We start from the raw sequence: 72,089 nt of genomic DNA on the forward strand, positions 1-72,089 counted from the left end.
GAGAATAGCCCTCTTACTCATTTCTGCAGAATATTAAAATAAGTTTTGTTTAATTAACTCGAAGTGCTTATAGGCAGTTCCTGACTTACAACACGGTTGAGCACAATGTTTCTGTTGCTAAACAAGATAGTTGTCAAGCGAATTGTGCCCCATTGTACATTCTTTTGACCATGGTTATTAAGTGAATCACTACAGCTGTTATGTGAAACATGCAATCATTAAGCAAATCTGGCTTCCTCCATTGACTCTGCTTGTTGTAGCTTTGAATGGTCATAAAACAAATGTTTGTCAGCTGAGGACTACCTGTATAGGCACAATCATAACAATTTTCCATTGGTGAAGGCTATAGAAAATTGACCAGTTTCATATAAGATTACCATTAGAAGTAGCTCAAACAGTCATGTCCAGCGTAATAAACATTCATATGTCACTTTCTTATAGAAAACAGTTAAACATAATACATTACAAATAAAATTCTACAAGCAGAATTTTCTTATCAACATGATTCCATTTTCAATGGAATTAATTCACACAATCAGCATAGCATTATCAAGCTCAGCTCCCCAAATCATGCACATCACAAAATGATCCATACTTAATGACACAAACATTAAATCTTCACTGATGATGCCTTTGAATAATCCCTTTCTTTGTACATATGGGATCATGAATGACATTAAATTATATGCACTGATCAAAAACATCTCATACGAAGCATATTCATCCCCATCCTAGGTTACCAAGTGCCAACATGGATATTTACATTGAAACATAAATAAAAATTAGTCACTAGAAAAATAAGGGGTTTGAAGAAAGCTGCTGGAGTGACCAGAAGTGATAAAATCAAGAACAAGATCATACAAAAACAGCAAATAAAGTGGTTTGATCTTATGGAGAGAAGGCATATACAAGGCATATACCAAAAGAGAAGAAGGCTAAAGAACATGAGGCAGATCCAGAAGGTGGAGAGACAACATCACAAAAAAAACCAATGGCTGATGCCGCCTGAAGAGCAAGAATCAAAACTTTGTATCTCTCTCGATCCTGAAGTGATAAAAGAGGAAGCAAAGAAGAAGAGAAAAAGATAAAAAATATGGTATCGTAGCACATTTACTTTCTTCCCAGAAACCCTGATTGGAATTAAACTGTAACTATTGGTAAACTCTTGGAAACCATGTTCAAGTTACTATAGAGAGATTTACTTCTCTTCTGTTTTTTATAGACAACCAGCTCTTACTGAAAAATGAAGAACCTTAATCGGCAAGGATTTAGTAACCAGCTGAGGCATCTAGAGAGTTTAACTAGTGTTACATTCACTGACAGCATAGAGAGCCCAGCTACTCTGCCAATGACAGTCACTGCTTGAGGGGAAGTAAAAGAACTTCAGATCTTCATCTCCATGGAGGACATGAGCTTCTCTGTGGGAAGCATTATTGTAGTCCCTTTGGTCCAAAGAAGCTGCAATGTTCCAGTTCAGAGCAAGTTGCCTTTAGAAGTGATGAACTGACTTGTGGAAATCCAATCACATTCAGAGTGTTTGGATGCTGTTTTTATTAAGCAGAAGCTAAGTGAAACGAGGTCTTCTACATGTCACACACAGAGCAGCAATTTCCACACAAAAGTTTCCTGGAAACTCTTAGTGCCTTGAAATACAGAATGTGTATTCCGCCCCAGGCAAGGAAATCAGACAGTGAGCCATGTGATATGCTACAGACATAAGTATAAATACCATATGGAGACTGTTTCTACTGATAATAAATGTTTCAGATTGATTTCAGTAGAATAGAAATGCAAATAAGATCCTGGAAGAAAATCAAATTGGAAAACAAATATTCTCTTTTGATTTAAATATTTCCTAATTTACTCAACATATACAGTAATATAGGCGTCCCCAACCCTCAGTCCGTGGACTGGCACTGGTCCGCAGCATGCCAGAAAATGGGCCGTGGAAACAAGCGAAACCCCATTCTTGAGATGCAGGCAGCACATGAAACCATGCCCCCTCCAGTCTGCAGAAAAACCTCTCTCTCCACGGAACCAGTCCCTGATGCCCCAAAGGTTGTAGGCCGCTGCAGTAGTACATTCTAGTCAATCAAACCAGATAAACAGAATGCAAATGTGCTGTTTCTGTCTTTCCAGCAATAATCCCCATGTAGTTTTCTGGATTTCCGTTGGTCGAAGACAATATTAAATGTCATGTTTTTCTTGCTGTTTTCTAATTCTTGAAAAATGAACAACAGGAAAGTCTCTCTCTTCCCAATAGTGAGGCTTCCCCTAATGCTTTGATGCACATATTCTCTATTCTGTCAGATTAAAATGATATATTTTTAATATTCTTCCTATCAGACTAGTGGATATCTTCAAAGGGGCTTTGGGTTATATCAGTAATGAATGAAGGCATGTGTCCCAGGATGTGACACAGAATGTGAGAGAGACGTTCCCTGAGGATGGGCTCCAGTATGAGTCCAAAAGCTCAGAAGACAAAACTGCTAGTCTCGGTGACTGATTCAGATTGGATCCTGTACCAATTCTTCTAGAATAAAGCTTCTAAAATTTAGGAAAGTCCCAATGCTTTGATTCTGCTTGCACCATCCACTGTGCAAGCAGTTACATAAGTGTTTTCGCAACTGCTCAGAATTTTATTAGAATATAAGTTTCTTATGATAGTTATTTGTGATGTCAATGCTTGAGCAAGCAATAGAAAAAGAATGACAGGTCTTTTTATTCCAGTAATATATTGAACAGAAGATAAAAGGATATGTTTTTTTCATTCAGTGCATAACTGTAAGGACCTGCCTCAATCGGTTCTCCCAAGGAAGCAGAACTCTTGAAATGGCATTATTTCAAATGGAAATTTTATTGGGGGATGTTGACAGCAGGAATAGAAAGCAGGATCTGAGGGTTTCCCACACGAATCAGTAAGTCAAAAGAGTCCATGGTAACCCCACCCCAACTGTCCATCCAGACAGTTCAAACAGGGCAATCCGCAGGTGTGAAAACACTGTGGGAATGGAGCGATAAGGTGCTGGTTCCAAGGCTGTTAGATCTCTGTGCTACTTCTTCCACACCCAGAGATAAGGCAGATGGCCAAAGGCACATTCTATTCTCACTCTGATAGAGAAACATCAAAGAGGATAGAGCAAGGAACAAAGCAAAGGAAATACACATTAGCAACCCAAGCTTCCCCCTCTCCCCAGGAGAATAGCAGAACCCACAAAGGGGTGACATGATAGCAGTGTTCCAATATCTCAGGGGCTGCCACAAAGAAGAGGGAGCCAAGCTATTCTCCAAAGCACCTGAAAGCAGGACAAGAAGCAACGGATGGAAACTAGTCAAGGAGAGAAGCAACCTAGAACTAAGGAGAAACTTCCTGACAGTTAGAACACCTAACCAGTGGAACAACCTGCCTCCAGAAGTGGTGAATGCTCCAACGCTGGAGGTTTTTAAGAAGAGACTGGCCAGCCATTTGTCTGAAATGGTATAGGGTTTCCTGCCTGAGCAGGGGGTTGGACTAGATGACCTCCAAGGTCCCTTCTAACTACTACTTCTTCTTATTATTATTATTATTATTACTATTATTATTATTATTATTATTATTATTATTATTATTATTATTATTATTATTATTATTATTATTATTATTATTATTATTATTATTATTATTAAGAAATCCCATGCCCATAGAAAGACAGGGTTCTGACAATAACTTATAGTTGAACAGTACAAAAACTAAGAAGAGTTGCTAAGTTGTTTAGCTTTAAAAGGGGATGAAATAAATTCTTGGAGAATAAAGCTGTCACTGGCTGCTAGTCAGGATAACTACATATTACCTCCACTCTAGGAGCCAGAATGCTTATAAGGATCAATTGTTTTGTGGAAGTTCATAAAAAGGTTCTTTACAACCTCTTCAATGCTATTTATTCTTATTTAGAAATGCATGTTTGCAAATTTTATTCTTTACTTTCTGAATAAAAAGCTTCACCCCTAAAGTAAACTAGGACGTCTATATTTGGGGAATCAAGGCAAGAAAACAACCTTGCATGGGATCTGTGTGACAAATCCAAATCGACACAGTTTCCCATCCTTTTTTATCATTTCCAACCAGTGTTTGGCCAGTCTCAGATTAATATTCTTCTGAACGCCCCAGCATGGTTCCACAGGAGAGCCATCACCTTGTGCACTTCTCATCTCTTCTTTGGAAAACAACTCTGTGTTTTGGGAGCCAACTGTTGTTTTGAGAATCTTTTTGTGACTTCTTCGAGGTCTGCCTGATAGCTTGCTTCCAGCTGTTTTCACATACTCCATCTTTCATGCATTTCGCCTTCACTGTGCGTGTCTCTTTCACAAACCTGCATGCATATGTGCTTCTGTCCTTTGTTCTTTTTAATTCACTTTTTCAATTTTTTTGTTTAGTTTTGTTCTGCCTCTGTTGAACTTTTTTTTATTTTGGATTTTAATCTTTTGAATAAAATAAAATTGTTGAGAAAATATAAAACATGAGACAGAGACAGAGACAGAGATGATAAAGGGAGAGGGAGAGAAAATGTGTTAAACAGCTATACATCAATATGATAATTACATGTTAATAAAACAGTCACAGTTACCAGGAAACAACAAATAGGGTGGTACTAAGGCATTTATATCCTTGATCCTTTTCGGTTGTGTTCAGTGGTTGGGTTTATGGATGACCTCAGGAGGATCCGGAATGTTGGTGGTGCATCCATCCTTGTTCTTCTTGATCTCTCAGCAGCTTCTGATACCATTTATAATGGTATCCATTTGTACCAACCTGCAGATTTGGGAATGGGTGGCACTGTTTTGCAGTGGTTCACCATCTAGCTCTAGGGTGAGTTCCAGTCAATGTTGGAGAAAGGTGTAGCCCTAGGACTTTTTTTATGCACTTCAGGGTTTGGCCTTCTCTCTATTCCGATGTAACATCTACATGAGCCACTAGATGGGTATTTGTTGGCACAGAATAAAATATCAGTATGTTGATAGCAGTATTCCAATATTTGAGAGGCTGCCACAAAGAAGAAGGGGGTCACATTATTCTCCAAAGCACGCAGGCAAAACAAGAAACAATGACTGGAAACTAATCAAAGAGAGAAGCCACCTGGAATTAAGGAGAAAGTTCCTGACAGTGAGGACAATTAACCAGTGGAACAGCTTGCCTTCAGAAATCATGGGTGCTCCATCACTGGAGATTTTTAAGAAGAAAACTAGACAGTCACTTGTCTGAAATGGTATAGGTTCTCCTGCTTGAGCAGGGGGCTGGACTAGAAGACCTCCATGGTCCCTTTCAGCTCTATTCTATTCTTGATAACACTTAGTTATTTATCTCCAGCCATGGCTGACAAGTGATGTCACTTAGGTACTTACCCAGTGACTGGAGACTGTGAGGATCTAGAAGCAGACAATCCTAGCAAAAAGAAATGGCTTTGAGTTTTGTTCCCTCTACCCTTGGAGATCTTTCATTATTAACTCTCAACAGGACAACACATCTCTGGGTAGAATTGGTTTGCATTTGGGGAGTTCTCCTAGACTCATTGCTCCTGCTCAAAGAGCACAGGCTGTCATGGACGTTCAACTTTTGCACCAGTTTACCTATTGCTGGATGAGTGATCTCACCTAATAGTCATGCATGACTTAGTCCAGAGTTCCCCGGCCTGTCCGGCTTTGCGGACCAGGAGGGGGAGGGAGAGTGGATGGTTCTGTGCAAGTGGCGGACAAGCACGTGCATGTGCGCAACTCCATTTGCACAAGTGGTGGGCATGCAAGCCTGCCACTCATGCAAATGGAGCACATGTGCTCACCCGCTGCTCGCACAAGTGGGGAGATGCATGTGCTCACTCTCGCCTGCCATTTCCATGGCCCAGTTCCAAACATCTGATGGCCCAGTAGTGGGCCATGGCCTGGGGGCTGGGGACCTCTGGCTTAGTCCCTTCTTGATTGTGATACTGCAATTCATTCCATGTCAGATTGCCTTGAAAAACACTTGAAAGATTCAGCTAGGGCAGAATGCAGTAGTCTGCTGTTCCATGAGCTTCACTATTTCTAATATGCTTTTAGCTACCTTTTAAAGTGCTGGCTATCACTTTAAAGTCCTGCATTGCACAGGGCTAGCTTACTGGTGAGACTTCTGCCCATCCAACAGATTTGATAGTCCTTGCTATTAAACAATGTCATTTGCTGGGACCTAGGAGATGTGCCTTCTCTGTTGTGATATTTATGGAACAGCCTCCCCACTGAAATTCAGAAGGTCCCATCCTCCTGCCCTTCCAGAAAGCTGAGAAGGCCTGGCTATTCTCCCAGATGCTGAGCCAGAATGTTACTTAAGATATATACAAGTGTAGTTGGGCTGAGAGTTTGTTATGGTACCAAGATATTGTATTATAGTTATTGTAATTCAGTTGTATTTATACTTCAAGGTCTTATTATATGTATGTTTGTGAATAGTTGTTAGCTCCCAGGGCTATATAGTTAAAATGGGCAACCATACAAATTCTCTGCACAAATAAATAAGTATGCTTCTTATTAATGTCTTATCATTGGCAGGAACCTAACTTGCTTCTTCATACAACTTTAATTTGTTCCAGTGTATATGGATAGTTTCATGTCTTTATTATAATAATCAATTTAAATACTGCTTTTCTTCCCTTGGTTTAGCCCTTGTTAATCATAAATGAAATTATCCTTTCTTTTAGAACTCTGCCACACTGACTTAGCCCAGTCTCAGGCTTTTTCCTTAACCTAATTCCTGGAAGCAATATCAGAATTAATGAATGCCATTATATAGTCCTGATGCCTAAGCCAGGAGTAGGCAACCTTGGCTCTTTTATGACTTATGGACTTCAACTCCCAGAATTGCTGAGCCAGCCATACTGGCTCAGGAATTCTGGGAGTTGAAATCCACGAGTCATAAAAGAGCCAAGTTTCCTACCCCTGGCCTATGCCTATGTATCTTTTGTATGCATGTATGTCTACGTATAATCTTAATGTCCCACTGAATTTAACAGGATTTATTTTAAGGATGATCTGATGAAACCAGAATTTGGGAGTGTAATGATATACTATGTATCATTAGCTCAAACTAGATAAGGCTACTATTGACAGAGAACATAGTACAAAGCAGAATAGCAAGTGATCTTGTTTGTAAATGCATTTTGAAAAGTTTTTTTCCAAGCATTTTGAAAAGCTTTTTCGACATTCTATAACATTTCCTTTTCCAATAACTGAGGTATCTGAACCATATCAGAATTCCCCAATGGCAGAGAAATAACTCTAACCTTCTGCAGACACATCATATCTGTGTTTGAACTCTAAGCAACACAGTGAATGTATAAGCTCCGACATATGTAATTCTGTTGATTAGGTCAATTTTGCGCTGATTCAATCCTGCCTTATTATAAAGTACAGTAATACCAATTGAACTAAATAGTGACAAAATAGAAAACATCTCTTCTTTAACTAATAGAAATATAAATTAAAATATTACTCTGAGGGTCAACTTATATTCCTGCAAATTATGTTTAACTAAATATTCGCATTATAGTCATAACATCTCAACCTTAGTATGTCTTTCTAAAAATGCTAATATGTACTTAATTATAGAGCACCTTAATTTTGGTATCGTTAGGGTCCTCTTCTCTTTCAGTGGCATATTTTATATAGATTAATGAGTGCTTGATGGGAAATATCAAACTTGCAACATTTTAAATTCTTACATGATAACACAGCTGCAAGAGAGATTTAAAAATCTTCCATAATAATAATATTTTTTCACCCCTATCATTCAAAAATAAGCACAGTTACTTTTCAGCACAGTTGATCAGTTATATTATAGGCAAAAAAAAATATTAAAATATTGGGGGTTTAGTTGAATATAAGTCCCAAATTAGTAATGTTCCAGACCATAATTTAATCTACTAAATAAAACACTCAGTAAGTAATTTTTGAGCATTGTCTTTCTGAGCTAAGAAGAATCTACTGCAAATATATTTTAAGTAGCTTTTCCTAAGTGAAAAACTGGGAAGGGAGAGAAGACTAACAGTCAATCAGATATTAGATTCCAGTGTGTGATGGACAGGGAAATATTGATTGTGAAGAAGACTTTCTGGTCCAGGAATGGACACAGATTAATTTGTGCAAAGTCCCCTTGGCCACAGCAGCAACCTGCTGGGTCCACAAGTCCAGGAGGATCTTGAAATTGCACCCCAGTTCTATCCAGAGTCAAAGATGTCAAATTTCCTGACCCTGGGCAGTTAAACACCCATTACATTCCATCCTGCTAGGGTGGAGATGCAACCAATTTTCCTCCAACTAGTCTCCCCTTATAGTCTTTAGGCATGGACCCAGCACCTCAACAGCACCAATTGCCCAACATGGGGGAAAGATGTAAAATTGGGTATTATCCACATACTTATGTTGCTAAACCCCATGACGCTGAATGATCAGACCCAGCAGTAATAAATAGGAGAGGACAGAGAACCTCATGAGGTGCCTCATATAACAGACCTCTCCTAACAGCAATGTAAGAACTACTGCAAAATAATGTCTGACCTCTAGAGCAGTCCAGCAGAATACCATGATCAATGGTATCAAACTTCACTGAGAGATTCCACAAGTGGAACCAATCCTACCTCAGAACTTAGCCCAGCTTGAATCCTGAGTGACATTATAATTCATATTAAAATGGAATTACCCGTATATACTTGAGTATAAGCTGACTCGAGTATAAGCCGAGACCCCCAATTTCACCCCCAAAAACTGGAAAAAGTTATTGACTCGAGTATAAGCCGATCCGCTGTTCTGCAAGCCTCCGCCGCCGGCGGAGGCTGGATCCGCGCTCTGCAAGCCTCTGCCGCCAGCAGAGGCTCGATCCGCCATTTTGCAAGCCTGAATACACAGGAATACCCTGTGTGGCCGCGGCTCTCGGGGAAGCCCTGTCTGTCCGCTTCCTCGCTCCACGCTGCCATTCGGGGCCCGCGCGTTCCCCGGGCAAATCGCGGCGCCCAGCAGGCGAGGAAACACGCCCGCTCCAGTCGCCCCCCCTTCCCTCAGGAGACGCGAAGCAAGTGACCGCCCGGAGCTTACCGAGGACTTGCGCGCGGCCGAGGCTTCGGTGCTTCCAGGATCGCGCGCACCTCTCCCAAGCCGCCGCCGTCCGGAGACCTGCCGAAGTTTGGGGAGGTTTGGGGAGGTCCGCGCGCACCTCCCCAAACCTCCCCAAACGTCGGCAGGTCTCCGGACCTCCGCGCCCTGCCTGCCTGCTTCTTTCCGCTGCGGAAAGAAGCAGGCAGGCAGGGCGCGGAGGTCCGGAGACCTGCCGACGTTTGGGGAGGTTTGGGCACCTCCCCAAACCTCCCCAAACGTCGGCAGGTCTCCGGACCTCTGCGCCCTGCCTGCCTGCTTCTTTCCGCTGCGGAAAGAAGCAGGCAGGCAGGGCGCGGAGGTCCGGAGACCTGCCGACGTTTGGGGAGGTTTGGGGAGGCGCGCGCCTCCCCAAACCTCCCCAAACGTCGGCGGCCTGCCTGCTTCTTTCCGCTGCGGAAAGAAGCAGGCAGGCAGGGCGCGGAGGTCCGGAGACCTGCCGACGTTTGGGGAGGTTTGGGGAGGCGCGCACCTCCCCAAACCTCCCCAAACGTCGGCAGGTCTCCGGACCTCCGCGCCCTGCCTGCCTGCTTCTTTCCAGGCAGGGCGCGGAGGTCTGGAGACCTGCCGACGTTTGGGGAGGTTTGGGGAGGTGCGCGCGCACCTCCCCAAACCTCCCCAAACTTCGGCAGGTCTCCGGACGGCGGTGGCTTGGGAGAGGTGCGCGCGATCCCGGAAGCACCAAAGCCTCGGCCGCGCACAAGTCCTCGGTAAGTTTTTTTGTTGACTGGAGTATAAGCCGAAGTGGAATTTTTCAGCCCAAAAAGTGGGCTGAAAAATTCGGCTTATACTCAAGTATATACGGTAAAATAGTTGGCTTTGTTTTCTGAAAAAGCAAGGGGGAAGGGAACTACGGGTTGACCTATATAACACAGTTTATTACTTAGATATTTAGACTAAGAAACATTAATTTATATTAGTTCAATACACTTTTCATATGTGTGCATGTGTGTGCATGTGTGTACATTATCTATCGATCTATCGATCTATCGATCTATCGATCTATCGATCTATCAATCTATCGATCTATCGATCTATCTACTATATCTATCTACACAGAAAGACAGAGACAGAGATAGAGACATAGAGACAGAAAAACAGAGAGAGAGAGAGAATATATATAGAGAGAGAGAGACAGAGAGAGAAATTTGGGATAGGTTTTTCACCATAAACCAAATACTGTATACAGTGTATTAAAAATCAGAAATTGAAAGCAACGTTTCTATTTTGACTGGAATAGAAAAAAATATTTATTGTTTAAGGGGAAAAGTATGATATGTGCTCTGTCTCACACCTCTCATTTTGCCTTCTGCTGCATCTTGCAATATTTATTCCAATAGTACTCTGAATGCTATTTTAAAAAGTGTAAGAATCCAGTTGGGGGTTGTGTTAAATCTGCCCCAGCTGTAATTACAGATTGGAAAACATCCTAAAGCCTTCCTTTGCATAATAGTTGAAGCCATTTCTGGATTTTAGAAGTGACTGTGAATTTTGATGCAAATCAAATGTTTGTTTTCCAGAAGTAGACGTTCATACAACACAGCTTATATGTAAAGAAAGATTTAGGAAAGATTATATGAGGGGGTAGAATACAACTCTGCTTTCCATGCTATATGTTGGATAAATAAGGATTATGATTTAATACACGTACATCTCAAGTTTAATTTATTGCATATTCATTATGAGAGCCGCTATAGGTGCCAGCCTAGAAACCAGGTGATGATGAGTTCAAGTCCTCCATTAAGCACAAAAACCAGCTGGGTGGCTTTTGGTCATTTCTTGTCTCTCAGCCCAACCCACCTCATAGGGCTGATACTGTGGTAAAATAAGAGATAGGCAGATTAGGAATATTGCCACGTTGAATTATATGTGTATATTTAAAGACAGGATAAAAATTTAATGTCTAAAGGACTCCCTTGATATTTGAAAATTTTGAATGTATAGGATATGAACACTTTTATTTTATGAAAAGACAAGACAAGACTCTACTTGGAACTACCTGTATTTTTAGATGCTACTTTAATAATTTTTAGGACATTGGTTAGGACTTAAATTGTTACATTTCCACCTGTTTTGACTGCGAATCTAATTGTAGTTTACCTATATAATAATAATAATAATAATAATAATAATAATAATAATAATAATAATAATAATAATAATAATAATAATTATTATTATTATTATTATTATTATTATTATTATTATTATTATTATTATTATTATTATTATTATTATTATTCTGATTCCTGATAGTTTGACAAGCTGTTGTTGTTGTTAGCTGCGAAGTCGTGTCCGACCCTTCGCGACCCTATGGACAATGTTCCTCCAGGACTTCCTGTCCTCTACCATCTTCTGGAGTCCATTTAAGCTCACGCCTACTGCTTCAGTGACTCCATCCAGCCACCTCATCCTCTGTCGTCCCCTTCTTCTATTGCCCTCAACCTTTCCCAGTATTAGCCTCTTCTCCAGTGAGTCCTTCCTTCTCATTAGGTGGCCAAAGTATTTGAGTTTCAACTTCAGGATCTGGCCTTCTAAAGAGCAGTCAGGGTTGTTCTCCTCTAGGACTGACCAGTTTGATCGCCTTGCAGTCCAAGGGACTTGCAGGAGTCTTCTCCAGCACCATAGTTCAAAGGCTTCAATTCTTTGGCGCTCAGCCTTTCTTATGGTCCAACTTTCACTGCCATACGTTGCAACTGGGAAGAACATAGCCCTGACTATACACACTTTTGTTGACAGGGTGATGTTTCTGCTTTTTAGTGTGCTGTCTAGATTTGCCATGGCTTTCCTCCCCAGGAGCAAGCATCTTTTAATTTCTTGACTACAGTCCCCATCTGCAGTGATCTTGGAGCCCAGGAAAATAAAATCTGTCACTACCTCCATTTCTTCCCCATCTATTTGCCAGGAATTGAGAAGGCTGGATGCCATGATCTTGGTTTTCTTAATGTTAAGTTTCAATCCAAGCTTTGCACTCTCTTTCTTAGGTTGTTGATATTTCTTCCGGCAATCTTAATTCCAACTTTTGATTCATCTAGCCCTGCCTTTCTCATGATGTGCTCTGCATATAAGTTAAATAGGCAGGGCGACAGTATACAGCTTTGCCGGACTCCTTTCCCAATTTTGAACCAATCGGTGGTTCCGTGTCCAGTTCTCACTGTTGCTTCTTGACCCGCATATAGGTTTCTCAAGAGACAAATAAGATGGTCTGGTACTCCCATCTCTTTAAGAACTTGCCACAGCTTGTTGTGATCCACACAATCAAAGGCTTTAGCATAGTTAATGAAGCAGAAGTAGATGTTTTTCTGGAACCCCCTAGCTTTTTCCATGATCCAGCGTATGTTGGCAATTTGGTCTCTAGTTCCTCTGCCTCTTTGAAATCCTGCCTGTACTTCTGGTAGTTCTCGATCCACACACTGCTGGAGTCTAGCTTGTAGGATTTTAAGCATAACTTTACTAACATGTGAAATGAGTGCAATGGTGCGATAGTTTGAACATTCTTTGGCACTGCCTTTCTTTGGAATTGGAATGTAAATTGATCTTTTCCAATCCTGTGGCCACTGTTGAGTTTTCCAAATTTGCTGGCAAATTGAGTGTAGCACTTTTACTGCATTGTCTTTTAAGATTTTGAATAGCTCAGCTGGAATACTGTCACCTCCACTAGCTTTGTTGTCACTCAGTTTTCCTAAGGCCCACTTGACTTCACATTCTAGGATGTCTGGCTCGAGGTCAGTGACCACCTCATTGTGATTATCAGGGACGTTAAGCTTGTTCTTGTATGTGTAATTTTGCCACCTCTTCTTAATCTCTCCTGCCTCTGTTAGGTCGCTGCCATTTTGGTCCTTTATCATGCCCATTTTTGCATGAAACGTTCCCTTCATCTCTCCAATTTTCTTGAAAAGATCTCTGGTCCTCCCTATTCTATTGTTTTCTTCTATTTCTTTGCACTGTTCATTTAAGAAGGCATTCTTATCTCTTCTAGCTATTCTCTGGAATTCTGCATTCAATTGGGCATATCTTTCTTTTTCTCCCTTGCCTTTCACTTCCCTCCTTTCCTCAGCTATTTGCAAAGCTTCCTCAGACAGCCATTTTGTTTTCTTGCCTTTCTTTTTCTTTGGGATGGTTTTGGTTGCTACTTGTTGTACAATGTTGCGAGCCTCTGTCCATAGTTCTTCAGGCACTCTGTCTATCAGATCTAATTCCTTAAATCTATTTGTCACCTCTACTGTATATTCAACAGGGATATGATTGAATTCATACCTGAGTGGTCTAGTGCTTTCCCCTACTTTCTTCAGTTTAAGCCTAAACTTTGCAATGAGAAGCTCATGGTCTGAGCCACGGTCACCTCCTGGTCTTGTTTTTACTGACTGTATAGAGCTTCTCCATCTTTGGCTGCAGAGCATATAGTCAATCTGATTTCTGTGTTGACCATCTGGTGATGTCCATGTGTAGAGCTGTCTCTTGGGTTGTTGGAAAAGAGTGTTTGCAATGACCATCGTATTCTCTTGACAAAATTCTATCAGCCTGTACCCTGCTTCATTTTGCACTCCAAGGCCAAACTTGCCTGTTATTCCAGTTATGTTTTGGCTTCCTACTTTAGCATTGCAATCCCCCATGATGATAAGGACATCATTTTTTGGTGTTAGTTCTATAAGGTGCTGTAGGGCTTCATAGAACCGGTCAATTTCATCCTCTTCAGCACTGGTGGTTGGGGCATAGACTTGGACTACTGTGATAGTGAATGGTTTGCCTTGGATTCGAACTGAGATCATTCTTGTTCTGTACCAGCCTGCTACCGGCCCTGCAGCAAAAGCGGGGACAACCCCTTTACAAACGGCAAGAGGCTGGAATAAAGCCTGCCAAATTTATTCACATAAAACAGAGCAAGACAAGACACGAACCAAGAAACAGGAGCTTTAAGAAACAGGAACTATCCACGCAGTTGCCTTCAGCAAACCAGCCCTCCCACACATTCCCCTTATATAGAGTTCAGGGCATGGCTTCTCTCTGCCTCCTTCCGAGGAGCCCCATTGCCTTCCTCTGTTTACTCCTAATTGACTGCCTCCTGCGTCGGGCATCCTTGAACAGGGCCAGCTGTGGGTCATCTTCATCCACGCTGTCAGGCTCACACAGCTGGGTCTCCGTGGTGACCAAGTGGGAGGGGCCTGGCTGAGAGCTCTTATCAGCAAGATCTTCAACCCCCTCAGCAAGGTCTTCAACACCCCCCTCCTCCTCGGAGTCATCCGACCCAACTGCCGAACCCACAGGCTGACCCTGAATCACAACAATTCTGTCATTTTGAGGATTTTATCCCAGTATTGCTTTTCCTACTCTTTTATTGACTATGAAGGCTACTCCCTTTCTTCTGAGGGATTCTTGCCCACAGTAGTATACCTGATGGTCATCTGAATTAAATTCACCCATTCCTGTCCATTTTAGTTCACTGATACCTAAGATGTCAATGTTCAGTCTTGTCATCTCTTGTTTGAGAAGCTACTCACCCACAAATAAAATTAACTAAATAATTAATTAAAATAAAATTTATTCAAAGAGAAAAGATTTCTTCAGTCTACAGCTAATGGTGTGTCATGTTTTAGTACAAAATTTGTATATTTCCCATTACTTGAGAAAAGGCTGTGAACATCCATATATTTCTTTCTTTCTTTCTTTCTTTCTTTCTTTCTTTCTTCCTTCCTTCCTTCCTTCCTTCCTTCCTTTCTTTCTTTCTTTCTTTCTTTCTTTCTTTCTTTCTTTCTTTCTTTCTTTCTTTCTTTCTTTCTTTCTTTCTTTCTTTCTTTCTTTCTGCTTTCCTTTTCTTTCCTGAGTGGGATAAGGGGTGTAAGCAATCAAAACAGTATAAGGGCAGACAATGGTGGTCTCCTGCTTAAAATCAGTCTCCTGCCTAAAATCTTTTCAGACCACTGATCACAAACCACATGCTACCTTACTCTGGCCACTAAATTGTGAGACCATCAAATGCCAAAAGCACTTTTTATACTCACAAATAAAAGTTTTTACTAGCAGTCTCTTGAAAAAGTTGGTTAATAAACATCATTGGTTGGATGGGGTACTAAAGGTCATTAATACTTTAATAGCACCAGCCACTCAGCTCATATCTAAAAGCAAACCACCAAGTAATGTGATAGAGCTTTTGCCACAAGAGAGGGAACTAGGGGGCAGCCTGTGGCTTTCAAGTATGTCATAAGGTAAGTGTTGTATCTAAATAACTTTTAAGAGCTTTTAGCACAGGAGTGCTGGAGCGCTTTCCCCAGTGCAATACAGCAGGATCTCTGTCTTCACATTGAAAGAACAGAGACAACCTCAACCGAATATTCATCTTTCCTGAAGTAATACACACAACACTTTTTTAAAAATACATCTGCACTTAGTGGTTTCCTTAAGATAACTTCATATAGTTTTCCAAATTCAGTTTTGCTGATGCTGGGACTTCCTTCCTTCCTTCCTTCCTTCCTTCCTTCCTTCCTTCCTTCCTTCCTTCCTTCCTTCCTTCCTTCCTTCCTTCCTTCCTCCCTCCCTCCCTCCCTCCCTCCCTCCCTCCCTTCTTTATTTTTAAAGTCCAACTTCCAATGGCTCTGGGCACTTTACACTATTAAAAGCCAGAGCAATAACTGTTGTGTAGCCGGTTCTTTGCAGGCAATACATGAGACGGAAGGTTGCAAACAAGAACACGCTTTATTCAGGCAAACAGGAACACAACTGAAACAGAGGCTGCTGTGCAGCTACTTATACAGTTGGCCACTAGGCAGCAGCCAATAGGTTTAAAGGAACCCATTCCCACCCCAAATCATCCAATGAACTTCTTAGAGACAACAAGTATGGCTTAGTCAGTGACCATTACACAGATATACCATTGAGCAACCTTAAGCAGCATTCAAACAGACACTTGAATCAGTTCAAGTAAAAATCCCAATACATTACACCCCTCCCCCCTAGAATGTACACACATTAAGAATATAATTTTGTAGATATTGTGGTGGTCTACGTTCAGAATGCCTGGGGGATCCAGGCAGCTCCCGGTCTACCAGCTTGCCCACCAGGCTGGGTAGATCAGGACTCTTGGGTTCATGTGAGTTGGATTGACTCGAGTTCCTTTGGCTGGCCATTCCTGGTCAGCCCAAAACAAAGTCCAATGAGATAGCTATTTCAGAGAAGCTGCTGACTTGTTTGGTTTGACCTTCCCCGTCAGGAGACCCATGTTGCACTCCCGGACCGTGCCCATCTACGACCACCTCCCCGTTGAAATGACTGAATGAGTCCTTAGAGCGTGTGAACTGCTCTGTTATGCTGCTGGTTGCCGGCTCTGGTTGTGGACCAGCTGTGAGGTCCTCGTTTAGTGGCCATTCTGCAAAACACCTTTGCAGCTGATCAATATGTCAGTGAATGACTCGCCCCCCCCATCCAGAGCCACCTCATAGGAAAGAGGTCCCAAGATTTTAACAATTTTACCCGGCACCCACAAGTTCCCATGCCTGTACTTCTGGGCCCACATCCCATCACCCACTTGCAACCCCCTTGGTGCCTTTAGTTGTGCAGTGTCTGCTACTACCTGGTCAGGATGCAACCTGTCCAGTTTCATAATTAATCTCCTTCCCCAGTGAAGCTTTGCTGGGCTTTTGTCTGTGGCTGTGCAAGGCGTAGTGTGCTGGCACAGCAAGAAATCAGCCAGCTTATGGTGCCAATCCACTGAAACAATGTGCTTGAGTGACTCTTTCATCATATGCACCATGCGTTCAACCTGCCCGTTAGTCGAGGGGTGAAAAGGAGCCGACGTTGCATGCCTTAATGAACTGAAGACAATAACCCTACTCCCCCATAAGATGCAGCCTTTATGAGCTGAAAGCTCATGTCTCCATGTGAAGTAGCTCTGGAACTCTGATCCTGGGCTATTTTTCAGCCACCCGGTGTGAACCCATGACAACATTCTGCTTAGAATTCTGTCTGTGACAGTTTCTGCAGCAACATCCCCAGCATGGAGGGGAAGTTCAGGCAAATCTTGAATTGACAAGATGCGTGCTGCTGGAGCTGGAGCTGGCTCCATGTGTGACAATGGCAACCTGCTAAGGCCGTCTGTGTGGTCCATGTCTTTGCTGGGTTTGTGAACCAGCCTGTAGCAGTAGGCTGACATAAAAATAGACCACCTTAACATTCTAGGTGAAAGTATTTGAGGCATCTGCCTGTCTGTGGTAAATAACCCCAACAATGGCTTGTGGTCAGTGAAGACCATGAATTCTCGGCCATACAAATAATCATGGAATTTTTTAACCCCATCCATGATGGCCAGAGCCTCTTTGTCAATCTGAGCATAATTGCTCTCAGCCGCGGACAATGTCCTTGAAAAATAGGCAATGGGGACTTGAGTCCCATCATTTGACAAATGTCTTAGTACAGCACCCACCACATAAGGGGATGCATCACACACAACGCATACAGGCAAGTTTTCATTAAAGTGCGTAAGCACTGAATTTGAGGACAGTAGTGACTTTACTGCCTTAAAGCTATTTTCGTGAACCTTGGTCCACTTCCACAGGGTGTTTTTGTCTAAGATCCGGTGTAACGGCTCTGTCACTGCTGCCTTGTTAGGAAGGAATGCATGGTAAAAATTCAGGAGACCCAGGAATGCCTGGAGTTCTCCTTTGGATCTGGGGCTTGGTGCCAGCTGAATTGCCTTCAGCTTGGACTCTGCAGAATGGATGCCCTCAGCATCAATACAGAACCTCAGGAATTCAGTGGAAGGGACCCCAATTTTACACTTGTCCCTCTTCAGCTTGAGTCCCACTGTGCGGAACCGTTGAAGGACAGCTTTGAGCTGCCTTGCAAGCACCTCAGTGGTCTCACCAGTGATGAGTACATCGTCAAAATACGGGCAGACCCCCAGAATACCCTTGAGCATATGCTCCATAACTCCCTGGAAGATCCCTGGGCTACGCTAACCCCAAATTGGAGGGGTTTGACTCTAAAAGCCCCTGTGTGTCACAATTGTTTGTGTGGCTGCTGTGGCCTCATCCACTGGTAACTGCTGATAGGCCTGTGCCAAATCTAACTTAGCAAACATGGTACCCCCTTGCAATGATGCTGGCACCAGGTATGCGTGCTGCTGTAGTGCCCAGTTAATGGTGCACTTGTAATCAGCACAAATCCTGATTTCCTCATTGGCCTTAAGTGGTGTGACAATGGGAGTTTCCCATTCACCCCCATCTATGGGCTATAGTACCCCCTGACTGACTAGCTTCTCCAGCTCTGCATCAACTTTGTGTTTTAGTGCAAATGGCACTTGATGGGGCTTGATCCTAATGGGCGTTATGGAAGGATCAAGCTTAAAGGCTATGGGAGGGCTCTTGTACTCTCCCAGGCTTGTGTCAAACACATCTGCGAATTCCTCACATACTGACACCAAGTTTGCCGCTTGTGTCTGCTGGATCCCGGTTACTTGAATGCCTAGTGCATCAAACCAATCAAGCCCAATTAAACTCGTTCTCTGGCCCTCCACCACAATTACATCTAGGGGCCCCCAAAACCCCTTGAATTTGATGCCAAAGTGGTCTCGCCTTTGACGGTTACTCAGGAATTCTGGAAGTCAGTTAGAATGATATTGGACGGCCTAAGCTTGGCCCATCTCTTGATGCAGTTGCGTACAAACTGGAAAGTCTCAAATAAAATAATGGATACAGCTGAACCAGTGTCCAGTTCCATCCTGCAAGGAACGCCTTGCAGCTTGACTTGAAGCTAAAGTTTTGGTTAAACGGGGCGGCGAGCTCCCATGCAGCAGACACTCCTGCAACTGTAGCAGAACCCTACTCTATGCTACCCAGGTGCCCCAGTACCTCTCCTGTATGGCTTGTCCCATTGACAGTCCTTGTGGCGGCCTCTACAGATGGCTGCGATGTGGTTGGATTTCCCACAGGCCCAACACATGGCTGACCGGAATCGGCAGTCTGCTTGTTGGTGGCAGCCACCACAGCCCAAACATTGAAGGAAGGGAACTGCCTTGTAAGGGGGCTTCCGTTCCTTGTCATGGTTCCACTGGATCTTGTTGACTTTATGGTCAGAGCCGACATCTTCTTGATGCTCAGTGTCCTCGTGGTGGATGGCTTCTTTGAGTGGAGTGCTTTTGGCAGGCCACAATGCCTTCACGACCCCACCAGTGGCTTCATCTGCCATCACTTCTTTTAAGATTTCTTGGAGCAAGAGAGTCTCCTTCGCGAAAAGTTTTTGTTGGAGCTCTCTACTCCTTAGTCCACAGATGAGACGGTCTCAAGGCCTTTCTTCCAAGTCCATGAACCGACAAAGGCGTGAAGCTTGTCTCAACACCACAATGAATTCTGTGGCCATCTCACCGGTTTGTTGTACTCGCTGTTCGAAAGAATGCCTCCACGTTATCACCGACAACTTTGGTTAGAAATGGTCGCTGAGCCATTTCTTCAGGTCCACGTAAGTAATGGACTCCAGCTTTGCTGGTACGACTAAGTTCTCCGCAATGTCGAACGTTGCAGGCCCGCACACACAGAGAAGTATTGTGGCCTTCAGGCCATCTTTGGCAACTTGGTTTGCTTGGAGGTAGTTCTCCACTCTTGAAATGTAGGATGACCATCTCTCTGGGTGCGTGACATCAAATTCTTCGAGCTTCCCAACCTTCAACATGGTGAGAAGTCTTAGTGGCTCATGGCTTGCACTGCCTCATGCTGCTAGATTCTTTGAAGGCCCTGGGACTGGTCCTTAGGGCAGGGTGGTCTCTAGCGTGGCTTGCTAGGCAGACTGAGGGGGGGGGAATGCGGTCCCTGCCAGGTGCTGTGCTGGCCTCACCCCCTAGTGACTTCAGGCTCTTTCGAAGAAGCAGCATGCCACCCTTGTCGCCAGTGTTGTGTAGCCGGTTATTTGCAGGCAATACACGAGACGGAAGGTTGCAAACAGGAACATGCTTTATTCAGGCAAACAGGAACAGAACTGAAACAGAGGCTGCTGCACAGCTACTGATACAGTTGGCCACTAGGCAGTGGCCAATAGGTTTAAAGGAACCCATTCCCACCCCAAATCATCCAATGATCTTCTTGGAGACAACATGTCCGGCTTAGCCAGTGACCGTTACACAGACATACCACTGAGCAACCTTAAGCAGCATTCACACACGTGAATCAGTTCACGTAAAAATCCCATACATTACAATAATGTCAAAGAACAAAGAGATGTGTGTCCAGAGAAAGAAAATCACAGCAAGCAAACCCAAATCTCACAGGGGCTCACTGGCAAGCTTTCTATGCCTTCCAGAATGCCATCGGAATGATAGACTGGTCCAATGTTTCCACGCACTGACATTGAGGCATGTTTTAAATGTCACACAAATTTGACTAAGTTTAAACTGTTCGCCTGCTTTATCGATCAGCATAACTTTTATTTAATGCTGCCTGAAATATAATCACACTCAACCAGCAATATACCAACATGGCATATGCTGACCATTAGACAAATTAAATTGTAGTGTCAGATCAATACTAAATTTCTTGAAATGGTCTGCGCTGGTAATCCAACTAAGAGAAACAATTAAAACGCAGCACTAGGCCAGCAAGTCAGAAGAAGGGTTAGGAAAAAGCCACCCTTCCTGATTGGGGACAGAGCCGAGGGAGAATTGGTGCCCTCACAAAAGGAGACATGAAGTGATGGCTCAGTCTGGGGGTTCGCCAAAGTGTGGCACCATGCAGGAGTAGCATCAAATAGCAATCATTTTCTTAGTGCCACAGAGATTCCTTGAGGAGCAAGAGGAGCTGCATCAAGCTGTGCTTTTTCCTCATATCAAAATGACCCTTTGAGGCTTGTGATCTGATCTACGGAATATAGATATCAGTCATAAATAAGCAATAACATTTCACTTTAAAGATCCGTATCTATGGTTTTTTCCCCCTTTTGTCTTCCCTTTTCTCTTATTCCCCACCTGACAGGATTATTTATATTATAACCAGTTGGAAAAGACAGCCTTTTCCTCATGGGTTGAAGAAAATGTATATGGAAGCCTTCTTTACTTCTTTATTTGATTTTTATCCTGCCTTTATTACTTTATAATAATTAAAGGTGGCAAACAAATGTAATACTCCTTCCTCCTCCTCCTGTAGTTTCCCTAAAACAATAATCCTGGAAGGTAGGTAGAGCTGACAATGATTTGCTAAAAATCACCCTGCTGGCTTTTCTGCCTTCCTTCACCAGTACAACAAAGTGATATCTCCAGGCCTTCACCATAAGTCTCATTATTAACTTAATAGTTAATAAATCTTATTATTAATAATAAATAACATAAATCTCATTATTAGTTTGATAGACGCCCTTGGTGCTATATCCATAAGCTGCATACACCCTACACACAACCTACAGATACACTCTGTAGTAGGAGCACTTTTCAATTTCATTACTAAATCGAGACTTCACAGGATTAAAGTGAAGAATAGACATAAGGATGGACTGACACTAACAATGCTGTGATGCATGCATATTTCCTAGCACCCTTTGAAGTGATTATTTTGTGTAATTAACTTGTTTGACCAAATTCTACTAAATATTTGCAGAACGAATACGGCAGGATAAAGAAGAAGGCATATCCACCACAATGCAGGTAGCAAAAACCTGACCCTATTATGCTTCCAAAATAAATGTGGCAGCCTGTTTTGCATGAGCTGCTGCAGCTGTGCACATTAATACTTCATGTGCAGCAGAATTCACTATCGCTTCCTAAATTGAGAAAGGCTTAAACTATTATGCAAAGCAGAGCTTTAAGAAGTTTTGCAGTCTGTGACTTCAGCTTCAGCAATTTTAATTCTGTCTCTTATTTGACTCTTATGCTTGTTTAACCAAAATCTACTAAATATCTTCAGAATGAATATGACAGGATAAAGGAGAAGGCAAGGGCATATCATTGGTTATATCATATTGCTTTAAACTAGTGTCAGTACAAACCAGGTGTCTCGGCCAATATTTCTAACACAATGAAAATATTATTGGTCAGCTTTTTTCCTGTAGAATTTATCAGTCTCACAGGAAACCTGGAAGTATTAGTTTGTTAATCACTGTATGGTTCTGTATGACTGGAAAAATGAAAGATTTTTGTAAGGATGGAATAAACTGCTATATATGAAAGTAGAATTTATCCTGATAGAACTACATAAATGTAAAAATGTTTGAAGGTTTTATTAGAGGAAACAATTAGAATTTGAAACCATTTCCAATTTTCTCAGTTTTCATCCTAAGGTCATAAAATCAGTAGAATCCACGTAGAATTCAGTCTGCCACATTATGATTATTTGCTCCATTGACTTAATATGATCTACATATGGAACATACCTTACCACTGTATGACAACTTTTCTCAACATGGTAGCTTCCAGCTACATTAGGATTCTAACTCCCAAAATTCCCAGCTGCCATTGATTCTGAAAGTCAGAGTCGCATGAGAATAGAGACTGGAAGAGCTTACCTACATTCTGGAATTTAGGACAGTGGTTCCCATCTGTTTTTCTCCATACAGGTTGGGACATGGGGAAAGAGAATGCTTGAAGCCAGTTTAAGATATTACACAAACTAGCCATAAATACCTACACTTCATGTATAACATGCAGAGGGAATGCATATAATTTTTTCATAATAATATTACTATATTTCTTTACATCTTAAAGCAGAAATTCAGAAAAGCTTGTCCTGATATCCAAAGATTACCCAAAGGCAATACCTTCTAATGAAATGTCATTCTCATCTCACAAATAATATAGTCAAGTAGACCATTAATACAAACGTCACTCATCAGCTATTGGCTGTAGTATTGGAAGACAAATCTGGTCTGGTTTTCATTCCAAGTCAGGAGAAAGATGCAGAAGAACTGAACGAGGGCAGGTTGCAATTGGAAAGAAGTTTTCCTTTTATTTGGTAGCCAGAAACAACAGTGACAACAGCATGCTTCTGAGGTGGCTGACAAATTGGGTTTGAGAGTAGATGGGCTTTTATACAAGTTTGGGGGCTTTCTGATTGAGATTCCTGTTCCTGCGCAAGAATGTGTCTTTTAAAACAGTGCCTCCCCCCAAAAAAAACCTTTTTGGCACCAGGGATCGGTTCCCTGGAGAGAGGTTTTTCTGTGGACCGGAGAGGGCGTGGTTTTGCATGCTGCCTGCATCCCGTGGATGGGGCTTCGCTTCGTTGCTCAGTCCAGTTTCTGGCATGCTGTTGACCGGTGACAGCCCAGAGACTGGGGGCTGGGGACCCCTGCTTTAATATAATGTAAAGGTCATGACTGGCTCTACAGGCAAAAGGGGAAATCAAATCCTAGGTGTCTTGTTTATCTGAGCTAATCTTGACAGTTTCAGCTCCTTGCCTATTGTGCTGCTTATTTGGGCTTCTGGCTGCCCTTTGTTTATTAATTGAGTGGCCCAACTTTCGGAATGGATACAAAATATCCATTCAGCTTGAGTCTGTTTTCCTATAGCAGAAGAACGGTTGTTTTCTGTCTTGGTTAAGGAGATTTTTCTCCTCTTCTCCTTTAGGGGAATCATTCTATTCTGCCTCTTCTAATATTCTGCAGAATATTTTATTCGGGGGGCGGGGGGGGCTTCCCACACTAGGATTGGGTATGTTATGTTGTTTACAAGTCTCCTCTATTAGTTATGTCCTTCTGCTGAGTGAAGAAGGTCCATTATATATCAACATTTTATTCAATGTTCCTCTAAAGTTAGCTAGTGTTTGCACTTCATTTTGTCAAGGTTTTGTAGCACCATAAAACTTTCCCCTTTCTTCAAACATCAAATAGTAACAGATGCTAAATGCATATCTGTTCTCAGGATCATTTCTGTCCTTTTTCCAGCTGGTCTTTTTTTTTAGCTTTTTATAGGAGTGGAATGTAGAGCCACTAAGGGACATGGAAAACCATCACTTCTAATCCCACTTTAATATTAAAAAAAAAACCGACAGAATTTAAATTAGCTTTTTACTACACCCAGTATGCTGTAAATCTGTCTAGGGCTAAAATATTAAAATGAAGGTAAAATTAATTATTGATCGTCACTCCTTATTCACTGACATTCTTTGTCAATTATATGAAGCTTTGGCTTGCTAGGTGTCCTCTATTCTATCCCATAATAGTCACTAATATTTTTTAATGTTTTTTTTTTCTTCTCCCTTTCCCCATTTAGCAGTTTCCCTTAACTCCTGCCTGTTCATCCTCAATTGATTGCCCTGAGGCCATTAGGCACTGTATAGTTCTAGGGAGAGGTATGAAGGAATAAATGAACGAATGCACAAGTAACTTCATCAAATATTCTCCATCCCCTAATGCATAATGTGTTTCCCAGTCAGAATTCTTTCTTTTTTTTTATGCTTAGCACAAGGATATATATCCATACCTCCCTTTTTCTCTCACATGTAGAAAAATGACAAAGAGAGTTCATGTTCACTCTGCATTTGCTAGTACCGCCGTAAGATACCAGTCACCGTGCAACTCTATGTCACACTTAATATATGAACAGCAGACTTTTGACACATTTTCTTTCAGTCAATTCTTGACATCTTCACTTGTGTAGGACACTTCCTGTTGGTTACTGGTGAGATTGACATTCCCCAAACCCAAAAGGTTGACTTTACATGTCTAATGAGAAGAGAACTAAGAATAGATGTGGTTGCTTTTTTAAAAAACAAAACAGGGTGATTCACTTATAGTGATTGCATTACCTCCATAAATAAAGTTAGGAGGTATCCTTTATTGGGCATATGTGCACTGCACCCTTAAGCAGCTCCAGTCTTATGCTCATGTTCTCTTGACTCCAAGCCAAATCCTTTTCAGCCTGAAGATACTTTGGTAACTGGACTGAAAGTTATCACATGCTCCCATTTGGACACTTCTGCTACTACTCTTCCCTGTTATCTTTCTTTTCCTGGGAAGCAATGGGCAATCACATTCCTTCCTATAAGCAAGACTCACTAGACATATGTCAAGATTTGATTAGTGCCATCAAGTCAATGTCAACTCTTAGCAACCAAGCAGATAGATTTTCCCCATGGTTATCTGTCCCTAAGCCGGTCTTCCAAATCTTCTAATGAGAGCTAGAAAGAGAAAGAAGTGTGTGTATGTAGGTAGATATGTAGGTACATTCCATTCACATACACTCACATAATTATGTTTCATCACACAGTCAGCCAGATGTTCTATCAGTCTGATTCAATCCACTGCAGAATGAAGGCCTCCTTGTTGAAGGTTATGTATTTGTCAGCCCTCAGTTAAACCAGAAATAAACATGACTAGATGAACTGATTCGTCTTTACTGTAAGGCTATGTTAATAAAATATTGCAAGTGTGAAAGTACAAAAGTTCCTGCCACAACTTCTAACTATTAGATTCATTTGTGTGAGTCTGAGTTTCTTCCTCTGCCTCTTAAGCCACTGGGGAGCTGCTGCTTCTCTCGTCTGATTGTTTCGTAAATAGCATCTCTTCCCTTCATTCTGCAAGGTCATCCACACATTCTATTACAGTGTCATAATCTACTACACTGGTCCATCAAAGTCTGGTGGACAGGGTAGATATTTTTTAAGTTCCTTGTGAAAGGCTGAGCTAGAGTGGCTGACCCAAAGTTAACTAAAGGAGGATGAGAACTATCACTACCAATTCTTATGAGGATAAAGAGGAAGGAGAGGAAGTACATTTAGATTTGGAAGTTTCTGTTACAACAGCTGTTCTAGTAAATATAGCTTTAGATCTGCACAGAGTCTATTTCTTGGTATAGTTGATCTGATAGGGCTGACAGGTTGGGTCCATGAAATGTCCCAAAGGTGCTTTTTCAGGAGGCCACTGTACTTTCCTTTTTTTTTTTTTTTTTTGAAGAAGCTTCACTTCTCATCGAAGAAGATTCTTCAGTATTGACTGGATGGTGGGGAATGGAAGGATTTATACTCCTTGCAGACAGCTGGTCATTTGCATTCTTTTAGAGAGTTGTTGAGACCATCTGGAGGTTTATCTGTGTCGTCACGGTCATCTGAGTAGTGCAAATGGGTATGGAGCCTTCTTGGAACTCCTGAAAGGAGTTCCATGAAATGGTATCAGCATTTTTGAGTAAGGAAGTGATCTGACTGGCCTTGAAGAAGAGTTATCCTGCTCTATAGTGATACTAAAGATTTGGTTTGATTTGATTTGATGGAGAGTGCTATGGTACACTTTCTCCTCAAAAAAGGCATCCATTGGCTGTGGGCAATTATCAGCTGGTCTTCAACTTTCCCTTTTTAGGAAAGATTGTGGAGAGAATGGTCAGGCTTCAGCTTCATAGACTCCAGGAAAAAGCAGTTTATCATTCCAATTGCTTTCAGACTAGGGTTATTATGAAGGGTGCACGTATTACAATTGCTGATGATCTGTGGCAGAGCTGGGATAGGACTGGTGTTCTCACCCTTGTGCTCTTTGATTTCCCAATGGTTTTCAGTACCATTGACCATAGTATCCTTTTGGACCATTTTCAGAAATTGGGTGGAAGTCACCATTTTAAGGTGGTTCTCCTCCCTTTTCTTTAACCAGCTTCAATCAGTGTTGACAGATTGGGAGAGACTCTGTCCCTAGTGGAATACCCTAAGGCTGTGGTGGCGAACCTATGGCAAGAGTGCCACAGGTGGCATGCAGAGCCCTCTCTGTGGGCACATGCGCCATTGCCCCAGTCCTAGGCCTTCAGGTGGGTTTTATAAAAAAAATTTGCTTTAGGCCTCTGCCGCAGAGTGCAAAAAAAGTTTCAATCAATCAATTTCAACTTCTCCCAGGAAAAAACAAAGATCTCACAAAGTTGGAATTGATTGATTGAACTTTTTAGTCCCACCCAGTCTGCCGTTACCACCACAGCTATGCCCACCCAATGGGCCATGCCCACCCAATGGGCCACACCCACCCAGCACCCAACAATACATAAGTGGGTTTTGGGTTGCAGTTTGGGCACTCGGTCTCTAAAAGGTTCGCCATCACTGCCCTAAGGTTTAACATTCTCTCCCCCTTTTGTTTGAAATTTCTGGGTGAAGCAATCTGTTAGTTTGCAGTCAGATTTTTTTTTCTCCAAGCCTAAACTATTCAGGCAGCCTTGAAACTGAATTATATAAATAAATGAGTGTGCTTATTAATGAGAAATACTATCAGTAATAGTTTACATATCGTGTTTCCCCAAAAATAATACTGGGTCTTATTTATTTATTTTTGCCTCCAAAAGAGGCACCAGGTCTTATTTTCAGGGTAGGCCTTACCTTACCTCCGGCACTGACAGCCCCGCTCAGCCAGTCTACTTCTTCTGGGGCCAAAGTTCTGCAACTGCATTTGGGCCTGTATTTTGCAGTCAGTAAGCAGCCAAGTACCAAGCTATGGATTCAATTCATAGTTTGGTGCTTGGCTGCTGAGGTCTTACAGAACTGAGCTAGGATTGAATCCATAGCTTGGTTCTTGGCTGCACAGACCTTCCAGAAAGGCCTTTGACTGAGAAATGCAGGCCTGGCTTGCAGAAGAGGCCTCAGAAGAAGAAATAGGCCGGCAAGGAGAGGCCTGGCTGCAAGGTAAGTGGGTGTGGGGCAGGTGGAGCAGCTCCACACTCCCACACTAGCTTGATTTTTAGGTGTGTGCCTTGCCCCAAAACTAGGGCTTATTTTGGGGGTAGGGCTTATATTAGGCCCACCCCAAAAATCAAGGTAGGGCTTATTTTTGGTGTAGGCCTTACTTTCGAGGAAACATGGTATTATGATTGTTAATGCATTCCTTTATTATGTTTTTCATTTGTTCTATACGAGCTATATGAAGCTATAAGTGAAAATAAGTGTATTAAAATTACTGAATTCATTTTCTGAATACATAATTGGATAATAGGTTAACTGAGTCCATTCTACATGATAAAAAAAGTATATGAACTTTTGGCTTCTCCAGAATGCTATATGACAAATAGGCAACATAGAAAAGAACCAAAAGAAGAGGAGCCATCCAATAAGAATTTGCAAAGTAAGTCCACTTTTTAGTAGGAGAAGTCACTGGTAGGCAATTTACATTTTAGTTTCAGGAGCAATTTACATTTTAGTTTCAGGAGCAAGAAAATGTGTATTCCCACAGCTCTGAAAATACAATGGCCTAGCTTCCTTTCCCTGTACTGACAAACATCAATAATGATTAAATTAAGCTTAATGTTGCAACCAGACATCATTTTGCAAGTTCTGTTGGGAAGAGTGAGTTCACATTTGCCATTGTAACAACAGTGCTTTCTGGTTATATTTGTTAGCACGAAATTCAATAAGGGCAAGCTAGTCAATAAATAAGGAACTGCCACTTAGATGCCACTTGCTTTCGATTTTGCAAACAGAGCAATTATATGGGAAAAATGGGACTATTGGTTCCTTGTTCTGCCAGCACTGCCAGAGTAAGACCATTACAAGATACCAACTAGTTCAGATTGTAAAAAAAAATAATAAATAAAAATAAAACCTGCCTTTGTCATCAAAACAGTGGTTAGGTTCAAAGAGAAAAGATTAAAGATTTCTTTCCCTCTCTCTCTTTAGAGTTGCAGTTTGGGCACTCGGTCTCTAAAAGGTTCGCCATCACTGCCCTAAGGTTTAACATTCTCTCCCATTTTGTTTAATATTTACATGAAATTTCTGGGTGAAGCAATCTGTTAGTTTGCAGTCAGATTTTTTTTCCTCCAAGCCTAAACTAGTCAGGCAGCCTTGAAACTGAATTATATAAATAAATGAGTGTGCTTATTAATGAGAAATACTGCAGTTGTTGAGAAGCTTTTTCTGTATTGCTGCTTCTGTCAAGGTAATATACTTTTAAATTACCTGTGTTTTGGATAGTTTGATTTAAAAAATTTAGAATGCATTTCCTTTAGCAAACTCTTAACTTAGACAGTTATTCTTTCAACTATGAAGGATTATAAAATAAACGATTCCTTCCTGACATCTGGAATTTTCAAGACATGCAAATATGTCTCTGTTACATAGAAATGGCTATGAATAGAAATAAATGTTTAATGAAATGCCCTACCTGTTCAATAGTAACCATCTCTCCATTTCTTTGGGAGCAATCATATATTTGTACATGAAGAAAAGCTCATTTTACAGATTATTCACACCTTTGGGGCTTTTGCAGTAGATGTTTACATTTACATGCATGGAAAATCCAAGAGAAAGTTCAACTAATGCCATTCAGGTTTCATTTTCTAAATATTAATCCTGTTGAGGTTAAAACGAGAGTGTAGATAGGGCTTGGATGAAGATTAGTTAAAAGCAGCACAGGGATGACATCTCCTAATATATTGATTCATTTAACCCTGCCTTGAATACTTGCCAGAGAAAAAAGGCAGGGTATAAATAGAAGAAATAAATAATGATATTTGGTGATCCGCATTTATGTTCAAGGTCAAAACTTGATAACCAATCTTTTCCTGTACAAGTCATAACTTCAGTCATCTGCTGATGTCACCAACCAAGGAAACCCAAGTACATCTGACCTTCTGACTTTGCAAATGTCAACTGGTGCTTCTATCATCGCCTTCCCCTGAGTGAGGGAATCCAGATCTCAGTAATCTCTTAATGAATTGTTATCCAATTAATTGTAATTATGGGTCAGTTATCAGCCACAGCTATATCATACCAATACCAAGCTTTATTTTGTTGACCAAGCACATATGAGCTGTCAAATACTCATTCTGGTAGGGTTCACATGCTATGCCATGGGTTTTTTAAAGAAAACCTGATTACTTGAATAAATCAGTATGGGCTTAGCATAATATATGAAACCATCCAGTCAGCAAGTTGAAGCACAATATTTATCTGGTCCTTTCTGAGACAAGGAATGGAATAACAGCTCTTTGCTTACCACATTAAATGCAAAGATATCATAGCTTATGATTGATGTTGATTTTCAGACTAATAACAAGACTAAATTATCAAAGTAATGAGCACCATCATTATAAAAGTACCAGGCTCTCTTCCATTTTCAAGTCCCTGGTTAAGGATTTTGGCCATATCATTGTTATTAAATAGATGCTTCATTTGAAATTAAAGCACTTGCTATTCTAAATGTATCCTTTCCCTTCCACAAATATCTTATTAAGATTCTTTTAAGACTTGCCTCTTGATTTAAATGGTTCCTCCCTATGTGGAAGGAAGATTGACCATGTTGTTAACTCCTGAATGTTAAATGTGGATGTGTGTGTGTGCGTGTGTTCCTGTGTTTGTGCAAGAGAGAGAGAGAGAGAGAGAGAGAGAGAGAGAGAGAGAGAGAGAGAGAGAGAGAGAGAGAGAAGTGAGAATACAAGAATACAAGAAATATATTAAATAGTGAATTATACAATAGAGGAAAAAACCTTAAGTGTGTTACTGTAGTTAATATGCAAACTAAACATAAATTTTAAAAAAACTAATTAAAAGAGAGAAGTATCCACATAAGTTTAAAACCTATATAAAAGTAATTAAATTGTTAAGATTATTAAAATTAGATCATATAACTATATTATGTCATCTCATTTTTAAAACAGGCCAAGGTTAAAAGGTCAAAAATAAGTAACCCACTCATATCCTGGATCAATCCCTTAAAATCAGAAGACTTAACAGTTTTTCTCAATTATATGGAATTATCCTTGTTAATTCTTAAAATCAAAGTTCCTAGTACAAAAACCTGGTATTTGGATTGGATTAAAAGTTAAAAGATGGTTTGGGATAGAATTACGATGCAGATACCAGTTGTTTTAATGACCTGACTTTGAATATTGGCAGTTCTAGAGTGAAAATAATACTTCCTAACATGGATGCTGGTCATAACTGAAAGAATAGCTGCATATTACATGCACAAAATTGCTTAACAGCTGCTGTTCATTCAAACTACAACGCTCCCTTATTAATAAGTTTTAAAAGCTTTAAAGGAGCGTACCAACACTTCTTACTGCACAGGTAATCCTCAATTTACAGACATTCATTTAACAATGGTTTGGAGTTACAACAGTGCTGAAAAAAGTGACCTAGGACTCACCCTCAAAGTTACAACCATCATATCACCGCTATGGGTCACACAATTGTAATTTGGGTTCTTGGCAACTGAGTCTCATTCACAATGGTTGCAACATTGTGGTCACACAATAGTGATTTGCCACCTTTCCAGCTATCTTCAAACATGCAAAATCAATGAGAGAAGCCCGATCTGCTTAATGGCTATGTGATTCAGTTAACTACTACAATGGTTATAAAAATGGATCCGGACATGTGATGACTTGTTTAATGGCTGCATTGCTTAGTGACCAGAATTCTGTGATAACAAGTCAAGAACTGCTTGCATTGCTTCCTTCATTTAATTGAATCCTTTCTGCTTCAAGACTCCTATATAACAAACATAATTTCATCAGCATGTTTCATTCCTCACAACTGATCATTTCTAATTAATTTCCTTCACTCCCAAAACCTTCACTGATTTTACGGTTCAATTTAGCATCTCCACCGGGTTAGGAAATCCAATCTGTTTCTAAAGAAAAGCAAAGTGAAGATTTTGTAACAAGAAGCAAAGTCTACAGAAAAACATCTTTGTACATGTTCATCTTATTTTGATTTTTGACATTAACAAGAACTGATACAGAATCATGAGAAGCTAATTATAGGAATCAGCCCTTAATTTGGAACATTAAATTGATTTGTATGTCTGATTCCCCATCTTTCTTACTTGCTATAAACTAGTACTACTTCACATCTCCATCCCTTCCTCTCCCCTAACCCCCCCCCTGTAAATTGTAGATGGTTTTTTTTACCAGAATCAAAACAGGAACCAGGGTCCCTTTCAGTTCTATTTTGATTAATAAATATTCTCTCGAATTCAACTCCTGGTGACTTCATAAACACGTGTGTCCATGTAGTTTTCTTGACAGCATTACAAAAGTGGTTGGTAACCACCTTATTCCAAGAATTATATATTTTTTTAAAAAAAAACAACTTCCCAGTATAGCCCACAACTCTGGGTTTCAATCTAAATGTTTATACAACTCTTCTTAAATTTTCAACTACAGCCCCAGTCAGCTAAGTGCTGCCATCTAGTATATCAGCCTGATTTACCCTCAACACATCAAAAGAAAGAAAAGGAAGGACTGATCCCAATTCTTATATGCCATTTTTTTTTAAAAAAAATATCTATATATCTTATTTTTATTATGTCCAAAAATGAAGAACAAAAAATAAAATGAAAATCAGATAAATAAAAACATGTTTTGTACGATGCAAAGCATCTATGAAGGTTAAAAAAAAAGTTCAACATGGTGGTTTCAGCTGTGCAATCAAAGCCCCCCCCACCTTTTTTAGCATATGTATATGCAATACATATAAAAAAGGGTGAGGGCTACAGTCATGCAATCACAGCCAGCTTCAGGACCACTTTAATGTTCCCTTTGGATGCTCAGTTTTCAAACACAGCATTAAATTTGAACAGCCTTTCCATGAAATCATTAACAAACCAATTTATAAGCCAAGAGAATTCAAGATAGTCAGTCTGGAGTTCATCCTCTTAACACCTTAATAAAGTGATCTATTCCGCCATACTCTACACTCAGTAAATCCAAGGCTATTTCTGTAGGGAAAATTTCTAAATGTATTGAAATAAAAACTTCAATATCACATTCAACACTATTCTTCTTCCCCCCAAAATATGAACAGATTGATGAATATTAAACCATAACAAAACTATAACCAATGACAAAGCTGATATTATATGTATAACTCTTTCCAAAGCCCTACCCATGCAAATGTCCCGAAGAAGTCATGGTTCTGCCCAGTGTAACTCTTGGCTGTCTCCAAACTATTTATTGAAAAAATATAATCACCAGTCACAAAAAATTGCTGAAATTCTAAATTCTCTCTCTGTATGTGTATGTATGGATATAGGATATGTAGCAAAAAAGTAGAATAAAATTTAGTAAAAGTTCAGAGATAAAAGTGCCATGATAATAAAATAAGGTAACAAAAAATAACAATAAGTAGCTAAGCCATAATCTTAAATTATAAATAGAGGAGTAGCACATATAGAGGTACAAAACTGGGCAACCTAAGAGGATTTCTTGGTTTTTTTATCGATAAGAGGGTAGACAAATACAAATATATTATTAAACGAATAGTAAAAGTAACTCAAAATGTCTGCCTGAAGGCACAGCTCTTTAATTACTTGTTTTCTATCTTCCCACTATTGACACTCTAAGGCAGGGATCTTCAAACTTGGCCCTTTTATGACTTGTGGACTTCAACTTCCAGAATTCCTCAGCCAGTTTGCCTGGCTGAGGAATTCTGGGAGTTGAAGTCCACAAGTCATAAAAGGGCCAAGTTTGAAGACCCCTGCTCTAAGGAACAACATCTGGAAGTATCCTTCTACTGGAGACCCAGAGGAAGGAAAGAAATAGATTAAATATCTTTATGTATATTTCAGGAAAAATACCAAAAAGCACCAACATAAGTCTTGAAGACATTTCCTGACTTTAGGGGAAAATAAATTAAACATGCAATAAAAGTTCATCACTGTTAGGAGATTTTACTTTGGAAAACCTACTAGGGATAACATTAATGGCATTGTAAATTTTTATTTTGTAAGGAATAATTATTTGGGGGTTGGAAGGACTGACAATTCTGTATAAATCTAAACAGCAAGTAAGCAATTAATAACATGAAACTGTCTCACGTCTTTGGCATGCTTGAAAAGCCTACAGTGTGCTGAAGGGTCTATCTTTTAGAAACTGCAGATCGTTTGTAGAGCAATTAATGCTTTCTTGGCACATGGAAAAAGTGTGCTTTCCACATAAGCACTTAAAAAAAGACAAAAAATGAGAATGAACAGATTGTCTTGTCCTTCCGTGAAGTTGCTGGAAAAAAAACTGTCAGAGTCCTTTCCTCATTTAACTCTCCTCAATTAATCTGTTACAGCTCAATGAAAGGAAAGAAAGTAATATGTTCCAGTTAGTTCTGACCCCCATTTCGGAAGGACAATCTAAGAAACAGTCTGGTGCTTGTCCCTGGGAAAAAGTCCTACCAGTTTTGATAATATCCTACTTCTGGAGGCGATTAGTGCTATGTAGAAAAAAATATATATATCCTGCATATTTTTCCTTCTACTTTTTGTATAAAAATTGCTGAATTTCACGGAAGTTTTCATTGGTAGAATTAATATGAAGTTGATGCTCTTCTTTGTGAGATGTATGTGTATAAACACATATAGGAGTATTTACTCTGGGAGTCTGCAGTTTCCCAAACTTTCCATGCTTCACTTAGTTTTCAAACTTTTAAAATAAGTTTCCAAATAAGCTTTCACTTTTTTTATTTTATTTTTTTTTAAAAAAGAAGAAATAAAGCCTCCTGGTGAACTTTTTCAAATGTAGGATATTCGTTAGCTGGAGAAGTTTCCAAAAATGGAAAACTGTGTAATGGAAAACACAGTGCAAATAAGGAAAAATCTAAGAAATCCCAAAACCAATTTTGCAATGTTAAATTGTCCAGCATTAAACTGTATACCAGGACTGTGATTTGGGGGCATCATCAACAAGTGGGCTGTTCACAATTTCGAGGGAAGCTTTATTTCAACAAAGGACTATGTAAACACATCTTTTCATGGCTGCTTCTCGAGAAACAACACCCTTCTTCTAAAAACTTGATGGTGTTCAAGGCCTCATCTAACACAGTGCATGTGTGCAGAAATAACTTTTGACTCTTTCAGTCAGTTATTGGAATTCCTGAAGGAGATCCAGAACAATGTGGAATATTGCAGATGACGTAAATGTGTTGCCTTTCTGGTGTGAAGCATCTCATTGGAAAGAAGTGGGATTCTCTCTACAACCCTAACCCACAACTCAACGAGATCATCAGGAGAGAGAAAACATAAGGGCTGTCTTTCCAAGTTAAAAAGCAAACACATAATTTCATATAAAATGAAGAGAGTAAATGATCTGTGAGGCACTTTGAAGCAAGAAAAAAATATATACAGTACAAATGAGAGAATCTCCCCACTGTAGCTGGAGCGGAACCTCAAATTAACAAAATATATCAACATGTGCATGTGCCCACTTAGACATTGCAGCAGCAATCTATCTGGTTTCAGCCCTTCCTGAATAATTATTAGTCTAGTTATTAAGATTGGATTTATCATCTTTGAATTGGTGCTACACAAGCAAATTAAAAGCTAAAACAAAAGCAAGCACCTGCTCATTAAAGTACCTACCCTATGTATGCCTACCCTATTTTACAAGTGGGTCTCATCTGGAATTGTAGAGTATGTTTTCAAAGGTCAGATATTCTTTGGTCAATATATCTCCCAAAGAAGATATTCATGCATTGGGGAGAGCCATTATGACAGTGGTAGTTGGATGACTAGGACCAGGGAAAGCAATGCTCTGACCTTGGAGTAGCTACAAACTGGCTGAATTGGCACTATTTTGTCAGCCATCACTTACTGAATAAACCACAACTGGCTGAATCTCCACAACACACTAAATCATAAGCCTTGGTTTACACATCCCAGTGGCTGAGCCTCTGCAATCCATCAAGCCAAAGTGAAGGAAGCTATGTTACTTCTCAGCAGATTGAATGAACCCCAGCCTAATTTATCCCAAAGGAATATTGTGAAGATAAAATGAAGGCACAAGCTGCACTAAGCTCTCTGGAAGAAAAGTAAAACAAAAATGTCATCCATAAATAATAACAACATTCCTTATCAAAAGCACATGGTCACAGGCAAGCTATGGCTGTTGCTTCCCTCCCCATCACAATCACCACCTTGTTGGCTGAACTCTAAATATCTGTAGATGCCTTTTGCTCCATTTCATACTAAAACTACCAATTGGCAGAGACTGAAAAAGGAGAGGAAGAGTGTTGCTGAACATCTTGGAGCTATGTCTTCCCTGTTCTATATTAAAGGTCTTCAGGCCTGCAATGAAATCAAACATTCTTTTAAAGGCAAATGGAATTCTTGTGTCTCAATTTTATTACTACTGATTATTGCATAAGGTATCAGAGAACCAGCTCTTTCACAGTAAACAGTCCCAGCATGCAGCAAGCAGCAAGCAGCCTTCAGCAATGCCCTAGAGTAGGGCGCAGCTACTCATCTTGGGGTTAAGAGTGTGAGAGTTTGCTTTTCCTGATTTTAATCTTTATTTCAAGTTTAGTTGGAGTGACTTCAAGCTTGCCACGTTTGAGTTGTAATTATGAGTACTCAGAGACAGTCAGATAAAGGCTCAAAACTCGTTCCAAGAATTGGCCAATTATGGGCCTAGGAATTTGTTTCACATGCCAAAACTGAATAGAATTTGCAGTCTTTCAACATTAAAAACTACTCTAGGTTACCATGGGTTTATGTCAGGAGTACTATTCCATAATGGAAAACAACTTGGAAGACTTCCTGATATTGTTAAACAATTGAAACTCATACATTCTTGCCACTTTCCCACAAATCACCCAGAGATTTCCAGTACCTCTAGATTCATTTTCTATGTTGTCCCAACTGCTCTTGGTTCATTATTCAGGTTTTTTTCCTCATGCTCTCCAATATTAGGTTTTGCATGCATGGCCAATATTTAGATTTATTTTTCATCTATTCAGGTAATGTTCTCATAAAATGCAACGAAAAGACGCAGTACACTCTGAAGCTATAAGAATACATGTTTGGGATTTGATTACAAGAGGCCTCAGGGAAGAGCAAGAGAATTTTGCTGGACAGTAAATAAAAAAAAGATACCGAGGCATGAAAGCATAGCTATTTATGCAGTGTGGCTGTCACACATTACTGCAGTCAATAGTCACTTACCAGGGAAGGTCAGTGAATCAGCAGCTTCTTCACTTTTTGCTAAAGCTGCTTTTTGTGACTGGGAGGTTCATAAAACATAGCTGAAGTTTTGGTGAGGACTAGGCAAGCATCCTTGCAGCTGGGTGTAGTTAGCCTTTGGAGGAGAAAAAAATAACTCACAATCTTCTATATGCTTTGCATTTTGCTTTGTTGATATAAAACTGAAGATAGAGAAGAGTTGTAATGGGACATAGGAGAAGGAGGACCATGAAAAAGGAAAGCTTCCATAATGAGATCAGAGAGAAATTTAGGGAAAAGAAACTCAGTAATGGAGGAGCTGACTAGAAGCTAGATGTGCTACTGTAGGGTCTCCACACTTGGCAACTTCAAGACTTGTGGACTTCAACTCCCAGAATTCATCAGCCAGCCATTCTGGCTAGGGAATTCTTAGAACTTAAGTCCACAAGACTTAAAGTTGCCAAGTTTGGAGACCTCTGGATTAGACAACTGTATTAACGTTGAAACTGGACTAAATTCTGATGATCTCCATCCAGTGGTTGATAAACCCAGTGCTTTTTTTGTAAAAGAAAAAGGTGCCGGAACTCACACATGTCATACAACCCGCCTTGCCTACCCTACAAGGTTCCATCCAAAAAAGGTGTTGGAATTCCGTTCTGAGCGTTCTATGACAAAAAAAAGCCCTGCGTAAACCTAAACAGAACTCAGCACATGACACTAATTAGAATTAATGGACTTTGGGGTGAGATCAGGACACAAATTACCAAGGCATTTGAGGGCATATCCTAGAAAAAAGAGAGCTGAAAATGAAAAATGTCATGGGTCAAATGGCTAGCTGATGCTAAGATTATACAGGAACTAAGGATAATGGAAAATAAATTAATTCTCTTTGCCCATCAGAGAATTAACCAGCCAGTGTTTTATCATCACTTCAGTTTGAGACTGGATGGTATAGTGCCTATTAATTACATATACTCTTACCTTAAACCTATATTAATAGAATAAAATTAGGAATTATGGACTGAAGCACATATCATAGACACACACAAGATTTAAGATTTGTTTCCTTAGAATGCTTATGAGAACAAACACGAGTCAAGAGGTCAAAATGCTCATTTGGTATTTTGCTTTAGATGTCAGATGGGAGATGGAAAATGCAAGTAAGCTTGAGACTGGCAATACAAAATTATACCTCTTCAATTCTCAACTGCTTATTGTCTGTGTTTGCAAATTTGAACAAAAAGAAAAAAAAACTGCAAAACATGTGATCTTGACCTGTCCTCATCAGATCTGGACCCTTTGTCAATGTACCGGCCACTCAGAAGATCTGATTTAATATCCATTCCAATGTTTTAGTAGTTTGTGGTGACCTTTTCAGACTCTGGAGAGGGAACAGAAGCCGGGAACATATGCCTATACTAGAAGATTGGGGGGAAGCTGATCTGTAGGTAAATATGGCTCTCTCGGAATCTGAAGAGAATAAAGACTTTCATTTGAGATATAAAGGGGGCGGATTTCTCATGGTTCTGAGTGGAAAGGGACCTGGTCTTTCACCAGCAGAGAGGAAGGAACAGCCCCAGCATTGTGTTGTTCTGTTTCTAGAATTTCTTGAAGATTATTAACTGACAGAAAAGTTAGCTTCAAGCTTTTTTTTTGGTCCTTTCTGTCAGATTAAACTTCATCCTGTGAAAGAGGAGGACATCAAAAGAATTTCCTTAAGATGTGAAAGAACTGTCCAAGCATATAGATGGCAGAAGACCAATGGATGACAAGATTAGTTCCTGCACTCACTGGGAAAGTGTTGAAGGTATGCAGTGCCTTCCAATGAAAGGCAAATCACATCCTGTAAAGCAGGGGTGTCAAACTCGCAATATCACGTAACGTGTGACGACGTATCATGACTTTTTTTCCATTGCTGGCAATGGGGTGGGGCGTTTTCACTATAATGCATCTGGCCCACGGGCCAGCAGTTTGACACCCCTGCTTTAAAGTATGGGATTCTGCAGTGAGTTGATGTACCTCTTTAGACTTTAGTAGAAGATCTTCACAGCTTACACTTATCACTTTGAAGAAATTATCAGAACTATTGCTGGTAATTAGGTGAGGGATTGATGTTTCAAATGGCTATAACCTGATACTTGAACTTCCATTATAATGGTCAGTACTTGATAATCCTTCCTGATTCAGTTAGATTCCAGGGAATTGATATGAAGGCTGATATTGTAGCTTGAGATCATGAGAAACAAATTGTAAACTGAAGATTTTCCACAGAGGTAGGCCTTTCTCAATAGTAACATTTCATGTCTGACATAAAGTATATGTAATACTACAACCCACAATGCACCATCCATGTTCAATATCAGCAGCCCAAACATATTCAGTTCTCTGGTGAACACACTCAAACAAGCATGGTTGTTGTTCTTTGATGTTTCCTTGCAAGAAGAAATATTTATATTTTGCCTGCCCTGGAAGTTTTTGAGACAAGAACAAGAAACCTCAGGTGATTTGTATGGTTCTCAAAATGTACTCACAAGAAATTCAGTTCATTGAATATAATACTGTCTAAATTTCTAGGATCTATCCTCAAGTCCCCTAAACCTTTTCCAAATTTGACATTTCAGCTGAGGTTAACAAGAACTGTAATGGTTTAAATTGTGACCGAAGCTTAATTATGGTTCAAGCTTACATCTCCTCAAAGTGATCAGATCCCATTAATCTGGATGATAACTTCCTTTTTATTTGGATTAAAATCCTAACAGATAAGGTTTTTATTTCTGGAACTCCAAACAGATGAAAGTATAGCCCTCTGTGGAGACAAAACCAAAAATAAGCATGTCGTGACCTCTTATCTCTTGAGGATTACTGTGTCAAAGCACTGTCAGATCTTTGCAATTGCCAGGTTTAATGTTTTGCCTTTGCTTGGCTGACAGATCTTAATCCGTTCCTAATTCAAACATATTTGCCCTGGAAAGTTAGATGGTAAGGAAAGGGCAAGCCATGCTCTTCTGTAATGCCCCTCTTATGGGTACTCTCACACTTTATTGATACTGCCAATTTCACAGTAGGAAAATGGAATTGTATGGTTTGTATCTTTTTATCAATTCAATAGTCAAGTTCTATGCATCACCCAATATCAATATATTGACCGTTGGAGGAAAATTCTGTAAAACTGTCTATTTATTTATTTATTTATTTATTTATTTATTTATTTATTTATTTATTTATTTATTTATTTATTTATTTATTTATTTATTTATTTATTTATTTATTTGATTTATACCCATCCGTCTGCTGTAGCTGGGATCCTTGGTTTTTAATACAAATTTCTGTCTCTCTTCTGTTGCCTTTCCAGGTAGATCGGAGAGGAAACATGGCCATATTTAGTTGTAAGGCTAGGTTCACAGAATCTTGCAAGTCTATTACTGTGTTTCCCCAAGAGTGACGCCTAACCCAAAAATAAGTCCTAGCTTGATTTTTGGGGGTGGGCCTAATATAAACCCTACGCAAAAAAATAAGCCCTAATGTAAGGATCCACTTCAACTAACCACCCAAGAAAGCAGAACTCTTAAAACAGGCATTGTCTCAAAAGGATACTTTTATTAGGGGTCAGTGACAATAGGAAAGTCAAGGTGAGATCTGGGGGAAAAGCCTGCTGAAACGGTATAGTTAAGCAACCAATATTCCTCCTCCCTCCAATGTCATAATGTCCATTTGAAATCCAGCCAATCCACAGGGGGTCTGAAGAGCGGGTAACTGGCACAGTTGGCGCGCATCTCAAGGTCTTCTCCAGTTTTGTTTCTCTGTAACCATCTCCCTGATAAGGGAGACACATTCCTATCTCAAAGGGATGGAGGCAGGAGGAGAGAGTAGAAAGCGAAAGTTATCCCAAAGTAATGCAAAACTCCCCCTGCCCCCAGCGGAATGGCAGGCCCCAAAAGTAGAGTATATATGCAAAGTAAAGAATAAGGGTTTGGGGACATGACACCTCATTTTGGGGGAAGGCCCACACCTAAAAATCAAGCTAAGGCAGGGGTAGGGGTGTGGATCTGCCCCCCACGCCCCACTTACCTCGCAGCCAGGCCTCTCCTGGCTAGCCCACTTCTTCTGCGCTGTCTTCTGCACCCAGGCCTGCATTTCTCAGTCACAGGCCTTTCTGGAAGGCCTGTGCAGCTGGCCATTCCCTAGGGCACAGGTCTCTTTCAGCCGTCTCCTGCGGCTCCCAGTCCTCTGCCATGTGCAGTCCAAAAAAAAAGTGGGACTAAAAAAGTTCAACCAATCAATTCAAATATGCAGGGTAGGTGCATATCTCGCCTTGGCTCCACTCTTCAGTCAAACCCTGTTCTGCACATGTGCACATGTACACGCATGTGCACACATTTTTTTGCGGCTCCGAGTTTTTCCTTTTGTGAGGGAACCGGTTCCGAGTGGCTCTTTCACTGTTTCAGGTTCCTGACCCCTGCCCTAGGCACTATCTCTTCCCCTTACTCACAAGGACTTTCCCACATTGCATTACATCTAATCAAATAAATGCCTCGTCAAGTACATTTTTTTCTCTGATCAAAACCCTTTTTGCCTACTTTTATACTATATGGTGGGCAATGAATTATAATTAGGAATTGCACCCAGAAATAGGTTGGAGATGGAGTAATATGCTTTATAGTGCAACTACTCTGTTCAAATCAATGATGCAATCCCAATTCCATCTGTGAAACCATTTGTACTCATAATTTTTAGCTAAAAATAACTGCCAGAGTTGTACAGTTCAAGAAAGTCTCTCAGTGAGATTCTGCTCAGTTAAAAGGGAAAATGTTTGCATCTCTTTCTGCAAATTACTTTTTTTAACTACCTGTTTTTCTCTTATCTCTTTAATAACCTCATTTTTTCATCCTCAGGAGCAGAGAAATTGATGGTAGGCAGTGTAGCATAATAGAGTCAGGCAAAATTGATCAGCTTGAACGTTCAAATTGAACACTTGAAAAACCCAGTGAAGATTTTCAACTGTTCAACTTGCAACACTTAGCAGTGGCAAACTAATTGTGCTAAGAATGGCATATTCCTACAGCAATGATTAAGAGTGAACTCTGTTAAATACATTAAAATTCGGTACAATTCACAAGTACCAAAATGCTCTTCTTTAAAGTTAAGCAGATTTCCTTGATATGAACAAATAGCAGCTCATTATTCTATACAGTTGTCAATTTCATTGGAAAATGATATTTGATATGAGTTGATGAACAGATAGAAGGGAAACCAAGGTAAGCAGAGGCAACTGAGAAATTTTGGAAAAATGGTTGCCAGATTGCATTTGAAACTGGACATTCATTTTGAATATCTTTTTTTATACAAACATCAGACTTCTGTGAAGACTGACTTTAGCAAGGGAAGAGCCTTGGTGGAGCAGTGGGCTAATGCCTCCTTAAGTAACACCAGCTGCCTTCAATTAGTGCAGGTTTGAGTCCCACCAGGCTCAAGGTTGACTCAGCCTTCCATCCTTCCGAGGTAGGTAAAATGAGGACCCAGATTGTTGGGGGCAATAAGCTGACTTTGTAATAATGCCGCTTGGGGGGGGGCGAAAGCCCTAATAAGCAGGCATATACATAGAATGAAGGCTATTGCTAAGCACATTGATTTGTGCTTTAAATTGTAAGCCGCCCTGAGTCTTCGGAGAAGGCGGGATATAAATGGGATTTTAAAAAATGGAAGGACTTTATTTTTGGAAAACACTGATCTGGAATGTTGCATAACTACAGAAAACATGCCGTGTAATTAACAATCCAAAGAGAACTTAAATTATGATACTAGAGAGAGAGAGAGAGAGACAGAGAGGGAGGGAGGGAGGGAGGGAGGGAGGGAGAGAGAGAGAGATGGTAAGTTGGGGGTCTCCCGATACTCCCATGTTACACCTCTGCTCCACGAGCTGCATTGGCTGCCAGTTGCCCTCCGGGTGAGATTCAAGGTGCTGGTAATGACCTATAAAGCCCTACATGGCATGGGTCCGGATTACCTACGGCAGCACCTGCTGCCGGCGTCAACTTCCCCCCATCCAGTGCGCTCCCACAGAGTGGGCCTCCTCAGGGTGCCTCCGATCAGAGAATGTCGATTGGTGGCCCCCAGGGGGAGGGTGTTCTCTGTGGGCGCGCCAGACCTATGGAACCGCTTGCTGGTTGAGCTCCAGATGGCCCCCGACCTTCGCTCCTTCCAACGCTATCTAAAAACCTATCTATTTGAACAATCCGGCCTGGTCTGATGGGTTTGGGGTTTGGACTTGATTTTAACATAGTTTTAATTGTATTATTATTATATTATATTGGGCATAATTATTTAATCTTTTTAACTTTTGTATTTATATTTTGATATTTATTGCCCTGTACACCGCCCTGAGTCCTTCGGGAGAAGGGCGGTATAAAAATTTAATAAATAAATAAATAAATAAGTTTGTTTCCGGACAGACCGGTCTAGTATACCTTGGTTTTTAATTGCTATATTGCAGTTCTACTATTATAATCACTTTTGCCTTGCAGCCCCAGCCTAGGAGCGTTAAGCAGGCTCAAGTCACAACTGCGACTATATATATATATGACATAGAACTTCAAGGAGCGTCTTATAAAAATTTAATTTTCAAGCCCAAAACCACTCCAACAGTAAGAATGACAGAATATAAGTTTAATTAATAAATAAATAAAATATTTTTTTTTCTCACTGGCATTCCCCATAACATTGATAAATATATGATATACATCTCACCCGCCTTCTTGGGAAATAATAGGCAATCTAGTTCAAACTCTCAAAGCTATATGCTATGTAACCATATTTTTTGATTGCAAGAACATGGTATTTCTCAGAACAAATGTAATCTGTAGGGTCCCATGACAATGAAAAGAAAAAAATTCTGTCAAAAGTCATTAAGATTATTTTATTTTTTAATAAGATGATGTACCATTGACATTTAACACATGATGAATTGTCAAGGGTGCATTACAAATGTAACAACCTGAAGGCATTTTTATCACCTCTGAAAGTGAAGACTTATTGGAATTAGATATGTATTCTAATTCAGAGAATTCTTAAAACTAATGGACAACAGAAGACAAAGCCTTTTAAGTTTGATGGACTGATTGAAAAAGAAACATGGAACTTTGTTCTTACATATGACAATAACAGCAAGGCATTTTGTGTGCAGAGATGGAAGAACTCACATATATCATCAATGGAAGAATGGATAGTGAAATTAAAGGAGTCGGCAGAGATGATGAAATTAATTGCTTTTTGATTAAAGAAACAACTTTATCTAGCTTGTTTCTACTTGGAAACTGCTCTTGGATATTTTGCTTGAAGCTGAAAGAAATGAAATATTTACCTTGGATTTGGATTATTAAATTGTTTATGATGGTAGAAATGCTGGTTGTTATGGTTTACCTGCATTTCCCTGAAAATATGACCTGGTCTTATATATATATATATTTGTCTTCAAATAAGGCACTAGGTCTTATTTTGGGGGATGTCTTATTTTTCCCCCACACAGTCACACCTGTCTTGCCTCGTGGTGGCAACCTGTATAGCCACCACCCCACTTCTTCTGTGGCAGCTTTTGCCTACACATGGCAGGACGGTGCCTCTGCCACAAGGCTTGGCAGGTGAAAGGGGATCTGCCCCATGCAGGATGCTTACCGTGCCACAGGCTCACATAGCCAGACCTCCCATGCTGCCCCACTTCTTCTGAAGCTGCTTTTGGCCACTCACAGCAGGTTGCTGCATCATGTGTTGCACTCACCTATGCAGCTGCCATGAGGCTTGGCAGATCCCCCCCAATCTTCCCCAGGCACCACCTGCTTTCCATCTCTGTCACATTTCTCTGCCACCACAGAGCTGGAGAGCTTGCCACATCACCGCCCAGATGCCCTTGCTTCTCCCAAGCATTTCTTCGCTAGTCTGATTTTCAGCTCCGTCACTTTTCTCCATCACATTTCTTCGCCATCTTGTGCAGGGTAACTAGAAGTTTGTGGGACTAAAAAAAAAAAAAGCTCAATCAGACCTTCCAACTTCATGAGATTTTTTTTTCGCGAGAAGTTGGAAGTTCTGATTGATTTTTTTAAAAAAAAAACCACGATGGAGAAACACGATGGAGAAATGCGACAGAGCTGCAGATTAGGTTAGTGAAGAAATACTTGGGGGAAGCGAGGGAATCTGGGCAGTGGTGTGGCAAGTTCTCCAGCTCTGTGGCAGCAGAGAAATGCAATGGAGCTGGAAAGCAGGTGGCAAGGCAAACCGCCCCCCAGGATGCCAGGTGTTGAAACGGGCCTATCTCTCTCCAGCAGTTGCCCAGGCCTGCCAGAGGGAAGGCTGGCATCTACTGAAACGTGGCAGCATTCTGGCTCTGGTGGGGAAAAGGCAGCCAGCGTGGGCGCTGCATGCGAGGCATCCACTTGCTTCAGCATCCTCCCTGACCCTCTGGGGCTCCACCTTCTGCTTCGGTGGCTGTGCGGGTAGAGCTGTGAAGGGGGCAAGATAGCCAAAATTGCCAGCAGTCTGGCTTGGGAGGGGAATAAAAGGGAAGAGGCAGGGTCCTAACTAGGGCTTATTTTGGGGGTAGGGCTTATGTTAGGCCCCCCCCTCTCAAAATCAAGCTTGGGCTTATTTCGGGATAGGTCTTATTTTCAGGGAAACACAGTATTCTAATTCAAAGCATCAGTGATTTTTAGATTTTTATATATACCAAAGAAAGTCAAAAGTTAATTTTGTACAGCTTTTTTCTTTGTCTTCATTTCCCAATTTTGCTTTTTCCCATTCTTTTCACTTCTTTTTTCCTTTGCTGGTTTGTATTTTATGCTTTACTGAAACTTAATAAAGTTTTGGAAAAAAAGATTGTTTATTTTATTTTTATTGTATTATAAGGCCTAATTAATATTGTGCATGTTATGCACTGGATATGTGTAAATACACACCATTTTCCATATTTATATATAGTTACATTTTTGGAAGGACCCATGAATCAATCAATTTGTCCTTTGAGAAACAAATTAATTAGCTGAATTATGTCATTAATAGAATAACATTTGTACACCCAACATGTTTTTAAAAGATGGCTTGATTATTCAAAAGGCATACATGCTGGCAATACAACATCACTTGTTATTGTCATTCTTGGTCCATTGTACACCATTGCAAGATTTAATTGTTTCCTCTCCAGCTCAATTGCTCAAAATATCTCCAAAACATGGAGTTTGGGTAAATGCCATAAATGAAATGTCAACATGATAGCTTCTGTGCAAATCTTCTAGGGACATATCAAAGATCTCTTGCAAGCAACAAACCTGTTAATTTATCTGGTTTTTTATTTATTAAGGTTCTTTCAAATTCGTTTATAATCCATTTACAAATAGCCTTCAATTTCATTTTAACACTACAATTATTCCTAAAAGAGGAATTTCTGCAAGATGTTTTTTGTTTAAAAGCCTACATGAAATAAAGCATCTTTACCATCATAACTTTAGATACTATTCTGTTTGCTTGTTTTTAATAAAATATGTAAAGAGACAATAAAGCGTTTGAAGCCTCCTCATGCATTATAAAACTAGGGCTGGCTATAGTTTCATTTTCACTAAATAATTGAACATACAGTACAGATATCTATATTAGGTAAATCTAAATGGAATTTCAAAATGATTGAACCTCAGGACTGTGATTTTCCAAAGTATTTCTATGGTGCATATGGTAGGTATTTCTAGAAGCAGTTTTTCATCTGCTAAAGCAATGTAACTACATATAAGGTTTACCATATTTTTCAGATAATATTTATTGTATGTTGAGTTTATCTTGGTTTTGTTAACATCATCAGTCTCAGTTAATTCTATTTAATTGCTGGCCAATACATGTCCCATTGCTGTATTTCTCCATTTTTTATTTATATATTTTGTTGTTGTTAGCTGCAAAGTTGTGTCAAACCCATCGCGACCCCATGGACAAGGTTCCTCCAGGCCTTCCTGTCCTCTACCATCTTCTGGAGTCCATTTAAGCTTACACCTAATGCTTCAGTGACTCCATCCAGCCACCTCATTCTCTGTCGTCCCCTTCTTCTGTTGCCCTCAACCTTTCCCAGCATTAGACTCTTCTCCAGTGAGTCCTTCCTTCTCATTAGGTGGCCAAAGTATTTGAGTTTCAACTTCAGGATCTGGCCTTCTAAAGAGCAGTCAGAGTTGATCTCCTCTAGGACTGACCGGTTTGATCGCCTTGCAGTCCAAGGGACTCGCAGGAGTCTTCTCCAGCACCATAGTTCAAAGGCCTCAATTCTTTGGTGCTCAGCCTTTCTTATGGTCCAACTTTCACAGCCATACATTGCAACTGGGAAAACCATAGCCTTGACTATACGCACTTTTGTTGGCAGGGTGATGTTTCTGCTTTTTAGTGTACTGTCTATATTTGCCATGGCTTTCCTCCCCAGGAGTAAGCATCTTTTAATTTCTTGGCTGCAGTCCCCATCTGCAGTGATCTTGGAGCCCAGGAAAATAAAATCTGTCACTACCTACATTTCTTCCCCATCTATTTGCCAGGAATTGAGATGGCTGGATGCCATGATCTTGGTTTTCTTAATGTTAAGTTTCAACCCAAGTTTTGCACTCTCCTTCTTCACCCGCAACAAGAGGCTCTTTAGTTCTTCTTCACTTTCTGCCATTAGAGTGGTATCATCTGCATATCTTAGGTTGTTGATATTTCTCCCAGCAATCTTAATTCCAACTTTTGATTCATCTAACCCTGCCTTTCTCATGATGTGCTCTGCATATAAGTTAAACAGGCAGGGCGACAGTATACAGCCTTGCCGGACTCCTTTCCCAATTTTGAACCAATCAGTGGTTCTGTGTCCAGTTCTCACTGTTCCTTCTTGACCCACATATAGGTTTCTCAAGAGACAAATAAGATGGCCTGGTACTCCCATCTCTTTAAGAACTTGCCACAGTTTGTTATGATCCACACAATCAAAGGCTTTAGCATAGTCAATGAAGCAGAAGTAGATGTTTTTCTGGAACTCCCTAGCTTTCTCCATGATCCAGCGTATGTTGGCAATTTGGTCTCTAGTTCCTCTGCCTCTTCGAAATCCTGCCTGTACTTCTGGTAGTTCTCGATCCACATACTGCTGGAGTCTAGCTTGTAGGATTTTAAGCATAACTTTACTAGCATGTGATATGAGTGCAATGGTGTGATAGTTTGAACATTCTTTGGCACTGCCTTTCTTTGGAATTGGAATGTAAATTGATCTTTTCCAATCCTGTGGCCACTGTTGAGTTTTCCAAATTTGCTGGCAAATTGAGTGTAGCACTTTTACTGCATTGTCTTTTAAGATTTTGAATAGCTCAGCTGGAATACTGTCACCTCCACTAGCTTTGTTGTTGCTCAGTTTTTCTAAGGCCCACTTCACTTCACATTCTAGGATGTCTGGCTCGAGGTCAGTGACCACGTCATTATGGTTACCAGGGACGTTAAGCTCATTCTTGTATAGTTCTTCTGTGTAATTTTTCCACCTCTTTTTAATCTCTTCTGCCTCTATTAGGTCCCTGCCATTTTGGTCCTTTATCATGCCCATTTTTGCATGAAATGTTCCCTTCATCTCTCCAATTTTCTTGAAGAGATCTCTGGTCCTCCCTATTCTATTGTTTTCTTCTATTTCTTTGCACTGTTCATTTAAGAAGGCACTCTTATCTCTTCTAGCTATTCTCTGGAATTCTGCATTAAATTGGGCGTATCTTTCTTTTTCTCCCTTGCCTTTCGCTTCCCTCCTGTCCACAGGTATTTGCAAACCTTCCTCAGACAGCCATTTTGCTTTCTTGCCTTTCTTTTCCTTTGGGATGGTTTTAGTTGCTACCTCTTGTACAGTGTTGCGAACCTCTGTCCATAGTTCTTCAGGCACTCTGTCTATCAGATTTAATTCCTTAAATCTATTTGTCACCTCTACTGTATATTCAACAGGGATATGATTGAATTCATACCTGGGTGGCCTACTGCTTTTCCCTACTTTCTTCAGTTTAAGCCTAAACTTTGCAATGAGAAGCTCATGGTCTGAGCCACAGTCAGCTCCTGGTCTTGTTTTTACTGACTGTATAGAGCAGGGGTGTCAAACTCAATTTCATTGAGGGCTGCATCAGCATTGCAGTTGCCCTCAGGGATCCGGGTGGGTATGGCCTGGGTGGGCATGGCCTACTGGGTGGGCGTGGCTAGAGTGCATATGGACAGCTCTTCATTGTTCGCATCAAGGGTGCCTATTGGGGCCTGGGCAGGAGTGGGACAGATCTGAGGGTCTCTGGCAAAAGGAGGGTCTCTGGGCCAGGGCCAAGGCAGTGGGGCCATTACCTCACTGTTTCCAGGATGGCTTCACGGGCCGCATGAAACCACTTCGCGGGCCAGATCTGGCCCCCGGGCCTTGTGTTTGACATGTCTGGTATATAGCTTCTCCATCTTTGGCTGCAGAGCACATAGTCAATCTGATTTCTATGTTGACCGTCTGGTGATATCCACGTGTAGAGCCATCTCTTGGGTTGTTGAAAAGAGGGTTTGCTATGACCATCGTATTCTCTTGACAAAATTCTGTCAGCCTGTGCCCTGCTTCATTTTGTACTCCAAGGCCAAACTTGCCTGTTATTCCAGTTATCTTTTGGCTTCCTACTTTAGCATTCCAATCCCCCATGATGATAAGGACATCATTTTTTACTGTTAGTTCTATTAGGTGCTGTAGGGCTTCATAGAACCAGTCAATTTCATCCTCTTCAGCACTGGTGGTTGGGGCATAGACTTGGACTACTGTGATATTGAATGGTTTACCTTGGATTCGAACTGAGATCATTCTGTCATTTTGGGTTTGTATCCCAGTATTGCTTTTCTTACTCTTTTATTGACTATGAAGGCTACTCCATTTCTTCTGAGGGATTCTTGCCCACAGTAGTATACCTGATGGTCATCTGAATTAAATTCACCCATTCCTGTCCATTGTAGTTTGCTGATTCCTAAGATGTCGATGTTCAGTCTTGTCATCTCTTCTTTAACCACGTCTAGCTTGCCTTGATTCATGGATCTTACATTCCAGGTTCCTATGAAGAAAAAATCTGCAGCATCGGACTTTCCTTTCACCACCAGATACATCCACAGCTGAAGTGTCCTTTCGGCTTTGGCCCAGTTGCTTCATTCTTTCTGGCGCTACTAGTACTAGCCCTCTGCTCTTCCCCAGTAGCATATTGGACACCTTCTGACCTGAGGGGCTCATCTTCCAGCGTCATATCGTTTTGCCTTTTGGTACTATCCATAGGGTTTTCGTGGCAAAGATACTGGAGTGGGTTGCCATTTCCTTCTCCAGTGGATCACGTTTTGTCAGAACTCTCTGCTATGACCTGTCCATCTTGGGTGGCCCTGCACGGCATAGCTCATAGCTTCATTGAATTACACAAGCCCCTTTGCCACGACAAGGCAGTAATCCATGAAGGGGATTTATAAATTAATAAAGACAAAATAGTCAGTAGATCAAATTTAACACTAACAGTTCCATAATACTAGAAAATGCTTGAACATTTTCATTTATTTATTGATCTTATGCTATTTAATCATGCCCTTTTTCATTTGAAAAATCATTTTATAATGAAGTTAAGTCTTAAAATGTAATCGATTATTTGTTTTTTATTAGTCACACTTTGGAGCAATTTCTGAGAGCGTTTTCCAAAGGTGAAATAGAGACCGTAGAGTAGGGTTTCCCAAATTCTGAAATGCCCTGGGCTGCCAACAGAGCCCAGAGGACATGCGAAGAACCTTTTAATTACATTGCTACAATAAATCTACCTTTTCTCCAGGTTTTATTGCCTGGTATTAACTGTTTATTTGCGTTCATTTTACTGTTTGGATCTGTAGAGCAGGTATGCATTCTACGTTTATCATAAAGGGAAGTGTGATGGCAAAAAGTGTAGGAACCCCCATCCTATTATCTGACTTTCAGACTTGGGAGTGGAGAAGAGATTCTAAACAAGTAGGACTACAGGTAATCGTTGACTTACAACAGTCCATTTAGTGACTGTTTGAAGTTACAACATCTCTGAAAAAAGTGACTTATGACTGTTTTTCACACTTGTGACTGTTGCAACATCCCTGTGGTCACATGATCAGAATTCAGATGCTTGGCAACTAACTCATATTTATGATGGTCATGGTATCCCAGGGTCATGTGATCACCTTTTCTGACCTTCTGACAAACAAAGTCAATGGGAAAGCTAGATTCACTTAACCACCATGTTATTAACTGAACAGCTGCAGTGATTCACTTAACAATTGTGGCAAGAAAGGTCTTAAAATGGGGCAAAACTCACTTAACACATTTCTCACTTAGTAACATAAATGTTGGGCTCAACTGTGGTCGTAAGTTGAAGACTACCTGTATTTATCACCAGGTAAGACAGGCTAGGATTCCCATAAAACTTTATGAAAAATGTTTTGTCAATCTCTGATAACAATATAGATTCATTATTTATATTCCAGGTGGAAAAGCTATGAGCAGATCATAGCGAACTCCCTCATCACCACCCGTGCTTGATAGGATGGCTGGGAATTATAGGGAAGGAGATGGGTGGTTAAGAAATATGAAATATAAGTAAATGCACAGCAAGAAGACTGGACATTTCATAACTCAACGTGTGTGTGTGTGTGTGTGTGTGTGTGTGTGTGTGTGTGAGAGAGAGAGAGAGAGACAGAGAGAGACAGAGAGAGACAGAGAGAGACAGAGAGAGACAGAGAGAGACAGAGAGAGACAGAGAGAGACAGAGAGAGATGGAACCGTAACCATCCAACAGGGATGGCACCTCTTCCTTGGCATGTGTGGAGTGGCCAGGGGCTGAGGACGATGCTGTCCTGGGCCCCTCAGGCATTGGGGGAGGTGATCCATGAGATGGAGAGCTGGGGGGGGGGATCGGCTGCTGACAGGCAAGGTGGTGGTGCTGATAGGCAGCAGATCTCCTCTAAAGAGGAACAGCGGCCTCCTTCACTTGATCCAAGGCAAGGAGAGCAAAGCATAGGCAAGCCCAGAGAAGGGCTGCAAGGCTACTCGGGAGGAAGCCACCCCACCCCTCCTCACAAGGAACACCTGGAGTAGTGTAACTTAAGGAGAAGCCATGGGGAATTAATCCTTGCCGGGAACAATTGTTTGCTGCCTGTTGCTATTTGCCTCGCCTTGCCTTGAAGATTGCTCTTCGCCTTTTCTCTTGGATCAAGCCCTTCTCTTGTGAACTGCTTTTGGCCTTTGCTTCGCTGTACCCTTGGAACTGCTTCTTGCCTTGGACCTTTTCTTTGCCCTGAGAACTACCATTGTCTTGTGCCTGGATTTTGCCTTGAAGACTGGACTTGGAACTTTGGACCTTGCCCTATGAGTGTGCTCCTAGTCTGTAGGCTTTATTTGTACTATAGGGGCTGTTGTTTGGGGGACTGAGAGTGGCTGCCTTCAGGGTAGATTGAGGGTGGAGACTTACTAGTCGTTGGAGAGCCATTTGCTGGACCATTTGTTGAAAGAAATAAAGGACTCCCTAGAGCAGGGGTGTCAAACTTGCAGTGTCACGTGATGTGTCGTGATGTATCATGACTTTTTTCCATTGCCAGCAATGGGGTGGGCACGATTTTGGCGTGACACATACAACCTGTGGGCTGGCAGTTTGACACCCCTGCTCTAGAGGCATACCTTGCCTTGACCACCCGGGTGATAACAGTAATATCAGGGCAAGCAACATGAACCATTCATGAATAGCTCAGAAGCACCATTGTTAGTCATCTGTGTCAGAGGTCCCCAACCTTTTTGGCACCAGGGACCAGTTCCACGGAGAAAGGTTTTTCTATGGACTGGAGAGTGTGTGGTTTTGTGTGCTGCCTGCATCTCGCATATGGGGCTTTGCTTGTTTGTGCAGACCGGTTGCTGGCATGCCAGGGACCGGTACTGGTCCACAGACCATGGCTGGGGACACCTGACCTATGTTACAAGAATCTCACCAGACTTGACTGCATTCCCGTGTGAAGGGTCAGATAAGGCTTCAGGGATTCTGGGGGATGACTGGCCTGTGCTGTTTTCTGCAGTGCATGGACTCTAAGATCAGTCCCTCCCCTTCACACTTTCCTCCAGTCTAGCTGGAGATTCCACCACAGTAATCCGTTTTATTTTACTTAATATATAGCCACACATTTCAGTGAAGGCGAGTCTGCATGGTACACAACAATTCTTTACATGCTTTAAGTTCTGATTTATACATACAGAAAGAAAAGATGGTGAAAAAAATAAATTTTCTTTAATGCCATTCTTCACCTGTATTCCTTTGAACATGGTCAGAATAAGTAGCTTTGTTTTTTTCCTCCCCCAGGTTAGTTTTCTGTACTATAGAGGAGCAGAACTATTTAAAAAGCATAGCAGATGCTTAAAAATGACCTGTGCCCTTTAATGAAGGTAGTAAAAGGTGTGTGTGTGTGTGTGTGTGTGTGTGTGTGTGTGTGTGTGTACATATATTCACAACATTACTTTTTTTCCCCACCTTTGGCTAAGCTTATCACCTGCTTGTCATTTTCTAAAACAATTTTCGTTCTCCTTAATTTATAATATTTGCCAGATTTTAACTATTTATATTTCTTTGCTATTCCCTACTGCAAACTTCTTATAGATTTCCTGTAAGTAAGTCTCACTCATTGTGCAAATTAGATCAATCTCTTTGCTCCAGGGTTGTAATCTTGGCAGTGATGCCGGTCTGTTGCCATGACAAGTAATTTTCCAAGTTGCAGCGTAGCTTCCAGAGAATTCTCCTACTCATTTGATTTATCAGCTCATCAGAATACTTGATTGGTTCACAGAGATTGGTTAACCTTGTACCACTTGTTATTCTGCCCATATCACTATTACCAGCCTCAGCAGCAATATTTTTAAAAGGTATGGCTGCAATCTTGTTGAATGCAACAATACAAAATCATTGTCATCATTCCTGTTTTTTAGATCACAAAACTATTCACTCTCCTACAGGTGTTGTCATTATTTCTGAGCAAGTTGTAACTCTATAGTAAGACTCTCCAAGCAAATACTGTATTATTATCATTGTTAATTGTAGTGGAGCTGGGGTGAGAATGGGGCTGGCTGGGAGGTTTTATGGGAGCCCTGCCAATCCAGCAGGGAAATGAGGAGATCCAGCAGCTGGCGGCAGGGTGTGGCTCTGAGGAGGGAAGAAAATGGAGGAGGAAGCTGACAGGAAGTGGGGGAGAGAAAGAGACTGGAGGGAGGTTTTTTGGTGTGGGATCGGGCAGACCGAGCGGGGAAAAATAGAGAAAGCTTAATGAAGTCTGCCATCCAGAGCTAGCTGAGAGAGAGAGAGAGAGAGTTAGAAGGCCAGACGAAGTGAGGGCAGAGAGAGACGAGGAGAGTAGATAAAGGGCCCCTGTGAGCTCCAGAGAGGGCTGATTGCCATCATCTTATGCAAGTTGCCATCACCAGAGACTGACTAAGCAAGTCGCTGTTACTAGAGATTAACATTGTCATATCAGAGACTGGCTAACATCACCCTAAACAGGTTGCTGTTATTAGGGACCAACTGCTAGTGTTGTATGCCAACTGCTGCTACCAGGACTAGACTACCATCGTCTCCTGTAAGTCTTACTGCCTGAGGTCAACTATGATCATCCCATGTGAGTTACCATCAAAAGAGATCGACCATCACCATCCTATGTGCGTGGCTGCCAACCTTGACTGAACATCACCATGTCAGGCAGAGATAATAATAATAATAATAATAATAATAATAATAATAATAATAATAATAATAATAATAATAACAACAACAACAACAACAAAAACAACAATAATAAAGTTGTCGAGAATGAGAGGGTGAAGATCTTGTGGGACTTCTGAATACAGACAGATCACCATTTGGAATATAACACGCCAGATATCGCAGTCATAGAGAACCGAAGCATACAGTTGATTGATATCGCTGTACCAGGAGATGCCAGAGTCGAAGAAAAAGAACTGGAAAAAATTACACCATCGAAACTGCACGATTATGGATGAAACGTGTAACAGTGATACCCATTGTCATCGGGGCACTGGGAACTATGTCCAAAAACTTCGCAAAATACATCAAGAAATTGCTGCTTCCTGCAATAACTCCAGCAAAGCTACAAAAAACTGCACTACTCAGAACATCTTACATTTTAAGGAGATACTTGGTTGATACCTAGGATGCTGGCAGCAACCTGTGTCAACCATTAGTGCCAGTCATTTTGCGTGTTCAGTTGACTGAGTTTCATGTTTTATGAATAAAAGATAATGATGATGATGATGATGATGATGATGATGATGATGATGATGATGATGATGATGATGTTGGAAGGTACCTTGGAAGTCTTCTAGACCAACCTCCCTATATCATTTCAGAGAAATGGCTGTCCAGTCTCTTCTTTAAAACTTCCAGTGTTGGAGCATTCACAGCTTCTGGAGATAGGTTGTTCCACTGATTAGTTGTTCTGACTGTCAGGAAGTTTCTCCTTAGTTCTAGGTTGCTTCTCTCCTTGACTAGTTTCCATCCGTTGCTTCTTGTCCTGCTTTCAGGAGCTTTGGAGAATAGCTTGACTCCCTCTTCTTTGTGGCAATCCCTGAAGTATTGAAACACGGCTATCATGTCACCCCTCATCCTTCTCTTCATTAGACTAGACATTCCCAATCCCAGCAACCGTTCCTTATATGTTATAGCCTCCAGTACCTTGATCATCTTTGTTGCTTTTCTCTGTACTCTTTCTAGAGTCTTTTACTCTTTAAATTATCTGTTTCCCCTGATATTCTCAGAGCTAGCTTTCCTTCTATCATACCAGTTTGCTAATGTAATCGCAAAGTCTCTGGTGTTTTGCTTCGGCGGACTTCTCAGTCGGAACTTGACACTATAATTATTTTGTAGTCCATTTGAAAGTATTGTATTTGGCCATCCAAAGTACAGTTGCCTCTACAGAAAGATAAACTGAAGAGACATTAAACAAGCTGAGGTTTACTCTTGACAATTATTAAGTAATACTGTGCAAACAAACAAAACAACACAATTTTATAATATATCCCCCATAGGGAGAGGTCATATCACAATTAAAATTAACAAGTGAAAATCAACAATGGTAAAAACTATATGGAAGCAATAAGATCAGTATACATCTTGATGTATTTAATCACAGAGGAAGTAACATTTATACAACTAAAACACTAAACCTATGAACATCCCGTGTAATTTTACTTCTAAGATTTACAACTATTACCATCTAAGTTTACTGACCCCATTTTCACAATCTGTTCACATCTACTTCCACCAATCATTCTGCCTTACGTGTTTTTGTATCTTTCTTAAATGGATATTTATTTATTTATTTATTTAGTTGCATTTGTATACCGCCCTTTATATAAAGAGGTGCGTAGGAATAGAAGAAGAAAGGAGGTCCATCACTGATAAACCCCTGTCTTGAAATGTACAAAATCAGGATGGAACAAGAAGTGAAAAGAAAATGGAAAGAAGACTGTCTGCTGATCGTGTTGTATTTTAAAACACAACATATTATGCCAAGACAGGAGCCAGGACATGAGGGGAGGCTTGAATGGAGAATTGACTTGGGAGGCCGGTGTGTGGTGTAGTTGGTTCACATGGTGTAGTAAGATGGAGGGTTTGTTGTCACTGTGTGTTGGGGGGTGGGAGCACCAAGGGAGGCTCAGCTAATCTCAATGTACACATAGTTGTACTTTGACAATAAAGGTTCATTTCATTTCATTGAATGCTAATACCAGGAGCTTACTTTACATTCTGGCCCTATGGAAGAGCATGCAAAACAATGCATACAGCAAGGTTCTGGACCAAAGCCAGTGGATGAGAAAGGAATATACTGCCCATATACTGTTACAATGGTCTAGGAAAGAAACTGCCACATCTGTAGTAATGAGTGTGCACTATCAGCAGACTGGAACTGTGGACTTCAGCAGACGTTCAACAAGTGAAGACGACACGCTTTCACAGTTGCTGCTGCAAACAGCTGAAGGAACAGCACACTGCAAATAGTCCTTGACTTACAACCATTTGTTTAGCGACCATCTGAAGTTACAACAGCAATGAAAAAAGTGATGTATGACCAGTTTTCACACTTATGACTGTTGCAGCATCCTCATGATCGCATGATCAACATTCGGGGGCTTGGCAACTGGCATGTATGCATGACAGTTGCACCGTCCTGGTGTCATGTGATCACCATTCCTAACCTTCCCAGCTGGCTGTCAGTAAGCAAGGTCAGTGGGGGGAAGCCTGATTTGCTTAATGACCATATGATTCACTTAACTGCAGTGATGTGCTTAACAACCATGGCAAAAAAAAACATAAAAAGGGGCAAAATCCACTTAACTGCCTTGCTCAGAAATGTGAGGATCAGTTGTGGTCATAACCTGAAGACTATCTGCGTCTAGAGAACCCCAAGGTATTTAGGAACTAGTTCTCGTCCTAAAGGAGGATAGGAGTGATATTTAAGGAACAGGAGAGATGACCCAGTTGAAACACCAGGTTCTGATATCCATAGCACTTTTCCTTATTCACTTTTAACCGATGTACAGTTGTGAATGAAAACATCCCTGAATTATATTTCTATGCAAGGACCATGTCATGGCTCCGATAGATGAAACCTTTTAAAAGAACTTTAAGGCAAAGATTTATTCCTCAAAGAACATTTTATTCAGGAAACAAAGTATCGGCACTTACGTAGTTGAACCCAGTACTAAAGTTCCCTCCCCCTGATACAAGGTAACAAGTTGCAGTCCCCCCCCAGAAAGGCTGTCACAAATCACGTTCACCAATTATTCTAAAACGCGGGCTCTCCTCCCAACCTTTCAACCCGCCAAAACTTTAACATTGACCTTGGTCCTCACCTAACTGCAAATGTTATGGCTAACAGAAAACGCTCAAGCATTTCCCCCTTCCCCACTTCTACATCTGACAATCCCCAATAACAGAAAAAAGCACAAGGAAAGCAAAAGATAAAATGGCTATAGTTTCTCAATTGTCACAGCGCTGACAGACCACACATTCTTGTTTATCTCGGGGCTGGGGGACTAGCATTAGCGTAGATACGATATTTAGACCCTCATTTCTGAAGTTAGGCAATCAAGGATAATGGTGTAGAAGGGGGGGAAAAATAGGCCCAAGACTCAGTACAGAACTTGAAGAATATTCACCAAAAGAGAGAACCCTATGGAACATGATGAGCATGGGAAGAATTGCCGGAGAGATATGACTGAAACTTAAGATCAACCACTCATGAGATGCCCAGGAATGGTAGCCATGTTAGCTGTCATTGGGGATCAATAGTATCAAATGCTAACAGCACTTAGGAGAAGCACAGAAACTTGGCTATCAGAAATTTTATTATTTCATTATTTATTATCATAATTTTATCATTATCCTCTAATAATAAAACCAGACAACTGGATACGAAATCCTACTTTGAAGCTGAGCCTGAGGAGTCCATTGGAACTGCTTCTACTGTACTAGCCTCCCTGCCCCTAAGCAGCTTGCTTGCCCATGGTGCTAGACGCTTGGGTCATTCCTGGAAGCCTATGGTATTGGGGAATTTCAACCTGCTTCCTTTGGGCACAGACTCAGAAGCAACCTGGAAATTCACGGCGATCTTGGCAACTATAGAATTGATCCAATTTATTATGGGCCCAACCCACCTGCTATAGTGGTAGTTACTGCAGAGGAAATAGCAGGCAGGAGTATCAGGGGTTCACCACTTTGACTTTTGCATATATAAAAGTGGGATAAAAAAATCAAATAAAAATAAAACATTAATGCTATGGAATCCTTGGTGCTCCCTGAGCTGGTTTGCTTGCAGATGTTTCATTACACAACCAGCTAATATCATCAGGGCTAATAAATGTAAGGTTTGCTCGCTGTTTATATATTGTTTTCTGCTTGTTTGTCTTCTCTTTCATGTATTGTTCTCTTCTGTTGGTAAAAATCTAAAAACATTGGGGGATATTATCAACAACTTCTTGTCAAGGACAGATCACCACTCTTAGCAGATTCTAAAGTTTACTATATTACCCTTCTGCAAAAAGGTTGGACCTCTGTGATTGGTTCACTTCAGGTGTCTAATGCACCCAACTGGGTTTGAGAGGGTTATCCCCTGAGACTCAAACACAGCTTGCTGGTTTGGCCACCGCTTGGAATGAAGCACTGATGGCAGCTTTATCCAGCTTCTGCAGATTTTCAATTCACTGTGTACCCACTGGTTTACCAAGGACCTCCAGAAGATGAAGTAACAGCGATTCCTCCAGGATCACTGGAGGAAAACAAGGAGCAAAACTGTTTTCGTCTTTTGTGCCACTTGCGTACATTTTTGGTCATTCACACCTCAGTCACCTCCCAATTCAATTACTGAAATTAACTTCACATGGAACTGTCTTTGAAGACCATCTGGAAGCTTCACTGGTTCAGAATGCGCCAGATGAATGGCTATAGGGACTCTTCATTATACCCAACTAACATTTTTAAATATTGCAAGCTGAGGCTGGTTCCATACAGAGTACAATTCAAAATGTTGGTTATCAAGATGCAAGCTCTTTCTGGATTATTTCTGGGGTGCCTTCTCTCAATAATATCTCCCTGCCCCACGTGAACCAACAGACAGGGCACACTCCAGGTCCCTTTTCTGAAATAATACTACCTTATGGGTCCCAGGAGAAGTGCTTCCTTGATAGCAGCCTGAGATACACAGTTGTTCCCAACCCTGCAGACCTTTAGAAAAGAAGCCAAGACCCAGCTCTTTCCATGGGAACTTGGGTCAGGATGAGTAGAGATCCCAATTGGTAAGTTATAATATTTTATTTTATTTATTTATTTTATAATATTTTTATTTCCTTTGTATTTTTGTTTAATGATTTGGTACATTGCCCAGAGTCACATTGGTTGAGTTGGGCAGCCATATAAATCTTTTTATTTATTCGGTTTATTTATTTATTCGGTTTATATACCGCCCTATTCCCAAAGGACTCAGGGCGGTTTACAAGGCAAAATTTAAAAACAATCCAATATAAAATTAAAATAAAATAAAATTAAGTCTAGCCGCAAAAATTAAATCACAATTTAAAAACATTAAAACCCTCAGTCCAGAGCAGATAGCTCAAAGAGCCAGGTTTTTAGGTCCCGGCGAAATAAATAAATAAATAAATAAATAAATAAATAAATAAATAAATAAATAAATAAATAAATAAATAAATGTCATTCAATAAGCAAAAGTCTGCCAAGTCGTCTGAGTGACCTGTCAGGAATCATGATTGGATTTGGTTAGCAAGGTCATGTTTATTTAAATTGTTGGCTGTTAATTCTTACCCTTACAAAATAACCAAAATTGTCGTCTATTTTGCAAACAGAAATACTGTGATATTTTGCATGGAAGAAAAAGTTTCTGAAAGGGCAGATACAATCTGTCACTCCTGTGGAGAGCTTGTAGAATAAAGTCCATCAACATTAATCTTATTTTAATCATTGTTCATTATCTTATTATAAGCATTGCTTGCATTCACAGAAATAGCAAAGAACTTTGTGTTTTCAGAGCTGGATGAAGAATCCATACCCTTGGAAATAAATTACATACTGATATCAGTGATATCTCTCCTTAACAAATATATTCAATCTACCCAACTCCTTTCAGACTGAACTGCAAACTGCATGACTAATTTTTGTGTGTGTGTATTTTGTTTTACCTTTTCTCCAAACTGTCTTTCTAATTGAATTGTACACTAGAGAATCCAAAAGCCTGAATATTATTTTGTTTCATGTCGGCAGATACCAATAAAGCTTTTATTCTATTATGCATGCAGAAAATAAATTCATACATTTTAATAAAAAGTCCTTTCCCAGGAAGCTATAATGAAGAAATACCTAGAAAGGTTAATAAATTAGAAAAGGAGCAAAGGAATGCTCTAAGGATGGAAATAGAAGATTATGATTCCCAGTTTCTTAAGAGAATGTCACACAGCAATGCAAAGTTTACAGCTATTTGTATTTATACTAATAATATAAATCATGTTCATGTAATAGCAATGTCTTTATCTTTTATAAATGCCAATCACTGCCATCAAAGAAGCATAACAAATTTTCAAAATAGCAATTCTTTTATCTGCTTTGCTTTAAAACTACTGACATCTAAAGTAAAATTATGTAAATACGTAGGTCAGAAGCTATGAAACCAGATATGCAAATCAAATAGACAATGGAAGGATAGGAAAGAGTAAGAAATAATAAATGAGGTAAATTTTCTTTGAAAAGAAAAGAAAATTATATGAGAAAAATATTTAAAACAAGAACAGATACTACTGTAAGTTTCTAAAATGAAGAAATGCTAAACACCTGACTTCTGCTAGTTGGTAAATCTAGTATTTTTATAGTGTAAATTTATAATATTAACATACAATAAGAATGTGATCATCCAGTTTTCACAGATGTATTCTTCAAAATTATTTGCCAAAGAAGATTGTAAATAGTAAAAAAATTATTCCCTTACTTTTAGCTCATTGAAATGCACAATTGCAGATGAAGTGCAGGCTTAATCTATGTTAGCAGGAAAAGCAGCCAGCTGTCAGATTTTATTAAGTCCTTTTTCCCCCCTATGTGAATAGTCAATAACAACTGTCTAATTTTAGGAAATGATGTAGAGGTAATGTTCATTGGTAAGGATATGATAAGGTAATGTTTGCATTCAAGAGTAATATGAAGGGATCCAACACATTCCCTGGAAAATTCTGTCCAAGTCAACTAATTAGCATGTTTATTGAGCACATTAATTACTGTGACAGTTCCAGTAATTTTAAGTACCTTAACTCCTTATGTACTGTCTGTTCACCTTTCCTCTATCATTTTCCATGTTAACTAAGTAACTATACTACCCCACTGCCTCTTTAATTGTATTATAAAATAAAATAAAAACATTAGATTGACAAATGGATGCAAAACTGGTGACATGTTCCTTCTTCCCATGTAGGATACAAGATGAGAGTTCCCCAGCAAAAGTTATTAAAAACAGTTGCACTGTATCCATCATTCTGAAGTCTCCAGACTGTTCACTTATGATCTGGCTTCCATTACTAACTGATGGACAGAATACACGCCCAGAATCTGAGCACCCAATCAATCTAATATATCAGCATTTCAAAACAGAGATATGTTCTAATGATGCGTGGCGAATGGTATAAAGGCAAGTTCCTTCTTTTCAAGGTCAATATAACTTAGCTTGGATGCTACAGCCACCAACATCTGAACTGCTATTGCCCTTATGCTAGAGTTAGGCTTTATCCATCTATGATACTTAAGGTATGAAATGCAGTTTCTCTGTAGATGCTGTTTCTAATCTCATTTGTAGAAAAACACCGAGATCTCCTAGTTACTATCCTGTTTCTGAATATAAAAAATTATGGGATGGGTTTAAAAATTAACTATTGGTATTACTTACCAATACAGATTAGAAGGTTTGGAAACAAACAGCTGCAATAAAGAAAAATAAATATTGCAAGTAGCCTTGGAAAGATAAAGAGAGAAAAATCCATTACAGGGCAAGATTCCATTAATCGGGGGAAAAGTAAAAGCTACTTACTAGTTGAAAAAGAGATGGAATATATTTCAAGTAATATAAGAATCAATGAGCAGCACTGTCATTAATAATACTGAATGTAAGCAATGTGCAGACATTCAGAGAATGCACCAGAATTTTAATGCAAGCTCTACAGATTTACAAAATACATAGGCTGCTATGTATTTATGTCAAGCAACCATTAAAGGTCAGCCCTGCAGTTCAATATTTCCTGACATATTTGTAACCCCATAGTAAGCTACTGATCTTACTCAATGGTCTAGTTATGAATCATCACTGCAAGGAACAGAAAAATGAACTGGGTGGTCCTTGAGAAACACACAGTTGCAAGTGACAACATTTCTAGTACAAGCAAGCCGAGCATTAAAAACCACAGCTATAAGATTAGCAATTTAATTAACATTATTGCATCAAACTTATTTTAAGGACAAAAGAAACCACAGCAGGCCTTGGAGTTAATGTGATACTCGACAATCCAAATGATTTAATTTTCTGTGACTAACTTAAATTGTATGCTTCAATAAATAATTTCCTTCACCAATCCTCATGCAGAATAGGTCCTGATGCATTCACTTGATCCATATATCTGAACTGTCATATTACGGTAAATCTATCATACATCATACAGGCATACTACTAAATAGAAGAAAGCTATTATCAGTCCTGATTCTCCTTTTATTATACACCATAATCTGGAGCATGCCAATGAAAAAGGGGTAAGTAACAATTTGAAGTCATAAATTAGGAAATTCTTAATGTGCAGTTTTAGTAATGTTTATTTTTAAAAAAAAAATGGCTTGAGTATTAATACGTAAGTAAGAATGTATCATTATTGCAAAACTTGGGAAAACTTACATTAAGCATTAAGTTTCATGTAAGAAGATAAGTAAAGTAAGTATGTAAAATTACACACACACACATATACACATACACACATATTTATACATACATACATAAACGCACACACACATGTATGTATGTATGTATGTATGTATGTATGTATGTATGTATAATACAGTATATGGGTCAATATCTGAAGGAATGCCTCTTCCTAAAGTGGCCATCCCTGAAGATCTGAAGGACAATTTATTTTAAAGTACTTTCAACAGACTACATAACAATAGTGGCAAAAAGCTTTGCTATATTGCCTTTCTTATGAATTTAATCACTAGTACCAGAATAAAACCAGTTACTCTGGCTTTTTAAACTGATCAGTCTTTAGAAGTGAATTATATTTCTTTCTACCAGTATTTTATTATCCTAACTTTTTTTTAAAAAAAAAAGACATTTTATGATTGTATGACTAATTGTGTTATATTTACTACTGTGACATTTGTTAATGATGGGCAACTACATATCCTGATAAATAATAAATATTGAGTATTCTCCATATTTCTAATAACTTGTCGTGCATTAACTTTCTTCCTGCAACCTTCCCACAAGCAAAGACTTTGCTACTGGGAATCTGGTAAGGAGTGTGAACAATCACATCAGTTCCTACCATGTTTCTACTTGTGAGAAGCTGTGAAGAAACACTGAAAATGAGGGTCACGTGGTAGTTGTACATCAATACATAAAATAGCCTTTGATTGATAGGTTTCATTTGCCATGAATTAGTCTACTCCTTCTTAAAGTCATCCCATTTGCTGATCTCATAATCAAATGTCATAGTTTAATGTGCTACAATAACTAATCACAGTAATTAGTTTACAATGTACCAAACAAAAGAGGAATAAAAGTCCTAGCCACTTGCTTTACCCACACTTATAACTTTTACACCTCCATTACTCAGAGCCCCAAACACTGTAATATTTCCTCAAAGGATATTTCTTTTGAGATGCTATTTTCCACATTTTTTTCAATAAACTTTTCTGGTTTAGCAGACAGAACTGAATCCCTCTTTTCAATGATAGTTGCACCACCAATTTCTACCAGGCCATTACTATAATATTGACACCTTTATTTTCCATTCTTTTCCTAATACTACTCAACACAGGATTTGCTTTTAAATTGCAAGCTTACCTGTTGTAGTCACACAAACCCAAGATAATTTTTGGAAAGATAGAATTCCTTTTGTCTGATTATATACAGTATTCACTTTATAACTGTGCATGTTGAAACGACATTTAGTATTTGAGTACTAAATACAGGTAATCCTCAACGGTTCTTTTAGTGACCATTCAAAGTACTGATAAAAGTGACTCATGACCACTTTTCCCACTTATGACTGTTGCAGGATCCCCTTGGTCACGTGATCAAAATTCAGATGCTTGGCAACTGACTCATATTTATGACGGTTGCATTTATGACGGTTGAGGTCATGTGATCATCTTTTGCAACCTTCCAACAAGTAAAGTCAGTGAAAAAATCCAGATTCATTTAACAACTGCAGTGATTCAACAAGAAAGGTCATAAAATGGGGCAAAATTCACTTAAAAATTGTTTCACTTAGCAACAGAAATTTTGTGGTCAAAGGTTGAGGACTACTTGTACTCAAATTGTTGTGTTCCATCTGCAGTTTCTCCAGACAGAACTGGATACATTCTACATTAAAACATAGCTACTGTCGCTTGAATAGATGGATCCAGTGGATTAGAGATCCATTTACTAGATGGATCAACATTTTATCCAAGAGCTTCCTAGATTTCTACATAATACTCTCTCTTTTATTAGAAACAATTCCTTCATTTTTAGCATCTAAACATATCGTATCATAAGCAACATTTTTGTTTCTTCATTACTTTGCTTTCTCTTGAGAAATCTCCTTAGACATAAACATAAATTCAACCAACTTTTTCTGTCTTCTTGTGAGCCTGAGACTTAATATAGGTAGTCCTTGCCTTAGGAGCATAATTAAGCCCAACATTTTTGTTGTTAAGTGAGACATTTGTTAAGTGAGTTTTGTCCCCATTTAACGACTTTTCTTACCATGGTTGTTGAGTGAATGACTGCAGTTGATAAGTTGGTAACCTGGGTGTTAAGTGAATCCGGCTTCCTTATTGACTGCTTGTAAGAAGGTTGTAAAAGGGGAGCACGTGACCCCAGGACACAGCAAAGGTCACAAATTCAGTTGCCAAGCATCTGAATTTTGATCACGTGATTCTGGGGATGCTGCAAAGGTTGCAACTCTGAAAAACGGTCATAAGCCACATTGTTCAATGCTGTTGTAACTTTGAGCATTCACTAAACAAACTGTTGTTAAGTCTAGGATTACCCGTACACAAATAAATTGCAGTTAAAACACATATACAGCTCAAAGATTAGTGCTAATTATGTGAAGTGGTTAGAGTAGTTCAGAAATTCTCAGTCTATTTTTGCCTTATGTATTTCCACTTCTTTATTTAGTCCCAAGGTTGTGATGGTTCAGATACTTTTAATATATTGCTACACCACATACTCAGAAGAGCCATTATGAGGAATACTGTCCATTAAACCTTTCTCCTAGCAAAGGAAAAAAATACCTTTGGCAGAGTAATCATATGAGGTGTTATGCTCCTCTTATTTGTTTTCCCTTATTAATTTCCACTTTCTTCTTTTATCATTTTTTTCTTACCAACCTTCATTTCAGGTTTTCCATTTCAACAAACCTACCTCCACCCCCATTTCTATGTAGTTGGATGCAACTACTTTAATACTATCAATACATTTATCAGTTGTTTTCTTTCAATCCTCATTACAACCCCCAATTACAGTTAGAAATACAACTATGGATACTGCCAAGCAAATAGCTTCTTTGATATACGTTCTTTTAACACAAAGTAATTTTGTGATCTTGTGACTGAGCACTCTTTTTCTTTCTTTATTTTTTTTATTCAGCCTGCTATGTTGGTGACCAGGAATTACCAGGCCTTAACACAGTTGCCCTTAATGCTTTCAGCTCTCTATCAAAGAACCTACTGTATCTTCTTCAGCTAAGTCCTCAACTAACAGAAGTGAAGCACACACTCAGCTAGTTGAAGAGAGTCTTTCCAGAATAATGTTAATTTTGAATCTACTCCATGAGACCCCTTGATATAGGTTAAAAACCGGACCAGGACATCAATGAGGAAGAGAAAAGAAGGTTTGGTGTAATCATTTCAGGGTAGGACTACTAGATTTGAGCTGCAAATATCCAGATGACCACTAGATGGGAGCAAACATTTTATTTGTCCAACGACTTTGCTATCAGTTAACAGTTGTCCAGATTTAGCAATACAGATCTGGTAACCAAGAGAGAAAGGGGAGTCACTCATCACCATTGTACAATAAGCTTTGCTTCTTTTGGATATGCATGTCATGATGCTACTTTTGTCAGGACTGAATTTATCTCCTATATGGATACCACTGCTCATAAATTTCTTGCCTCTCCCCTATTCCTTGTTCAGACAACAAAGAAACTCCCAGTGTCTTGGATGCAAAGGGAAGAAACAGTCTCTAAGGTTGATATTCTCTATCATCGAGATGAGTTTGTCCTTGATTGGCTTCAAGAATATCATGCTTCCATCCAGGATTTCCACCCATAAAAATGGGCAGAGCTTCAATCTTGACTTTTGTGACCACCTCACTGCAGACACTCCTGTTTCCTGAAATACAAGGAAGATAAAATTAGCAAAAAAATAAAAAAAATAGCATGGTGCTTTTTAACCTAGATTTACGTAATGCTTTTCGGTTCACAGACTCTCTTTGAACACAGCCCCACAAAACATTTACACCAAATCACAGCACGTTTTCACAGGGAGCTAAACCTGTTTGTCTAGTAATTTGTCAAGCCTTAACACTTCTCCAGCCACAAATATTAAGAAGGATAAGTGGAAACCAGGGAAATCCAACTATCTTATCCTTTATACACCATAAATAAACCAGGCAAAGGATCACCACTGAAAGAGCAAAATTTATGTTAGCATAACTTCCTACAGGCTCGAGAATTTGTGAAAGGACTCTAAGTATACATTTATTGATTGCACCTGTACTTCCTGGCAGGCTTTGCTTTGGGATCATACTTAGAAAACTATGGCAATATTGAAGATTTCTATCAACATTGGAAACAGAGGCCAAATGGGTTAAATCCTGGAACTGGAATAAAAATAAGAGAAGACAATAAGTACATGATGTAATTGGAATTCTGTGCACAGCTCTTTGGAAATATACTTTTCCTGACTTTTTTATTGTATAAATAAACATGCAAGGAATTCAGTGCCTAGCTAGAATAATATTGCTTCTGTAGGATATTATTTATTTATTTGTATGTTTGTCTTCCACAGCAAGGTCCTTATTTCAGATACATTTTGCTGTTATATAAATAATTTGGCAACCATTGAATGCTATGCATTTTAGCTTGGACAGAGACAACCTTGGAGATTCTGTCTCCAGCAGAAATAATCTTGGAATTGCCTCATTCGTTTATAATGTTCAATCTTTATGTTGAAAAAGTTCTACCCCAAAAAGAGAATTAAAATTGCTATGTGTGTCCTGAATACCCACTATACAGGAATCCACTATGTGTGCCACACTATGTTTTAAAACTGAATCATAATATCAGTGTCAAAATATGTCTAAACACTAACAATTTAATCAGTTTTGCTGTATGCTGCACTTTTCTAGAATAATGTGTTCTGTCCTAGTGTGCAAAGAGTGTAGAAAAGAGCAACAAAGTTGATGGGGCTCTTAGAAGCTCTATCCTGTAAAGCAGCAATCCCCACCCTGTGGGACATGGCCCACTATCAGGCTGGCCAGTGCACGCACGTGTGCGGACACAAAGTCCCACTTGCGCTAGCACCACAGTTGCAGGGTGCAAAAATGGGATGCCACACTGCAGGGAACAAAAACAGGATACCAACACACCTCGGGCCATGAAAATGGGACACTGCCGTGCCTCGGCCATGAAAACGGGATGCTGTGCCACAAGGCATGAAAATAGGATGCTGCTGCACCACAGAGTGCAAAAATGGGATGTGGCCATGGCACGCAGGGTGCAAAAATGGGATGCTGCCACCCCATGGGTCACAAAAATGGGACTCGGCCAGGGCTATGGGGCACAAAAATGGGGCACCTCATCGCAGGGCATGAAAACAGGACACCACTGCACTGCAGGGTGCAAAAATGGGACGCTGTACCTCATGCACGCTCGCTGCTCTGTTTGCGCAAGCCCACACATAAAATGCTGCTCCCTCCCTTTCCCTCTAGTCCGCCAACCGAGAAAGGTTGGTGACCTCTGCTGTGAAGAATGGTTATAGAACTGGATATATTTGACCTCAAGAAGAAAAGGCTGAAGGGAGACATGATAGCAGTCTTCCAATGTTGTCACAATGGATGGAGTCATTTCAGCTAATTGAAATGAATAGTACAGATTCATTTCAATTTCAATATTTCAGTTTCAGAGCAGCCCAATTCCATAATGACATGGCTTACAATTAAAAATAAAATTAAAATAAAATAACATATATTGCTGACCAGAAAGCAGAACTAAAAACCAAAAGAGCTCCTAGGTCAGGGCCTGGGAGAATCACCAGTCCTTTAATAAGTTGCAGAAATTTAAATTCTCCAAATTTCTTCCAAGGGTGGGCATAATATGGATCTCTTGGGGGAAAAAGAGATATAAATCCTAAGGAATGGCCTAAGGATTTCTTTCTTGTCAGTGGCTGAAATAGAAAGCTTCCAAAGATCCTTTCAACTTTATGATTCTAAATAATTGTGTAAGTTAGAAAATGTCCCATTTTTATTCTGCAATTTGATTTTCCACATTTCTGAAATTATTCCATAAACTATATTACATATTTTTTCTTAGGCCTTTGGGGGGAAAATGTCACTTTTAAAAAAATTTCTATAACATATAAAACCTACAAGAATTATCTTACCCAGTGAATCACTTTTTAGCTCAGGTCTGTGCAACTTTTTTCCAGTCAGGAAACTCACTTTATTATTAATTTTTCACTACAAAACTGCAGTAGGTAAGGCAATGCAATCCTAGGAGGTTGCAGAGATTTCCAAAAGAAAAATAAAACACAAGTTGCCCCATTAGTTAATGCCAGTGAATGCATTACCTAGTGCAGGGGTCTTCAAATTTGGCAGTTTTATGACTTGTGGACTTCAACTCCCAGAATTCCTCAGCTAGCATGCCGGGGTGAGGAATTTTGGGAGTTGAAGTCCACAAGTCATAAAAGGGCGAAGTTTGAAGACCCCTGATCTAGTGGATGCTTTGATTATTTTTCTTTTTGCTCAATTGTTAACAAGTAAACTTACACTTAGTAATTCATTTTTTTAATCGTATCTGTCTGAACTTTCCTTTTATTGCATTGCTATGAATATATTTCCCCAGATGGCATTCCCTTAGAAGTTCACTATTATAGCTAAGAACCCCCTTAAGAGAATGGGAGCTGTTTTAGGACGCTGAGCTTGTTGATCAGATGGTCGGCAGTTTGGCGGGTCGAATCCCGAGTGCCGCGTAACAGAGTGAGTGCCTGTTACTCGTCCCAGCTTCTGCCAACCTAGCAGTTCAAAAGCACGTAAAAATGCAAGTAGAAAAATAGGGACCACTACGGTGGGAAGGTAACAGCGTTCCATGCGCCTCTGGCGTCTAGTCATGCCGGCCACATGACCACGGAGACATCCTCGGACAAGCGCTGGCTCTTCGGCTTTGAAACGGAGATGAGCACCGGCCCCTAGAGTCGGAAACGACTAGCATGCATGTGCGGGGGAACCTTTACCTTTACTTTACCTTTAAGGTCACTCATTAATACTCAAGTATTCCTGAGATTAGTGAAGCAGGTTTTATAACTATAACAGAAAAGAGATATCCAGGAAATATATGATTTGGATGGGAAAAGTGTAACAGTTAATTAGCTGCATTCCAGTCTGAGGAGAATCCAGAAGAATTCCCACCGACAGGGGGGGACACTGCTTTTGTGAAACATCTTGACCTCAGAGGGGAGGAAAGCCCCCAATCTCCTGAGCTTCCACAAAGGGTCAAAAACTTGGCAATGTAGCCTTGTGTGGGAGACACAGGGACCCACATAGCCATGGGGCTGGTTGGCTTCGTGAGAATCTCTCCCCCCAGCCTGGATTAACAGTTCCTACTCTACCCATCTTGGAATTCTCCATCTTTTGCAATTTTATAATGTTGCTTTACATTTTTTTTAAAAAAAAAAACATTCACCTTAAATTATTTGGTTTTCAATATTTTATTGATTAAACTGGGCATTGCCCAGAACCCCTCTGTGAGGGAGAATAGCTGTTAAGCTGTTTGAGGGGAAGGAGGGAGGGAGGATGCACGTGTCTGTGTAAAAGGGAGAGGGAAACAAGGCAAAGTGTGCCTGAACTTCTTTGAGGGCATTATGTATCTGTTTGAGCAGAAGGGAACAGTATGTAAATGCTTGCATGTGGCTCCAAGTAAATGTGTGTCAGGACGGCATGTCCCTAGGAATGGTTCACAGATGAGAAAAAGGTCTGATTATTTATTTGTTTGTTTAAATTTATTGGCTGCCCATCTTCCCATAGGGCAGAGGTGTCAAACTGCCGGGCTGTGGGCCGGTTTCATCATACCAAAGCCGTGCCCACCCCATTGCCGGTAATGCAAAAAGAGTCGCCATACGTCGCAACACGTCACGTGACATGGCAAGTTTGACACCCATGCCATAGGGTAACTCTGGGTGGTTTACAATTAAATCTTAGTTAAAACAAAAATGTTAAAATCAAACCTTACAACCAAAGACACATGGGGAGGGTGGAGGAAGGTGGGATCTGTTTTTACTCAACCAACCACCTCCACTGTGCTGATCCCCGTCTGGGCCCCCAAGCTGACTGGCAGAGCGAGGTCTTTAGGTCCTGATGAAGGACGGGGGGGGGGTCAGGGCCAACCTCATATTGGGAGGGGGGCAAGATGTTCCAAAGGGCAGGAGCAACAGCAAAGAAGGCCCTCCTCCTGGACCCTGCCAGCCAGAACACTCAGAGCGTGACTCCTCTGCTGGAACGAGTGGTATGGGCCAGTTCCAGTGGGGTGAGATAGTCCCTCAAGTAACCTGGAGCCAGGCCCTGAAGGGCTTTAAAGGTGATCACCAACACCTTGAATTGCACCTAGAAGCAGACTGGTAACCCATGCAGGTTGCGGAGGAGAGGTATCACAGGGGCCGTTCTTGGGGCCCCCAAAATTACCCACACTGACACACTCTGTAGCTTCCAAATGGTCTTCAAGGGTAGCCCCATATAGAGTGCATTACAATATGCTTGCCAAGAGTTGATTCACTTCTCAAGGCATGGTGCATTTCCTAATCTTGTGCTGACATGAAAAAGAATTATTTTATTTATTTATTTATTTAGTTGCATTTGTATACCGCCCTTTCCCTGAGGACTCAGGGCGGTTTACAGGGAATTAAAAATCAAAAACATACAAAAGTTAAAACCAATTAAAAAGCATTAAATTCACCCTGTACACTAAAAACCCCAGTTAAAATTTTCTCCTCAGCCTGGGCCCGAGAGCTCAAAGAGCCAGGTCTTCAGGCCCCGGCGGAATGATCGGAGGTCGGGAGCAGTCCTCAGCTCCA

This window comes from Vipera berus (assembly GCF_964194415.1).
Source record: "Vipera berus genome assembly, chromosome: 1".
NCBI lineage: Eukaryota > Metazoa > Chordata > Lepidosauria > Squamata > Viperidae > Vipera > Vipera berus.